At 47.7% G+C, this 64,397-nt stretch overlaps 3 protein-coding genes and 1 long non-coding RNA gene across 4 annotated transcripts; 1 reads left to right on the top strand and 3 right to left on the bottom strand.

The window, feature by feature from the left end:
* The first annotated feature begins 15,897 nt into the window (after positions 1–15,897).
* On the top strand, positions 15,898–18,871 carry LOC119290758. The gene is made up of 6 exons (XM_037569405.1): positions 15,898–16,156; positions 17,102–17,258; positions 17,877–17,958; positions 18,042–18,089; positions 18,296–18,396; positions 18,484–18,871. The coding sequence occupies exons 1-6, from the start codon at positions 15,994–15,996 to the stop codon at positions 18,614–18,616; spliced, it is 684 nt and encodes a 227-aa protein (XP_037425302.1). The 5' UTR covers positions 15,898–15,993; the 3' UTR covers positions 18,617–18,871.
* Positions 18,872–19,178: 307 nt separating this feature from the next.
* On the bottom strand, positions 19,179–20,622 carry LOC119293724. The gene is made up of 3 exons (XR_005143194.1): positions 20,448–20,622; positions 19,904–19,984; positions 19,179–19,411 (listed from the first exon to the last, which is right to left on the bottom strand). It is a non-coding gene; the product is annotated as an uncharacterized LOC119293724 (long non-coding RNA).
* Positions 20,623–21,629: 1,007 nt separating this feature from the next.
* Positions 21,630–25,129, bottom strand: LOC119293723 (protein IN2-1 homolog B-like). Its single transcript, XM_037572099.1, has 6 exons — positions 24,934–25,129; positions 24,483–24,823; positions 24,255–24,315; positions 24,048–24,131; positions 22,216–22,314; positions 21,630–22,116 (listed from the first exon to the last, which is right to left on the bottom strand). Exons 2-6 carry the CDS (start codon positions 24,599–24,601, stop codon positions 21,997–21,999), a joined length of 483 nt encoding a protein of 160 aa, XP_037427996.1. The 5' UTR covers positions 24,602–24,823; positions 24,934–25,129; the 3' UTR covers positions 21,630–21,996.
* Positions 25,130–25,615: 486 nt separating this feature from the next.
* On the bottom strand, positions 25,616–27,775 carry LOC119290755 (protein IN2-1 homolog B-like). The gene is made up of 10 exons (XM_037569403.1): positions 27,608–27,775; positions 27,393–27,467; positions 27,217–27,277; positions 26,973–27,059; positions 26,769–26,867; positions 26,557–26,665; positions 26,367–26,443; positions 26,174–26,281; positions 25,973–26,053; positions 25,616–25,893 (listed from the first exon to the last, which is right to left on the bottom strand). The coding sequence occupies exons 1-10, from the start codon at positions 27,631–27,633 to the stop codon at positions 25,885–25,887; spliced, it is 732 nt and encodes a 243-aa protein (XP_037425300.1). The 5' UTR covers positions 27,634–27,775; the 3' UTR covers positions 25,616–25,884.
* Positions 27,776–64,397: the final 36,622 nt, after the last annotated feature.

The following is a 64,397-nucleotide window of genomic DNA, read 5'->3' as shown; positions in this document are numbered from 1 at the left end:
CGGGTCGCCTGCGCGGGGGGTGGGGGGGGGGGACACGGCTCTATGGTAGTTCGATGGAGATCTGTACGGTTGTAATACTCTAGCGGGTCCACAGACTACTTTAGTGATGTAAATGATCTTAGTTTTATTTACGGAGGGAGTAGTGACGTGGTAGTGACCAGCAAACAATTTGGAGAGAGCATCATAAGTTCAGCTTTGCCCAAATATTGGCATGCTAAAACGAGAGTACCATACGTATTATTGTGTGAGTGTAATACATTAATGATTTATATATGGGTCACACAAACCGTTAGTAGTAGGAATTAACAAAGAATTCTTTATTAGTATAATGGTTGGTTGTAGCCAGTTGTGCATGCTAGGCGAGCCATGAAGAAGGCGGTCCAATCTATCTCCATGTAGACTCCAGATTCGCCGATGGGGCCAGAAGAAGACATGCTGTCCAGCTCTTGCGTCGTCCCGGTTTGGAGATTGGCAAGGTAGCCGTGGTGCTCTGGGAGCATGATGATCAGCTTGCCGCACCTCTCTCGCAGCCAAACATACGGAACTCGTTGAGGCTGCTCCAGGATTGGTTCTAGGTCGATCACCCCGGTGCGCGACCAGTCTTGTCCATGCCCTGCCGCGGGCTGCGTCCAGATCTCCACCAACTGGAGGCCTGCGTCATACAAGCAGAGCGACAAGAGCTTTCCATCGGTGGTGGTAGCGAGGCGGCTTCGGTCGCCCTGGACAGTGAGATCGTGGTTGCTGACACACGGGCTCATGGGGCTCATGAGCTTGGTTGAGGAGACGCGGCCGGTCTCGGCGTCGACGCGAAGGACGTGGAAGATGGAGGACGCGCAGAAGAGCCAGTGCGCTGCGCCCTGGCAAACGACGGCGTCGCTGTTCACGAGGAACCCCAGCGCCGCCCTGCTTAGGCACCTGGTAGGCGCGTTCCAGCTCGGCTGGCCAGCCACGAAGGTGTGGAGGTCGTAGTCCGTCTCCCCTGCTACGATCATTAGCACTTTGAACGAGGACGACGACGATGGCCGGCAGTCCGCGCTGGTTAGAATGGCATGGCCTACGTAGTATATATACCATTCGAACGGGGGCAGCACGACGCATGTGCCGGCGAGCAGACTGCACATGGCCAGCGGGACGCCGATCAGCGGCCCGGGGCTATGGTTGAGGAGTCTGAAGAGGACAAGGCCGTCGCGCGACGTCAGCGGCCACACGGAGTCGGCGGGGAGGCCGGCGGCGTCAGGGACTAAGGAGCTGAGCAAGCGGCGACCGTTCGCTAGGGCTGTTCCCTCGTTCAACTCCTTGGGGCGGAATGAGCTGAGGAGGGAGTACTCGGGGTCTGGCCAGCGGCGGCGGAGGAAGGAGGGGTGGACGACAAGGGCGCGCCACCGCCTGCACGTGGCGGCGCAGCGGAGGAGCGCGGGCGCGTCCGGCACGCGCGCGAGGATCTCGAGGAGTTATTTGTGGAACTTGGGATGAGCTACAGTCGCCGGCACGTTGGGCGCTCGCCGGAAGTTGCTCGCTCACGCCACCTGCTCACAAAACTCACAGACTGCCCTTACTTATATAGGCTCAGAAGAAAGACTCACGCGCGCACACGTACACGAGTCCGAGTCAGTGTCGGACACAACCATCAACTAGCGTAATTAACTTGACTAACCTCCTAGTCCAACACGCGTATAGAGATCTGTTTCCTATTCGGGAGAGAACGGTGGTAGAAGAAGAGTCGAATACACCGGTGGTGCTAGAATTGGACACAAACGATCATTTTGGTATTATAATTTTTCTTTTTGAACATCAGTACAGATACAAGCGGTCTTATATATATGCATGCACTCACCCCTATGAACGCATACACGCACACCCTACTTTTATGAGCACCTCCGAAAGACTGAGCCGGCATATCATCTTGAGATTTACGAAGTCACCGTAGGCGCCTCGTCGTCGACGGAAACGTATCCTTCCACTGAATGCGCATCACCGGAAATCCTGAAATAAATTCAGGAATAAATGCGAGCACCAGGATTTGAACCCTGGCCGCAGTCCCTCTAACCATCCAACCACATTGAACTGGTGCAATAACTTGGCTCAGACGTGCAAATACAGTGCAAATCACGTTCGGATCAAAATCGACGCTGACTTGACGCGCCAACATGGCATGGGGCCTGCGTGTGGCCTATTTTTTACGAAAACCCCCTTGATTTCATAAAAAAGTCCATGTCTACATGTCAGTTGTCTTTTTATTTATTTTTTTGCCCCTATGACACATGGGTCTCGCCTGCAGTACAGGAGAATTAAACTGAAAATATATGGCCTCCACGTCTCGATCATAGACGACGTACAGCAAGACTGATGGCCAATACACCACTCGCGTTATGCTTACTTATGTCCATAACAGTCCTTAATGTAGGACGCCTGTGGGGCCTAAATGGATTTCAAATAGTGCGTCCATTTACCACGCACTAGTTATTTTAAGATATCTGTATAAGTAAGTAATAAACATGTAAGTAATAAAAATAATGTTCAATATTCGTGTGTTACAAATATTATAATTCTTCTGTGGGAATATAAATATGATACATAAAGATGATGATTAGTAAATAAAAACTTTTAAATATACACCCATGTACTGTACAAAATTGTTTAGTAAGTACGGAAATTTTAAAAGTTTATTGAATAATCATGTTTAATGAATAACAAAACAATTATACACATGCAGCTTAGATTTAAGTTAACGAAATGATTAATACAAACATTTACTAAATATTCATTTGTGTATAATTTTCACTCGTGACTTATATTCATAAAACATCTATAATTTACATAGTAGCCATGATTGAATATTCATATGAACATTTTAAAATTTAAATTACAAATATTTTTTGTTATACAAATGTTGAATTACACATATGTGCGTATTATTATTGAAGCTTTTGCAATTATATTTTTATGTACGTAATTTTATTATGAAAAAATAATTAAATTTTAAATTACAAATATTAATGTTGTATTGTTTTAAATTATAAATTGTTTTAAATTATAAAAACATTTTTATAATTCATAAATATTATTATATATGTGAATGTTTTGAAAATAATACATGTTTTTTTGAAAAGTAAGTTATTTTTGTTTGGATTTATATAATATGTATACACCAAAAATATTTGAAATTTATTTTTATTACTAAGGTTATAATTTACATACCTTTTACAAAAAAAAAGGGGAAAAAGCCAAGTTTATTCATCAAAAGCCACAATATGTGGTATACATTTCGGATCATGGGGTTGCCCAACCAAATGTGTCGACCCTGACCAAGAGTAAGTGAATACTTGGCTAACCTATGTGCATCAACGTTGACAGCACGACCTTCAAAAGTAAAGTTACATTGAAATAAAGATGCCAAGAGAGATTTCATGAACTATGGATCTGTTCCTTCCTCTTGCGCCCTGATTGATGTCAGCTATTGTTTTCTTGGAGTCTGAAGCAATGACAAAATTATGCAAATTGAGGTCTTCTGCTAGCGCCAACCCTTCTCTGCATGCAATAGTCTCTAATACTGAAGGATCATCAAGACCTGCAACCACTAGTGCCGAGCTTCGCAGGTAGTTACCTTGCCTGTCCCGGCACACTGAAACAGCAGAACCCCCTCTGCCCTCTCTCACACCCGCGTCAACATGGATTTCTGCGAAGCCAGTTGGGGGTGCTTTTGGACGGGCTGGGTGTACAAGAGGCGCGCCTCCATGCCTGGGAATTGATTGCTTGTCATCAATACCTGCGACTCTGATATGAATTTTTTGACAAAGAAGTTTGTTGCTTGTGGTGTTTGAAAAATCCCTTCATGGATGGCCTTGCGTCGAGCTGTTCATATCGTTTACATACCTTTTATAAATGGACGCTAATAACGGCTACACGCATGGTGGGAGCGACACCCGCCACATGTCCTATAACACAAAGATTACGTCACGTCACAGCATGCATGCATGTGAGAATCTTTTTGGATTTTCAGTTTTTAAACTATTTTATATCTTTAATGAAAAAATCGATTGAAGATCCGTTTTCACCATAAAATCCATCGCGACGAGATCTTCGAAACTAGATCTCGTATCTATATGTTTCGATGACTTTTAAAAGTTGCCATGTCTATTGCACATGAATTGTCATGGTGTTTACACTGATATTGCCATGATATGTTTTATCTATTTTCTTCTACATTTAAAAGTAAATTTTGACATATTATAAAACGGGGAATTAAGAAACTAGACTTGCCATGAACCATAAACTAAAATTTCCATGATATGCACTTAAAATTGTCATGGTTCATACAAAAAATAATTTTCATGGTCAAAGTACTGGAATTGCCATGGTCAAAATACTAAAATTGCCACGCTCTATAAACTAAATTTGCCACATGGCAATTTTAGTGTAACACTATGGCAACTATGGTGTAAACATCATGGCAACTTTTGGTCAAAAAAAATTCATCGAAAGATATCAACATGGGATCTAGTTTTGAAGATCTCGTCGAGACGGATTTAATGGTGAAAACCGATTTATTAATTAGGAGATAAAACATTTTTATGCCGAAAACAAAAAAGATTCTTGCTGATGTCATCTATTTTGATGTGGCAAAATAAAGGATACTGGAGGTGTTTGGGCCATGTTGCTTCGTGCCACACGTGTGGGCGTTAATATTTGCATTACAAATTTCCAAAAGAAATAAGCAGGTCCAAATGGGTCGCACAGACTGCAGCCCATTTTGGCTCCAAGAGCGCCTGCGTTTAAATGCATCTTGTGTAGTTATATATAAAAGGAAAAGAGGGGCAGATCCAAACAATCTAACCCATTCATTTACGAGATCTAATGACTCCTAATCCTTCTGTGTTTAACGCTACAAGCCACGCATTAACCCAATAATTGATCCATCGATCGCTAATTAAGCCAGGCGTTCGAAAAAGAAAAGAAAAAACTATCAACGCAGGCACGCACGCCCCCTCCTGCTCCTCCTCCTCCCATCGGCCTCCACAGCACGGCCCACGTGCGGTTCGCAGCCCCCGTCCTCCTGCGGCCCGCGCGGTTCGCCGCCGCCCCGCCGTACTCCGTGCCCACGTGGTTCGCCGCCGCCCCGCCGCGCGCGGTTGGCCCCCGCCGCCGCCCCCGCTGCCGCGAGCGTGAGCAGATGAGCAGCCCCCCCGCTGGTCCTCCTCTGCTGCCCCCGCCTCAGATGCACACTTCTCTGGAAGTGCAGGCAGCCAGCAGCGAAGGCGATCTGCTAGGTGTTTCATCTCCAACCTCACGCAGTAGGCACTACCGTTCGATTCCATCATCAAGGTCAGCAACATCGTCGTCGTGCTTTAGTGAGTATCCATGGAGCTTCTCCACGGTGATGGTGTGGAAGGCGTTGATGCCCTGTCCGTTGGGCTCGGTTCGGGCGTCATTGACATGTAAGTAAACCGTCCTCCAGGACAGTTTGTTTTCCTACCCTTCAAGTGTTCCAGGAATTTTAAAAAAAAAGTGTTCCAGGAATTGCCTCACAGGGAGGAGGTTATTTGTATTGCAGGTATGAGATGAGGAAACGTAGAAGGGAAGGTGATTTCTGCGGGAGGAGCAAGAGGCGATCCGGCTAACAAGTCGTATATTTGGGGTAGTGTGTAGGATCTTCACAGTTTCAAATACGGCTATTCCTGGCACCGCTATCTCTTGCGTGAATGTCCTCTTGGTTTCAATGTCGGTGCCTACATCAATGTTCTACCATGATGTTATCAGGTATTGCCCATTGGTTGGTTATGAACTACTATATCTGTTAGTAAATCGATGGCATATTAGATAGCGGGCAGTCTAAGTTTGGCTCATGACATACAAAAGAGCATTCAGATTGTTTCCTTTAGAAAAGAGGTCATTCAAATTTGTTAGGTAAAACTGTATCATCATTTTTTTCATGAAAATAATACTTTTCTAATACCAGAATTTTTTGTCGTAATATTACTAACTCTGGGATCCTCTTTGTGTATTTGATTGGTCTCTGGTTAGATTCTGGGAGGCAAAATTTTGGTCTCTGTTACATAGATAATTTACTACAGTGAATGTGTAGAGATTAGATGGTACTCACACAAGAACAAGTAGAAATACTTTCAATGCTCATTTGATCTACTTTTTTGCCTTATAATTAACATGTTTCCTTTTTCTGATATTTTTGTTCTTCAGTTTAAGCTCCTACCATGGTCAGTCATAAAGCATCAAAATCTAGCTACAACATCTGTTGATGTTTGCAGCCAAACCAAGATTAAATTATGAACAACTGATATTTATAGCGAAGGTATGGTCAAAGATTGTATTCTTGATCTGAGGAACCGATGAGGGCGGATGGCTGAAAACTCTGGATTGAATCCAATTTTTTTACTGGAGTTTTAATCCACTCGATGGATAAACTAAGTGCATACGTGTGTCTATATATATATGTATGCATTCTTTTAAATGGTAATTTTGATATTTATTTTTCCAAACTAAGCTTGTATTTTTCTAGAAACGATAAAGTTCTTCATAAACCCATTGAAACATTCTCCAGCAAAGCTCGTGAGGAGCATATGAGTTCCCTTTTAATACAGAGGCTCGAACTTATTGTATTCTGAATACATTTCCATCTATTCATTTTTCCCATGTAAACACGCAGTTGTGCACCATGCTGCATCATTCAACTATTCTTTATTACTTCATCCAGAAATGTTTCTTTCTGGTTTCCTTGATTTAACATAACATAACAAGATACTTTTTATAACTTATCCGCGCATGTATATGCTAAGAGTGTGGTGACCACATGTCTCCTACGTACTAATTAAGGTTTGATGGATTAATTGTATGAATGCGATGCTTATCTGGTCATTTATTTTTTACAGTTGGTGATCAGATCGGATTCGAGGATCATCCTCTCTCATGTGTTACGTATTAGTGATGCCTACATGACGGTGGAAAATGTACGAATATGCAGCGTTGACAGTAACAAGGAAAAAATGATGTTTCACTTTGTCTGTTTGGCTCTGAGATATATTAAAATTGGACATATCCAGGTCTGACTTGTTTTTTCATAGAGGACAGAGCTGCCTACTTGGACATATTTGGCTTTTAACCATATCTTTTGTTTGTTGCCTTCCTTGTTATTATTTTGATAAAGTTCAATTCTTCCTTTCCTATGTTGTAGATACTTCTTCTCTTGCAACCGAAAGTACTACTTCTGATTACAGTGAGGCGGCTTGATGGATCATTGGCCTCATGGCAAAATTGGGGACGGAGGAGGGAGGAGGCTTCATATAAGCATGACTTCAAAAGCTCAGGGTATGTATGCCAGCATGCACTGGAATTGTTGGATAAGTTCTTTTTGTCAAAACACATTTCATTTTGTTTTTTGAATGCTGGCCTGGTGTACACTCAGTTGTGGTATTCTTTCCCTGTGCAGGAGATCAAACCGAAGAAAGACAACACTCAGCGCAACATGCTCGTGTCGATGATATGGGTGCAGAGGAAGACTGTGAGGATGATCAGTGAGAGCAGGTAAGTGCTTACCAGCCAGCGCAAGAGCATCTGGTGGAGCTGGTAGATCCCCAGGGAGGAGTAGGCAGACGTACATTGTCCATTTCTTCTGTAAAAAAAATACCACTGTACACAATATAACTGTTTAGAACAACACATACTCGACTAATCATCCTTTATAAATCAACAGGCTTGTACGAGATGTTAAAATGTGTTCCTATATGTCTACCATTATTCTTATGTTTTAGAAGTGTTAATTTCATTGATTTTCTTACTTATATGTATATACTGATTGCAGATTTGCTAGAATATCACTTTGCAAAACCCATGATCCAATCCATGTTTTGTCCTTACAAATAGATAAATGCATGAAGGGATAGCTGCTGCAGATGCTTACTTGTTGTCAACATTAGATGGTGATTTGGTAAGTGGCTATTTTGAAAAATATTTTCTCAGTCTAACATGTACACTATATTCACACAATAACCTTGCTTCTGCACCCCATCTCTCTCTATAGCCTCTATCTGCATTTGCATCTTTGAGCAAACAACCTAGGTTGAGCAGCTCACGGGAGCTGGCCGTCAGCACCGCTCTTTGATCTAACTTTTGTCCCAAAATCTCAGGCAATTTCTTCCCTATAAAATAACATGGAGCATCAAAATTTGGATTTTCAAAAGGTTCTTACAAACTGAATTTTATCGATACCACATTCATGATAATTTGTTAATTTGTATTTGCTTCTAGACACCCTGACATATTAAAATTTTGAATAGGAGAGTCTTTCAGTATGATAATAAGCATATGCATTCTTTGCTGAATATATTTTTGATATGCTTCTATTGTTAGAGGGTTTTTAACTTAATTGGTCGTATTCTAATTGTTTTGTTCACAGGTTGTATTTGCTAAGATCTTGCCATCGTGAGATCAATTACTCAATGTATGCACCTTTGCATATGGGTGAACTTGAATAGAGAAAACCTTCACTATGGAACTTGTGGCTTGGTGACTGTCAGGAGTGAGCATTTGGTGACTGGGTAAAGTAGTAAAAGCCACATGTGGTTGGTTGACCTTGCTGGAAGTGAGCACTTCGCTAAAACTGAAGTAGGAGAGACGTCGAAGGAGGCAAAGTTCATCGAACAATCTGTATTCTCTGCACTGATTGATGCTATTGCTTCCCTTGCCTCCAAAAATGCCCACATTCCATATTGCTCTGTCTTATTCAGTATCTACATGCTTCACCATCTGCCTTGCTCAGTTACTTAAAAGAAGCATCCCCTCAGCTCAGTCTTACTCCTTTTTTTTCTCTCAAATGTAGGAATTCCAAGCTAACTCATCTGCTTCAAAGCTCACTGATTTATAAGGGTCGAGAAGTGCACTGATTTATAGCTAAATGGTTATATCTCCTTCTATTGAACTTAGCTTATGAACTAAAATCTCCAAACACAAAAACGAAGAGATAAGAGTGTTCAACATGAATTACGGGTGGAGATTGCAATTGCGAGACATGTCTGTTTGTGCAATAAGTCCGAGCCATACAGATTTGTCTATTTCGACAACAGAACTTATAATATAAAGATCTCTATGAATACGTTCATGGATATAGATGAAAAAATGAGTAGGGGATTTATAATACAAAATCTTTGTGAATGCATTCATGGATCTAGGCCGAAGTCTAATAGGCATCAAGGGTAGAAGCACATGGATAATAAGAACACAAAAATAGCTAATAATTGATTTATTGGTATAAGCTACAATGTTACATAACACATTGATCTTTAATCTATTTGCAGCTTCTTCATTTGCAGATGAGATTTGGTTTTCTTCTACCAGAACAAACACTATTAAGTGGAAACCTATGTAAATAGGAGTATTAAACAAATGTTTTGATTGCACTTGAGACGTGCATTGCACGTGCAAGCTTACTAGTCTTGTGTAGTTATCCATGGAGCACATGAAGGGTGCACTGATGGAGTTGCTCGGATTTGCCATTGCCGCAGGTCATTGGCTCGAGAGTCGGGGGACTCGTTTTTCGTGTTATTTTTAAAAAAAATGAAATGCCACTTCTCGAACATCGGCAGGGGCTTCTTTGCAAGAAATGAATAATATCGAGAGGGTTTTTGCAAAAAAAACTGGCCATACGCCCCCTCTCTGTCATCCAGTCACTGACAGTGGGGCCCACGCCATGCTGGCACGCCTAGTCAGCGGCTCAGGCGTACACAAACATGATTTGCATCGCATTTGCATGTCCGAGCCAACTTACTACACCAGTTCAATGTATGCCACTAGTTCTAGCACCAAAGTGACCGTTTGTGCCAAGTTCTAGCACCACCGGTGTAATTTACTTGTAGAAGAATCAAGGGGGGAAATCTAATAAGCAGATGTACGCACGCCTGTCCTGCCGTGCGGCGGTTCGCACGCGCGTCAGATAGATGGGCGAGATTTTTTTTGAAAGACGGGCGCGATTCAATAAGAGTTTTTTTAGAAAGTATGCTTAGCCAGATTGTGAGCCTCGGTATTTTTTTTTTTAGAAAATGAGCTTCGGTATTTGAGATTTTGTTTGAGTGGTAAACCAAACTTTATTGACTAATGTTTCGGTTTACAGGAATAACAAAGGGATCATGGGGTAAACCCAGCCACAAATGGCGCCCTGCAACTAAAGAAGTACATAACTTAACTAGGTTACGGGCGTCAACGTTCCCCTGACAACCTTCAAAAATAAATTCACATCTTGCAAACTCTCTAAACTGGGCTTTGATCTTCTTTATGATAGCACTATATCTCCTTTCTGTCCCAGTCTTAATCTCTTCCACCACTGTCTTGCAATCACATGCAATAACTACTTGATCCATAGATAGATCCAGTGCTAGGGCAAGAGCTTCACGGCATGCCAACGCTTCCAACATGGGTGGATCATTTATATCATTGAAGACCATTGCCAAAGAGCCTAAGAAAAGACCTGTGTGATCCCTGCAAACGGTTGCGGCTGCCCCTCTTATGCCCTTTCTTGAAATTCCACCATCAACTTGGATTTTAACCATTCCAGGTTCGGGTGCAGTCCACCCTTGCATGCCATTAGGACGCCCAACTGAAGCTGGACCATATGCTATTTTCCCAACCGGAGTCTGAATATTTGCAAGTTTGCCAATGAAGCTTTTGATGAAAGAATGTGTTGCGTGCGGGCTCTGCAAATTTCCCTCGTGGATTGCCTCGCGTCGAGCCCACCATATCGGCCACATAGTCACAACCATCATTACCGGACTATCTTGTGGTAGATGTTCTATAGCTGAAAATAGCCACACCTTGGCACTCGGCTCCATCGATGCTTGTATATAATCCATTATATATGCACCAACTAGAGCCCACACACATCGAGCTACTGAGCATTCAAAACGGGAGTGGCACCACGAATCCCTCATTCCGCATAGCTGACATTTATCATCATCTGACATATTCCTCTTGTGCCTTACTTCCTCCGCCGGGGTCGTGTGCTTCGACAGTCTCCACATAAATTGGCGTATTTTCCCTGGCACTTGGACAGACCATAGAGTTGTCCATGCTTTGACTTTAGATTCAAAATCAGATGAGCCTGCTCTTCCTTCTAACCATTCTCCCATCCGCTGTTTTGTGTCAGCCAACATGCAGTATGCAGATCTTACTGAGAATAAGCCATTCCTCACAAAATTACAAGCCCAATGGTCCTCCATTTGCCTAGTACAGATCGGGATGGTTAAAACTGCTGTTGTATCTGCCGCAACAAAAGTCGCATCAAGGGATCCTCTATTCCATTCCGCATTATGTGTATCAATCAGCTCATTCACCATAATTGGAGGGTTAGCCGATAGGCAAGCTAGCGGCCTCATTGTGGCATTTCTTGGTATCCAGTTATCCCACTATATTCTTGTTGTTGAGTCGTCTCAAATTCTCCTAATCAGCCCTGTTTGAGGACATCTTTTCCCTCCAAAATAGCATGTCACACTTGTGATGGCCGGTTGCCAAGCTCAGCTTCCAGAATTGTTCTTTGAGGGTAGTAGACGGCCTTCAAACGTCTCACACACAAGGATTCCGGCTGCTGAAGTAGTCGCGAGGATTGCCTTGCCAGGAGAGCTAAATTGAAAAAGCTCGAAGTCTCGAAAGCCTAGCCCGCCCATGAATTGGGTTGAGTCATAGATTTCCAAGAATCCCAAGCTGGCTTATGTTTACCTTCCTTGTTTCCCCACCAAAATTGTCTTATTAGCTTGTTTAGGTGCTCGTAAAGACCCCTTGGTAACTGAAAACATGACTTGAAAACATTGGAACTGCCTGCGCCACTGACTTCACCAAGGCTTCCTTCCCTATTGAAGACAAACATTTTTCCATTCATCCCCTCACTTTACTCCACAACCTATCCTTCAAATACTTAAATGCACCATTTTTAGAAGTACCTACATCCGATGGCATGCCTAGGTACTTTTCGTTCAGGGATTCATTTGGCACATTTAGTATACCTTTAATCTCATCGTTTGTAGTGGTTGGACATCCCTTACTAAAAAAGATAGAGGACTTAGATGGATTAATTTTCTGACCTGAAGCCTGGCAATATTTCTCCAACAGGTTTGACACCTCAGTCGCCCCTCCTCCGGCTGCTTTAAAGAACAGCAGGCTATCATCTGTGAATAACAAATAGTTAACAGGTGGAGCTGAGGGCGCCACTTGTATCCCACAAAGTTGAGATGACTGACTTAAATTTCTCAATAGGCCTGAAAGTCCCTCCGCTGCCAATAAGAACAGGTAAGGGGAGATAGGATCTCCCTGACGGATTCCTCTACTAGGTTTGAACTACTCCAACTTTTTCCATTGAATAAAACTGAGTATGAGACTGAGGTGACCAAATTCATAACAATATCAACCCATCTTTGAGAAAACCCTAGTTTTAACATTACTGCTCTCAGGTACGCCCATTCCAATCTACCATATGCCTTCATCATGTCCAATGTGAGAGCACAATGTCGGTGTTTGACTGCCTTGTCATGCTTCATAAAATGCAGACATTCATATGCTATAATAATGTTATCAGTGATCATCCAACCGGGTACAAAACCGGACTGTTCTGCTGAAATAATCTCGGGAGTACATTCTTCAGTTGGTTAGCGATAACTTTGGAAGCTATTTTATAGAGCACATTACACAAACTGGTCGAACGAAACTGTGATAGCAGAGACGGGTTTTTTTATCTTCGGAATTAATGCAAGATACATTTGGTTGATACCTTCCGCACTCTCCTTCCCCTCCACAATCTTGAGGATGCTTTAGTGACCTCTTCTCCATACACCCCGCCAATTTTTTCTGGAAGAAGTGTGTCGGGAAGCCGTCGAGGCCCAGGGCCTGTGTAGGAAACATTTGGTAAAGTGTTGTTTTCACCTCTTCGCCCGTATAATCCGCATCAAGTTGTGCCCACATGTCATTTGTGATCTTCACGGGAACCGAATCAATAACTTCATGCATGTTGGCACATATCCCTTCGAAGTATAGAGACTTCTGTAAAAATCTGTAGTCATCGACTCTAGCTCGTCGACGTTCTTCGTTAACTGCCCGTCCGGCCTAGCCAAGGCCTTGATCCGGTTCTTCCTCCTTCTCATTGATGCTCTTTGCTAAAATCATTTCGTGTTCCTGTCACCGTATGTGAGCCAGTCCACTCGAGACCTCTGTCTAGAAAGGATCTCTTCCATGTGCTATAATTCTACCAGCCTGTCCACTACTTTGATTTCAAGGTGGCTCGGTCATGTACATCCTGAGACACTTTCTAACACCTCAAGCGGTTTTGGTCAGTTGCTTGATCTCCCTCTTGACACTGCCGAATATGTGTTGGTCCCAGCTAAATAAGTGTTTGTTGAGATCCCTCAATTTGTCCCTGACCTCTTCAGCCGTAGATCCTTTTGGTTTTCCGTTCCAGTTTGTTTCAATAAAGGATTGCAGATCTGGGTGCCTTTCCCACATTACCTCGTACTTCAAGCTCTTCGGCCTCCTGCTAGCATCCTCCTCATTAGTTAGTTTCAGTAAAATAGGCCCATGGTCTGAACATGCTGCCGTCTTGTTACTTACTACAACAAAAGGGAAAACCAAACTCCATGCAGCGTTTGCAACTGCACGGTTGAGGCGGACTCTAGTACAAGTTCCACACGCCACTTTTTTCTCGAAAGTCCACCACCTGCCTTTGTGTCCTATATCAACTAGACCACATATATCAAGGGCATACCGAAATCCCTCTGTTTCCCTTGAACTCTAGGGTTTACTCCTTCATGTTCAGTTTGAAGAAGAACTTCATTAAAATCTCCCAAGGCTACCCATGGCAGCGTGAAGTCTCTAGAGATAGAACACAAGGTGTCCCATGTTTTGTACCTTTCCGCAACCTGTGCTTTTCCGTATACGCGGAAGGTCCAAGAGCTGAAATATTAGTATCAACATGATATTTCGAGTAGCCCGTAACTTCTAACTTTATTAAATCATTCCAATAAATATCAAGGCCTCCAGAGGCCTCCACTCCTTCTTGAGCTACTAACAACAAATGATCTATCATAACCAAAAGTCTGAGTTAAGATCTTGACGCGTGCACTGGACAATTGTGTTTCTACTAAGCATAGCACGACAGGGGCAAATTTCATCGTTATTTCACGGACTTCTCGAACTGTCGCAGGATTGCCCAAACAACGACAGTTCCAACACAAGGCATTCATTGGGTTCGGCGGTCCTCCTCAAGAGAGGCCGCCTCAGTCATCAATTCATCATTTTGGACATCCCCATTAGCTCCCCGTTTCCTTCTCTTCACTACCGGCACCTTGCCCGATGTATCCTGCCCTCCATCTTGGCTGGTTGAGGCCGAACCCCCCTCCAGCAATAGGATTGTATCAGCCACCTTGCCTGCAAGATTTGGGACTGGTTGTCCCCTCACATTCAGCGTCTCATCGGGGGAAACGAGCCTTTTGCGAATGCTCTTTTCCCCCATTCCACTCTGTCCAAACTGAGCATGGTCCATATCCTTTGCTGCCTCTCCTTTACCTCTGATATGTCTGCCCCCTATCGGGTTTCCTCTTCCCTTCCTTCCTCCTCTTTCTCCTCTCCCACCTGTTCTTCCCCTTGCACCCCCTCTACCTCTCCCATCGCGCCCTTCTGATGGAGCTCCCGGTATATGTTCCGGGGTCCAGAGCAACCAATCACCCCATTCATAGCATCTGGGATCATGAACCCCATCGCCACATTCCTCCATAATATGCCCCATCAAGCCACATAAATAGCAGAAGTCGGGAAGTTTTTCGTAATACACTGAGTACATCTTGCTCTCTCTTAAAATTATTGGGACAAACCGGACCAAAGGCTCATTAACATCCAAGAACACCCTAGTCCAAAGGGTACTGCTAGGGTTTATAACCCCCTCAGTAACGACAACTGTGATCGGCGGCCCTCTGACCTTAGCTGCAACTTTTTCAGCTAGCTCCTTTTTGGCAGTCAAACCCGATGGGTGTCCCTTGATTCCAGCCCATAGCGGGATCTTGTTGAGCTTGTACTAAGCTACATCTGAGAATCCATTATACTCTTGAATAACTACCGGCGCTCCTGAAACAGCCAGGGCCCTCCATCCATTATCCTCTTCCAATCACCAAGGCAATGGCACTGAATTAGGAACAAATTTGGCCCTTTGATGTTGAAGGTTACACCCTTCGCGACAGCCCATGCGGTACGCATCTGGTTCACCGATGCCGAGTGCCCAAACGGACGTGTAGTATGAACCCTGAATATGCCTAGCCAACACACCTCTTTGATCAGATCATCAACTTCGCTAGAGAAATCAATATCTTCTGTCTCTTCTCCATGCAGATTCATCCCAGCAAATTGATCTTCAATATCTGCTTCTGGCCCATAGTATCCCCCTTCTTCTCCTTCCTCTTGAGGGTCCCGCTCCACCTCATCTGGATCTCGTCCCTCTTCCTCTGCTGCCCCGGACAGATCTGGTCCATCCTTGACAACTTGGTTCGTGGATCGATTCCCCTCCAATCTTCCCTTCTCCTCAAGAGCAGCTTGATCTTGCGGTAGATCCGCCATGCAAAACCGCCAGAAAAACTTCTAGCAGGAAAAGGTAGACTCCCTGCGGCCGGAACTCCAGCCGACAGGTAGGTTTTACGTGGACTTCGGGGGAAGGTGTGGAACCCTAGCGCCGTCAAGCCCTAGGGGATAAGCCCTGGAAAAAAACTGCCTCGGTATTCAAGATTGATGTTTTTTTTTTTTTTTTGCGTAACTCAAGATTGATGCTTGTGTGTGCTTAGTTACAAAGGCCACTACTATGACCAAGCACAAAAGCCCATTTAGATAGCTGGGGCCGAATCGAGCGTAAGCCCGTGATACGTTGCTACAGCATGTCAGTGAAACCCATCCGGGGTCCGTTCGCATCGTTCTCCCGAACCCCAGCGCCCAACGCCGCCACTCCTCCGCCGCTGCGTAGCCGGAGAGATGTCGAGGCTCGCGGCCGCCGCCCTCCGCGGCGCCCTCACCGCCTCTGGGGCTCGCTCGTGCTCGATCTCGGTGGCATTTCCCCTTGCATCCTCTCGTCTCTTCTCAACCGACGCATCCGGCGCCGTAGCGGGATCACAGGACGACTCATCGTCCGCCGAAGGTAGCTCCCGCATCCTTGTGCTGTGATTCTCGTGAACTTGTGGGTATTCTCCCGTATGCTAGTCTGTTCGTTTTTCTCCGGCGAGGTCTAGCCGTTTAGGGTTTAATATTCTGTTCCGCTTTAGAAAGAGTGGCGGAATGTAGGATGATGTACCATGTAGTTCATTGATGTCTGGTGGAACTCTGTTCTGACGGAGTTCATATTTTTGTAACCTGTTGCGAGCATCTGAATTTAGGGTGTCAAACGTTTGGAATGCGAATCATAAATCCTAAAATACGAGATAGTGCTGTAATCTTACTGAGAACATTAGTTGGTTATTCGTGGCGTGTGAAAATCAGTAGTTGTTTTGGATTGAGAGGGATTAGGCCCAGTCCTCCCTTTGATTGTGATTGGAAAGGAGGTATTGGGTTGGATTACAATGCATACAGACAAGTTTGCAACGATGGCCATTTTATCACCTTCCGTTATGATCATGATACCGAATCAATTCAAGGTTCTTATTTGTAGCTTTATGCCTTTTACGATTCCTGTATGTGACTTTCGAGGCATTATTTTTTGGATCTTTTTTGTTTCTGCTGAAGAGAAGGTTGTTTTCACATTCTGAACTGATGTAAATATCAACTGAAAAGGTCATTTGCCTTTCTCATGTACATTATTAGAACTGAGTGGTCCTTCCCATGGGATCTTGAGGATGAATTACTGTTTATCTGTTGTTAGATTGAGTGTTCTTCATTTGGGGGCTACTCCACTATCCTATTGATAGCCGGAGCTAGTTGTACACTATGTGATTTGTACTGTCTTTTTGGCAGTAGTTATGCTGTTTTGCACTATGTGGAATCTTTAGAGTAATTTTTTTTCCATGGTGTAATATCTTTGCAAACTTTGTGATTCTTATATTTGAAAACCATCATGTTGTACATTTCAGTAACACTTCTACTGCAACAGGCCATACCTATGGAAGGTTCTACACTAGTATTTCTGGTGTTGGCCGTCTTGGCAAGAACATGCTGAAGACTGACATTATCCATTACCTTGACCAATGTGAACTGTCACTGGATGATGTGAAGATTGATTACAACAAGGGGTTTTATCCCATGGGCGCGTACGGTTTATTTTCTGCTCCCTAATTCATCTATATGTCTTGTTTTTACTTGAGCTTTTGGCTGCATATGCATGAGCGGTTTGTTCTAATGTGTATTACTGAAGTCAGTAATGCTCAGGAGTCTACAATTGAGTCTAGTAGCTCCTTTCAAAAGAAATAGCCTTTTAGGATAGCATTTGAAATGTGAACCTTGTTTTGTGGTTAAGGCATGAATATTATCATAAGAATTTAGAAGCCTTGTCTATACTTAGTAGACTAGTTTCCAAGTCCTTATCTTTTGTTGGCCCGCGATTCTGTCTGCATGGTTTAATCATGATCTTTTCATGCAGTATGCTAGAGCAATTGTTTATTTATGTTCTGTTTGCTAGCATGGCGTTCACATTTCACTTTTCCGTGTTGCTTGAAATGCAGGAAACATAGTTTCTTCTTATTAATGTCCCTGCGTAACACTAACCAAGCCTGTCTTAACACACATAACTCATTTCCTCGTATATAAATATCCGTCTTTATTAAATGCATGGCATGTCATGTTTAATTGCTCTGTCATTTTAAAGTTGTTATGGGTTTGCAGCTAAATATAGTGTTCTCTTACTGATTTATTAATGTGGTTTCGATCAGATTATTGAAGTTTCCTTCGGTGGAATCATTTGAGACAGCAGTCAGGCAAACAATTCAGGGCCGCATGTACAGGCTTGAGAGGGTAAGGCGACACTCTTTATCGTTATCTCATTTGGTATTAGTAATTTCCAGTAGACTGATATGTATTTTATTTGGATACAACAGGTGAGTCCTGAGGAGTGGGAACACAAGATATCTTTGAATGGAAAAGCTGTAAGTGATAGATTTGCTTTTAAAGTTTGGTATGTGTTACAACTGTTGACCATGCAAATCCCAAGAAATGCAATAGGGAGAAGAAAGCCCACCTTTTTTTCTTTCAATTTCCAGTTTAATTGATGCTAATGTTGATGAGATCCATAATGCAGCTATTGATATTTTCTAGTTGATTTACTTTGTTTTTGCTGTTTGGGTCTATCCAGGTACTGTTGCAAGGAGTCCCTCGAAACGCTCAAGTTGATGACATAGAACGTTTCTTGTGCGGCACTAACTATGAACCTCCTCCATTTGAAAACTTTATCAAGTAATACTTTTGGGCAGTGGTCCTTGTTAGCCAGGATGTGATTTAAGTCCATTCATCCTTGTCTGATTCCACCAATGGCTTGTGCAGAGCTGGGGTCCCCGAGCCTGTAAGAATGGTGCTGGTAAAGTTCGGCTCGAGGACTGATGCAACCAATGCCTTCCTTGCTAAAAACAAGGGTTTCTGTCTGAACAATCCTGTTACCATGCGGGTTATTCAGTAATTTGTCAGATCTTATCATGTGATCACCTCCTTCCCATCAAACCTAGGATCTGAAGCCTATCGGCACATGTGATAGAGATGTGTACACTCCATTCAACCTGATTTATCATGGGTTTTCTCTGCCACTTTATTGTACCATTTTCGTTGTCAACCTGGAACTCGTGCTTGTGCTTAGGTTGCAGGTTTTCCTGTGACACATTAGTAGCTAAACGAGTTAATCTAATAAATATTAATACACACCACTTTCTTGCTGGCACCATTGTTGTATTATTAATTGTGTTGCTTAAGTTGCTTTAGAAAACCAAAAGTTGCAGCCATTGCAGCTGGTTTTCTGGTGCGTTTGAACTGCGTGTTGCTTAAAAATACACGCATTGTTGGGCTGTGCAAATTTTGAGGTTGTTTCATCTTCCATTTGGTTCTGGATACTGATATCCTGGGCATTAACGTGCGTATGCTGTGCTGAGAAGATATGTGGAGAATGCATGCAAAGAAATATGTTTTTCATTGGCTCTCAGTGTTCCAACGAACGTTATGAAACGGAAACAACGGGTAATAGTAGGAGCGACTGCGACTGGCAAGAACAACTTGGCGCCCAAGGCAAGGCAATTTGCTGTTTATTCGACGTAACTTATTCACAAGCTAGTCCTTGTATGAATAGTAGTACGCGTGATGGTGCGTATTAATTTTATTTACTGCGCCACAGTACATAACAATTGATTGCGCTCGCAGCATACATTGGCAATGCTTCATCAGTCATCGGATCGGCCGATCCAAATCCAGGAGAAAACCCTTATATCTGCACGTAAAATCATCAGCAATCCATCAGTAACACAGCAGACGTTTAGTCCTATAAGTAATTTACACAATGACTTCCTTAACGAGATCGGAGTGAAATCCCTTTATAATCATATAAAAAGAACATGCTACAAAATTTAGTCCTATGATATGACTAAAACACTGGTGGATGAGCAGGTTAAACCTCCTCTCACACCACTAGCATAGTGTACTTTAATTGGTTAAGGCAAGACTTTGATAAATGTTTTATGCGATACAAAATCATAATTAGTATCACCTCTGTGTTCTTAATGGGAGTAGTATTTTCAAATAAGAGTCCAATGATCTCTATTTTGTGTGGCACGCTAAAACTACATACTAGTAAAAGTATTTCTACCATTCTTAACCAATCAAAATCCTTAGCTTGTATGTCTGGACGGAGCTGGTAATTCAGGCGTGAGATCATCATCTTTATAGCATTGATACATAGTTAATCGTTGCTAGAACGCCTTACCCCGAGCTTCTTCTTTGTGAGAGCAAGCAGTTCTTGAGGGTCGTGCTTGGTCTGCACATACGCTGCAATGCCATTCATTTCCTACACATGTTTCCCGTTCTCATGAGCAAGTTACTATACATAGACACTGAAAGATGCGGAAATTGCATTTGGAGCTTGGGCTCCATGGAGCTCTTAACTCAAAAAACATTTTTTTTTAAGTTTAAAAAGTTTCAGGAAAAAATACACATGTACACTGAGATGTACTCTACATGTTTGTACATATTCATGATGAAATGTGTTAAATATTTGAGCTACACAAAAAATTTCAAAATCATGGATTTTTAGCACATGTACTATTCACTATAAAAATCCATGAGTTTTTTGAAGCTCACATCTTAACGTATTTCATCATGAAAATTTAAAAGCATGTAGAATATATCCCTATGTAAATGTGTATTTTTTTTCAGTTTTTATAATTTTAAAGTTGAATATTGAAATATCAGGCTTCATGAAGCCCAAGCTCCAAAAGCTACACTGCTGAAAGATGTCGTGTTCTTGCTACCTTGATGAATTTCTGCATGTTAGGCCTTCCTGCGGCGGTATCGTAATTCTTTATGTTGGCGAAGAATACTTGGAATCCATCAACAAATGGTGCATATGCGATGTCCACCCGTTTCCAGTTCCAAACTATGTTAGTTGTTCAAATTGCCAAGTTCTAGCTGATATAAGAGCATCTCCAACAGGCGCCGAACGCGCCGTGCGCAAAAAACTGGTTTGCCGCGCGCCCATCGCCTGATTTGGCGCGGCGCGCAGCGCTGGCTCCAGCAGCTGCGCTAAAATGCAGCGTGCGCGCGCCGCTCCAGAAGCGCGCAAAAAATGCAGCGGGCACACAATATTTTTTTTATTTTTAGATAAATCGAAAGCATAGATAAATAAAAACTAGATAGATTGCATAAATGAAAAACGATACAGAGGTACTTTACATCGGTGCAACTAGATAGATAGTTCGAAAGCATAGATAAACTACAACGCAACTAGATAGAAAACTACTCCAAGTCGCTATCCTCATCACCATCATCATACTCGTCGGTGTCGTCCGAGGTATCGAGCCATATGTCCAACCAACGATCATCGTTTTCCGTGAAGAACGACCTCCCACCTGCTGCAACGATATCCGACTGCGCATTCGCCAATGCCTTCCGCCGACACCTCTCCACCCGCGAATTGCGGCGCCTTCGCGTGTCCTCCTCGCGGCGCCTTGCCCAGTAGGATTGCTCGTAGGCGATGTCCTCCGGGTGGCGCCGGCGCCACTCCCCCATGACCAGCTCGTCCTCCTGGGCGAGGAGGAGGCGGCACTGCCGCTCAGCGTGCTCAGCACGGTCTTCTGCCGTGTTAAGACGAGCCGGCGGGGCGACGTCCAGTGCCTGCTGGAGCGTGTAGACGTCCTGGAAATTCATCTGCCTGCGCGGCCTGCCTAGGCGCCACGCCGTCGCGTCATACGCGCGGGCGGCCTCGTGCGCCGTCTCGTAGGTGCCGAGGCCGAGCCGGAGTTCACCGGAGCGTATCTCGGAGTAGTAGCCACCGTTGGGACCCAGGCGGACGCCGCGGAAGCCCGACGCTCCTCGACGGCGCGGCGGCATGGTGGCGCGTCGGATGGCGGGGCGCTGGAGCGGTGGAGGCGCGCGTGGTAGAGGAGGAGGAAGAGGCGCGTGGCAGAGGAAGTGGAGAAGGCGCGTGGCGAGCGCCGCATTTTATAGGCGCACCGGAAGCGGTGCGCCAAAAATGACGCGCGAGCGGTCGCCTTTTCGCGCGCGCGCGCAAACGGTTCCCGCGCACGAGTTTCCAGCCACCGCTGGAACGCGGCAAAACGTTCCGCGCGCTAAAAGCTGGATTTACCGTGCGCGCACGTCTTTTCGCGCGCCTGTTGGAGAAGCTCTAAGGAACGGAGTGCAAAATTACCAGACTGAACTGGCCGAGAAAGAAAGGCCCATCATCAAATTTTGAAAGGGAGACTTCTATTTTGTCCAGAGCAGCTTCTATTGACCAGCAATGAATCACAGGTTAGTAATCAGCATGAACATATATTTATAGTTGAATTTCAACAAGTCTTCTTAGCTCTTGCCAGCATCAGCAGTCACTGCCCCTTTGGTAGTCAATGCCGACATCATCGCTTGATTGAAGGTGTCTGAATAAGCCAGCAGTTCTTCTGCAAGCCCTTGCTTTTCAGGATCCTAAGGTCATCAATATTTTTTAAGAGAAGAATCATGAGGTCACCAATGACCAATGGGGAGTGCATGCTATTGCAGCCTTTAAAGACAAAATGAACTCACATCAGGACTCAGTTTGGGGCCTTCGAAATTGCTGTCTATGTACTTGATCAAATCCAAGCTCTCTCCTATCATTTTGTTGTTGTGCTCTAGGCAGGGTACCTTGTCGGAGGAAAAAGAAACATCTTAACACTCGATAAGAAAAAGAACTTTACCTGACAATCTAAATAGGAGACGCTATGTATTTTAGTCTAGCCAGTAGCCACACCTGATAGTGAGTGGAAGTGTATCGGTATTCCCATTCCCCATCGTAAGCTAACAAATAGTGAGTGGAAGTGTATCGAGGATCGGTTTAAGAAGAAACTGAGTTGCTAGAAAGGAAAACTCATGTCTTATGGAGGCCGGTTGATTCTTATTAACTCGGTGCTCACGAGTTTACCTATGTTCCTCTTATCCTTCTTTGAGGTCCCAGTTGGGGTTAGGAGACGGCTGGACTTCTATCGATCTCGATTCTTTTGGCAGAGTGATGAGCTTAAGAGGAAGTACAGACTGGCCAAATGAGATATTATCTGTCGACCAAAGGACCAGGGGGGCCTTGGTATTAAAAATTTTGAAGTCAAGAACAGATGCCTGCCCAGTAAGTGGCTGTTTAAGTTGTCTTCTGAGACGGAGGCAACGTGGGCGCAGATTTTACGTAGTAAATATCTGCAGTCCAAGACCCTGTCCCAGGTCACTCTAAGACCAACGGATTCGCCGTTCTGGAAGGGACTCATGAGAATCAAAGCTGCTTTCTTTAACAGAACGAGGTGTATTGTCGGTAATTGTAATAATACGCGATTCTGGGAGGATAGGTGGCTTGGCGACACGCCATTGGCGACCCAGTATCCGTCCCTATATCGTATTGTTCAGCGTCGTGAGGTTCTTGTTGCCACAGTTATGCAGTCCATTCCACTCAACATTCAGTTCAGGAGGGTGCTTGTGGGTGATCGATGGGAAGCATGGCTTCACTTGGTCCGTAGACTGATGGAGGTTCAGTTAATTAACTCCTCAGCCCGATCAGTTATGTTGGAAGCTTACTAGATCTGGGGAGTTCACAGTTAAATCGATGTATATCGATATCATTAACTCTACTGTGATTCCTAGTTCCAAAGAGGTTTGAAAAGTTAAGGTCCCTTTGAAGATTAAAGTGTTTATGTGGTTTGTGCATAAATAAGTAATTTTAACAAAAGACAATTTAGTTAAGCGCAACTGGACAGGTTCTATTAGGTGTAGTTTCTGTGATCGGGACGAGACTATCAAGCATCTCTTTTTTGACTGTCCGTTGGCACGAGGGCTGTGGCGCTCCATGCAAATTGCCTTTAACATTACTCCTCTGACTTTGGTCAACACGTTATTTGGGGCGTGGCTTGCTGGGATAGAGTCCGAAACAGCTAGACACATTCGTGTAGGAGTATGTGCGTTGTTATGGGCAGTTTGGAATTGCAGAAATGATTTGGCCTTTAACAGAACAACAACTATTCATTTTTTGCAGGTTTTATTCCGGACTACTGCACTGATCCGTATGTGGTCCTTACTCACTCCGACGGAGGCCAGGGAGCGTTTGGTTACTGGATCTGTCCGGTGGGAGATGGTAGCGCGGGATATCTTCAACCGGTTTGAATGGCGGTCATGTAATAGGATAGACAATTAATTTACCTATCTTTTATTTTGCCTGCCGGTTGTGGCTTTTTGGCTCTTTGTTTTGGCATTGAAGCTCTGTGTGAGTTCGCCGTTGCTTATGTTTGCAAACGTTAAGACCTTATTGAACCTTATTTATTATTTAATAAATGTGGTCGTATGCATCATTCTGATGCAGAGGCCGGGGAGTCCCCTTTTCGAAAAAAAAGTAGCCACACCTGATTTTTGGGGTAAATCTTGCTGAGCCACGCTGGCCTATCATCCAAATCGATGGGGACGAGCAAGATCTTGTGCTGCAAACCCTGGTACCGGAAACAAATCGAATTACAAAAATCACAACACGGAGTGAACCTAACCAAAGAAGACAACAACTCATGTGGAGGGAAAAAGAGCATCGATCATGGGAAGATGAGCTCGGTTGGTACCTTGCAGTTCCTCGCGATCCACGCCCGCTGCGCATACGGGCAGACATACGTCATGTACAACCTGTAATCCCAGCTTCTCACACATGAGCACAGAGATATGTCAAAATGAACATGAACATGTAGATATCGGTGCCCGCAGAAAAGATCATGTAGATATCGAGTGAGCTTAGGGTGCTACATATTTGAGGAAAGGAAGTTTCGGAGAAGAAAGCAAAGTAAGCAGACAACCTGGTTGAGCCATCGTAGAGAGGTGGCTGAGCAGCAGCGGATGTCAAGGTAGGCGGGAGAGCTTCCCCTGCAAACCTACAGATTTTTTTTTTGAAACGGAGGCAAAAGATTTGCCTCATCGATTAATTAAGCAGAAGAGAATTGCTCAGTTAATTAACGAAAAACCGAGCGAAAACCGATACAAACTAACCACATGCGGATTACTCACAGAGCATACAACTCCAGAAGCGCACGATCAGCCCTACAAACAAACCCAACATGAAACGACCATCAACCTCCAAACTACTACATCGCAAACAAACCCCTAACAAGAGCACCTCCGCCGAAGTCCACAAAAAAACCTACAGATTTTTCATAGAGCAATCAGCGAGCGATCATAGAGTAGAAAATCCAACTAGTGATCACGCGCGGTAGCAGAGTAATTTTAGGGAAGGAGCTGTGCAGTACGTACTTGTTTGCTGGAGACGCTGCCATTGCGACCAGCAGCTAGTGATCAAGGAGCTCGGGACGCACAAAATGTACTAGTATACATTTTTGTAAGCGTATATAAAGCACTTCCGCTATGCGAACTGGTAAACGGAAGTAGGGCTGAAGGTGGGGCTGATGGAGAAGTACGAAGAAAACTTTGAGCGAGCACAGACGTCAGCTGTGACGGCCGAGCCAGCGTGAAAGAAGAAGAAGAAGAAGAAGAAGAAGAAGCGAGCGGTAATGGCTGAAGCCATGTCACGGCGGTTCGTGCCACAATATAGGCCGCACATACGCCGGAGACGATTAGTCTTTTTTTTTCCGGGTAAGGAGACGATTAGTCTTTAGGCGGCATCGTACTGTTGTAGTCGATGGTTGAAAACATGCCGAGGACACTGACTTCAACTCGTTTGGACAGTGACTTTGGTCGGTAGCTCTTTGAACGTAGTGTACACCAAGCAAGAAAATTAGGAACCTCGTACGGGGAGGAAACTACGAGGCACCGACATAGAGCGATTAAAGATAGGTTGTGGCATTGCCATTATCAGATATGAACTGATTAAGTACGCATTCCCACCACGCCTGAGCGAACGCATGAATCTGTATGTAGTCGATGCTGCTAGCAACCCCTTAATATGTATGATCAGTACACGTGTGGACAACTAAAGTTGATAGAAGAAGAAAGGAGCACCAGTTCATTAAAAACAACTTCACGAGCATTCAACACAACCCAGAAGGCCAGAATAATCCTTCTTCAGGTGACAATATAAGTTTACAATAAGATCCGGTTTGTCTGTCTGTCTGTTTATTCTAAAAGCATGGCCTATATGCATGGCGCGCATTTTTTATTCAAAATATGTTGCAACACCCCCGAGTCTAAATCTGCTATTCTGCAGCATTCCCTGGCATGCATATTTGGTTATCCTTGGTCACATCTTCAAGCAATCTGAAAAGTTAAAATAGCGTGTAAGCTTGGGATTGGAAAATAACACGAACCGACACCAAGATATAAGGAAATGTCGTACGCCAAACTTCTCCTTCATTTGATCAAGCAGAAACTGCGGGTCCAGTTTTGTCTGTGTATATGCGTCGACCTTGTTCACTTCCTGTAACATACCGAATTGGAGAACTGACATGAGATTGAGTTTCATCAGAGTGTACTAGGGGTATGTTACACTAACAGACAATGTGAATAATCTCATCTAGCATCATCCTGAATTACTTACCTCAATGAATTTGTGCAGGTTGGGCCTGCCCTTGGCGAGATCATCCTTCTTGATACCAGAATAGAATATTTGAAACCTTTCAATGAATGGCACATATGCAATGTCCACCTAAAAAACACAATTCTTTTCATAATTCTACCAAATTTGGGCACGGCTAAGGGAACAGGAAAGGATTCCAGGTGGAGTCACATACCAAACTGAACTGGCCAAGGAAGAATGGGCCGTCGCTGAACTTTCCCAAGGCAGCTTCTATTTTATCCACAGCAGCAGCTAATGGAAGGCATGACATGAGAATATTACATTATGAGTATATAAACTGGTCAGAATATTTTCATATAGAATTTCTCAAACAAATGTTACAGAGATTGGTATGCTCTTTTTACCGGCTTCATCTGACACATCTCCCTTGGAGCGTAAGCATGAGAAAAATGCACTATTAAACCCATCGCTGAACGCAAGCAGTTCCTCAGCAAACTGCTTTTTTGCAGAATCCTACCAATTTATATGAACACAAACTGTAATATCACTGACAAAATTTTGCACTGTTTTTACAAGCATTGCACATATGAAGACTGATTGGATATATCTGCCTTACATCAGGCAGCAATGCTGGGCCATCAAAATTGCTGTCAATGTATTTGACCAAATCCAAGCTCTCTCCTTTCACCTGGTTGTTATGCTCCAGGGCAGGCACCTGGTCAGATTATAAAGGAAGCGTGCATGAATAGAAACAATAAACTGCAGTAAAAGATTTTCCTTGTACATACAGGTGAGAAGTAAAAGAGATCAATCATACTACCTTGTTCTCCGGGTAAACTTTCTCCTTGTACCAAGCTGGCCTGTCTGCCAGATCTATGGCAACTACCTTGATCTCGTGTTGTAAACCCTGGACAAAATGATACAGAAAGAAGATTCAACTTAGCATAAGACCACTGAAGGCATAAAAAAAGAACTAGCAAGAGCTAAAAAAAATACAAGATCGATGAGCTGAAAGTATGGGCTGCGTCTGTGAATCAAAGAACACTCGATACCACTGGCACTACCTTGCAGTTCCTGGTAATCCAAGCGCGCTGCGCGTACGGGCAGTGATATGCAAGATACAGCCTACACGAAGCAAATAAAACACGAATTTAGCCCTTGATCTGTGCAGAATTGAAAAGTTATAGTAAGATGCATCCGCAGTGCAATTTGGCCTCTTCTTGTGTGGTTAGATTTTTACCTGGTGGTGCCGTCGAAGAGCGGAGGGGGCTCGGAGGCGGAGGTCAGTGGAGGGGGGAGATCTTCCTTCGGGGAGCTGCGCATATGTGTTTATAAGTATATAAGTATTAAATTATAAGAAAGGCACAATCGAGTAATTTAGTCGAGATGCGGAACGGCCAGAGCGTCAGGCTACATCACTACATCTTCCTTCGGGGAGCTGCTTTGCTCACTCACATGATCGGTGGAACGGCGGTTGCCATGGCGACGGTTCGGGAGGAATGTCCCGCCGGTGCTGGGGGACGGGAAGGTGGGAATGGGAGATGGAGGAGGAGGAGGCAGGCGTCGGCAGCGGTGACGGGCAGCAAGGGGAGGCGAGTGCAATTATTGACGGCAGGGCAGGCATCAGCAGAAATGTGGACCCGACCGCTGGATGGATGGGCCTCGCCTATAGACGCGATCATGGCGCGTAGGATAGGAGCTCATCTCAACCTTCCGTTCCGTGCGGCACTTCTTCAACGTGTTTCACGGCGCGGATGGCATTTGCACGCCGTACCGTACACTGAGGTGAGGTCCCAGGGAACCGATGCAAGCTGCTGGTGACTGATTTTTTTTTTGCGGGGAATTTCAGAGAGCTTTATTCAACAAAAGCATTCGCCGAACAGTCAACCAACAGGCTGCTGATCAGGAAGCTAGGGGTCATCTCGAGCCAGCTCTCAGTCACATTAAGCGTACTCGCACGCTTAGCACAAAGATGTGCAGGACCGTTTGCCGCTCTTATTACATGCTGAATTACAAAAAATGACAAATTAAGAGAGAGCTCTCTAATTTCTACTAAGATAGGTGCTACAATCGAGCGGTCGTCGTAGCGATTGTTCCAGAGGTTAACTGCCTCTAGACAGTCCGTCTCAAGGATCACCTCCGTGAAGCCCCTCAGACGAGCAAAGATCACACCCTCTTTCATGGCTTGGACCTCAGCAATTAGTGGGTCCGATACACCCAAGTACGGCTTTACACCAAGCTCCCAAGAAGGCCGAATCTGATCTGGCAACCCCTCCAATACCCGCTATGTTGTCAGCTGAGTTGATCGAGGCATCTGTATTGATTTTGATGATGCTTCCGTCGGGCGGTTGCCAACCATAGCCTGGTAGTAAAGTGCAATGCTGCCTGGGAAGTTTGAGCAACGCTAGATCTTCTCTGGTTTGTCTCACTGAACTAGCAGGATCGATCTTCACGTCATCATGTATCCATCTATTACGTGACATCCAGATGGACCACATAACAGTGATGATTATGGCGCGTTCTTTGTCCAAGAACCGTTGTTCACACAGTATATCTCTTGCCCAGGTATCTGGATGGAGTCGGGGTAGAGAGACGTCAAACAATAATCTAGCTTCCTCCCAGAACCGGCAGGCGTGAGAACAATGGATGAGGGCATGTTGGAGGTCCTCCTCCATTGCTAAGCAAATCTTGCATATGCTCACCTCCTTTATATGTCTCCGTTTAAGGGTGCATTCATCAGGGATTATTCCCCTAATGACTCGCCACCAAAATACCCTCACCTTGGGCACAACCTTGAGTTTCCAAAGGGAATTCCACATCTGTTCTTCTGTCGTTGATGGTCCCGTTACCTGCCCCTCCTCTAGAGCTACACGCTCTTTGTGACTCACGAGAGCACGGTAAGCCGATTTAACAGAGTAAATTCCTGAGGTCTCATGCGCCCAGGCAAGAAAATCCTCACCTCCACCTCGCCGAATTGGAATGTTTAGAATGGCTTCTGCATCAGGTGCAATGAAAGTGTCTCGCACAAGATCCCGGTCCCACGTCCAGTTTGCTAGATCAATCAAGTTGCTGACCCTCTGAACATGTGTATTGGCCGGTTTGAACATTGGCGACATAGTTGCTGTAGATGGTATCCATTTATCCTCCCAAGCCGAGATGGATGTTCCATCACCAACTCTCTTCAACAATCCCACATTGAGTGCTTCACGTCCTGCAATGATCGCTCACCATGTGGTTGATGCAGACTTTGGAATAGTGGCATGCATGAACTCTGTATCATGAAAATATCTGCTCTTCAAAACTCTGGCACATAAGGAGTTAGGGTCTGTCATTAATCTCCACCCATGCTTCCCTAAAAGTGCCAGGTTGAACAGTCGTAGGTCCCGGAATCCCATTCCGCCCTTAGATTTTGGTGTAGCTAACTTGTCCCAAGCAATCCAATGCAGCGATTTCCTATCCAGTGAACTCCCCCACCAGAATTTGGCCATACTTGAGGTTAAGTTTTTGCACACTTTCTTCGTCAGGAGGAAACAACTCATACTAAAAGTCGGGATAGCCTGAACAATTGACTTTAGAAGCGTTTCTCTGCCTGCACATGCAAACAATCTCTCCGACCATCCGCTCATGTGACCTCTGGCTCTTTCCCCAATGTGATCGAAGGTACCGCTGGTGATGCGTCCGACCGCTGTGGGAAGACCAAGGTAGCGTTCTGAAAATGCTTCAACATGCACGTCCAGAAGTTGTTTCAAATGATGTCTGAGTGTCTCAGGTGTGTTAGGAGAAAAATAGATGGAGCTTTTACTTCTGTTCACACACTGACCTGAGGCCTCACCGTAAATCCGGAGGATATCATTCAATCTAATAGCACTGTCTGTATTCGCACTGATGAAGATGAGACTATCATCGGCGAAAAGAAGATGATTCACCCACGGGGCTATGAAGTTAGCGCGGATTCCTCGATCGACATTGCCATAGAACTTCAAGAGGGAGAAGAGGCCCTTGGCACATAATAAAAATAGGTATGGCGACACGGGATCGCCTTGCCGAAAGCCTCTGGAAGGGGTGAAAAACGGTAATAACTCTCCATTGACCCGAACAGAATAGCGAACTGAAGTAACACACTTCATAATTAATCTGACCAAGGCAGCACCGAATCCTAGCCTCAGCAACATAGCCTCCAGAAAATGCCATTCTACCCGATCATACGCTTTCATCATGTCCAACTTGATTGCGCATGAGAAATTCTTTCCTTTCTTCCTTCTTTTCATCGTGTGAACACTTTCAAAAGCAACCAATACGTTATCTGTGATCAAACGACCCGGAACAAAGGCACTTTGCTCCTCACTGATAATATCATCCATGCAAGGTCTCAAACGATTTGTGAGAGCCTTGACAGCAAGCTTATACAACACCTGGCATAATGCAATTGGACGATATTGTGTGATATTTTGTGGGTTACGCACCTTGGGGATTAGTGTTATCAATGTGTCGTTCAATCCTGCCGGTAGGTCACCACCATTCAGAAAATCAAGCACAGCCGGAATGACCTCATGTTGAAGTAGCTTCCAATGGCGCTGAAAAAATCCTGCTGTAAATCCATCGACACCCGGCGCTTTTGAGGGCGCCATTTGAAATAGTGTCTTATGGATCTCAGCTGCCTCGAACGGCCTCTCCAGTAGTTGATTCATTTCCGGAGTGACCCGAACTGGTACATGCGATAACAGCTCATCCATGTTACTGTGTCCTTGGGAGGTATAGAGAGCTTGGTAGAAAGCCCTCACCTCTTCCTTGTCCTCATCACCATTCACACAGGTGGAGCCATCAGATCTCTGGAGATTACATATTCGATTGATGCGCTTCCGTTGCTTCGCCTGTGCTTGGAAATAGGCCGTGTTACGATCTCCTTCCTTCAACCAAGGGACGCGAGATCGTTGTTTCATCCATATTTCTTCCAATCGAAGTGCCTCTCTGAGCTTTGCCATAGTTCATTTCTCCTCCTCAGACGGGCCCCGGCCGATGGACTGTTCCCGTAATCTAGACAGTCGTTTCCTCAATTGTCTGACTGTCCTTGAGAGGCACCCAAATTCACATGCCCCCCATGGTGCAAGCTGACGCTATAATGCACCTAGTGAGTCCAGTATGCCATTCAAACCTGGCGCCCGGGATTGATTTCTCCAGGTCTCCACTACCAGTTGCTCATAGTCGCTATGAGATTGCCAAACATTCTCATACCGAAAGGGTTTTGGTACATGAGAGTTGTTTCCGATCGCATAGTGGCGAAATTCTGCAACTACAAAACAGTGATCGGATTCCGTCGCGCAAACATGCCGCACCCTCGTGTACTCATAGAATTGTCTGAATTCTTCATTGGCAAAAGCTCGATCAAGACGAGCTTTAACATTTGCATCTCCCGACGGTCGGTTATCCCAGGTGTAAGGGACACCGGTCCAACCCAAGTCCTGAAGAGCACAATCGTCTGTGACTTCCCTGAAGGCCCTCATCTGCCACTCCGGCCTTTCTGCACGGCTAATATGTTCATCAGCATACAAGGTTTCGTTGAAGTCACCCATACAAAGCCAGGCAGAATGTGGAATGTCATATAATGTTCGAAGAAAACACCAGCTATGTCTTCTGTCCTGTGCATTTGGTGCTCCATAAAATCCGGTGAATCGCCACTCCACCGAATTCGGGGTGTCCTTCCGCACCACAACATCAATGTGGCCGGAACTATAGTTCTTTAGCTCAACTAAAACATCCTTAGACCAGAACAAGCCTATCCCTCCACTTAGGCCAACACTGTCCACCGCAAAGCTTCCAACAAACCCCAAGGTTTGTTTCAGACTCTCAACACGTTTCCCTCCAATCTTCGTCTCAGTGACAAAGAGGAGAACGGGCCCTTCCTGCTTCACAACACTACGAAGCTTGCGAACTGCCTCGGGGTTCCCAAGCCCCCGGCAGTTCCAGCTAATGATATTCATTGGGACGGGCAGGGCTGACCAGCAGCCGCTGCCAAATCTGAGTTGGGTGGTGTGGGTTTCTTTTTCTTCGAATCTCTCTTTGTGCCATCATCCTCCTCCTCTGTCCTCTTCTCCGCCAAGGTTGCATTAACCAACTCATCCACATCTGAACCATGAGCCTGGTTCATTAGCAACGGTAGCTCAACCCGGTGATACATTTGTGCAGGTGGCCCTCCCTTTCTCTTAGGTGCAAAGTTGCGTTTCACTGGCGAGGTCACCTCCGTCTCTTTTGCTGCCGAGCTAGAATTCCTTGTCTCTGCCTTGCTGGGCTTGGCCTGTTGTGACTTGGTGGAACTCTCGCTTGACGCCGTCCTCTTCTTCTCCTTCGATGGCCGCAGCCCTTTACCAAAAGGCAGATCGCCATGCTCATCTCTGTTGCCGGGGGTCGGACAGTAAAGATCAGAATGGCCCAAACGACCACACGAAAAACAAAAGTGGGGGATATTCTCATATTGGATGTCATACGGGGTCAGTGCTCCCTCTCCTTGCCGATTCAATAAGAATCCATCTCCTTAATGGTTTGGCCACATCTAGTGTAACTCTGGCACGCAGGTAGCCACCACCATGATCAAAGTGGATAGAGGTAGCCCCTTTGTCAATCTGCTTGGCTATGGCTTTACTCCACTCCTCGCCCCGCAGGTTGAAGGGGAGATTTACTACACGTGCCCATACCTGCAGCTTGTCAAATTTGAGCTCTGACGGGCACATGTATTCTTCAAATTCAGACAAAATCACCGCGTGTTTATTGATATGCCAAGGCGATCCTTCCCACACGCGATCACGATCCCGCTGCGTAGCAAACTCCGCAACAAAAGTATTTTCGCCTACACTGTGGAAGTTCATCCCCTTAGGGTTTCCCCATGCAGGCCGCAGGGCACTAGAGATGGTGTGGATATGCAAAATATTGCGGTTTAGAACTTTCCCGGCCACCATCCACTTCTCCGGCGCCCCTTCAACGCGATCGTCCAGTACCAGCGGCGTCGCCTCTTCCTCCGATATGTCAAGTTTCCCGAGCTGCTCCTCGAGACGCGCCCTCGCAGACTTGGGGGACAGGGTCCCCGATCCCTTCCCGCCGCCATGGCCAGTGCCTGAAGCCATCTCCGCCCGGCGATCCTTGATGCGCCCCGCCGATTCGTCGGCGGCCGCCGCCAGTCTCCGCGAAACCCTAATCGCCTAATCGCCTAAGCGGGGCTCAAGGGGTTTTCCGGAAAAATCTAAAAACAAAGTAGGGATAATGTATGTATCTAGTGTAACTCCTACGTTTGCGCGTTTCGGCATCTCCTCGCGTGTCGTGTCACCTTCTTCTGTTGGTACAATATACTATTCCCCCGTTTCGAATTACTTGTCTCGAAAATGTATGTATCTAGAACTAAAATATGTCTAGATGCATCCATTTCTGCGACAAGTAATTCCGAACGGAGGGCGTACCATGCATGGCCTCGGCCGAGCTTTGTTCACGCGGTGTGTAACAGCAAAGTCGTGTTGTCCGAGTGGCTGATGACCACATCGTCCACAGCGGGTTACGTGCTACAGCAGGTTGTTCTGTTCTGACGCATACAAACAGAGGGATGGGCGATGTGTCTACACTGAAACCGTAAGCTGCTAGCAGCACGTAGCAGTTTTTTTTTCATTTTTCATTTTTTTTTGAGCGGAAGCTGCAAGTTCAACAGTTTTTAAAAAGTTCAGAAGTTTGAAAAAAAATCATAAATTTTGAAAAAAAGTTCATCGATGTTGAAAAATGTTCATCAATTTGGAAAATTTTCATCGATCTGAAAATAGTTTGTCGGACTTGATAAAAAGTTCATCGATGTTGAAAAATGCTCATCAATTTGGGAAAAAGGTTCATCGATCTGAAAATCATTCATCGATTTTGAGAAAAAATTCATTCATTTGAACTTTTGAAAAAAAAGTTCATCGATTTAAAATAAAGTTGACGAATTTGGAGAAAAAAGTTCAGAATTTTGAAAATAATAATTCACACACTTAGTAGAAAAGGAGGGGAAAAAATAATCAAAAACTGAACAAAACTGTTTCCAAGAGAAAATGTTTGAAAGGTTGTACATACAGGCGAGTGGGTGGGTTGGCCGAATGGTTAGGACAGCGCGGATCGAATCGCGCCCTCACTGGCAGTTTTTGCCTTTCTAAAACAGAAAAAAAAAATGAATATGGGCCGGCCCAGTGCGGCGGGAGGGTGTGCGCCCGATTTGCGTAAATACCTAAAACGGACACTTAAGACACCGTTTAGGATTTGCCGGAAATCCATGGCATCAAGTTGCGTGCAGCTTTTTCTGGTGACTGATGAAGCTGTAAAAGGGAATGGTACTCACTCCCGTGTGGTAGTGTCTACAGGATTACTCAACCTTTTTTTTTACCCGGAAAAAGCAAGTGTACATAAATTAATATAAAAGAAAAGAAAAATGCAAAGCCATCAATCTATGACTGGGAACTCCATGACAAAGTTACAAGTGTTGTTCTATCCACTTCTTGATCTTGATGGCCCTTGCTGGTTTAGCTCTTAGTTCAGCCATGGCCAGCCCTTCTTTTAGGAGTTAATTGCAAGAAACTACCACATTTGTGGCTAGGTTTGCAGAAAACCACAAACTCATTAATCTGCTGCCTCCTCCGTGGTGGAACCTTGTTCGGTGGCGCCTGGGTCCACCAATCCCTCCGAGCCTGTCGTCTCGACGCGCATCCCCTCGCCCGCAACTCTTGTTCCTGATCCGGTGGACCCCTCCTTGTCCACTTGCCCCATGGGGACGGACCCTTCTTTGTCCGCTAGCTCCCTGGTGGCGGGCCCCGTGCCGCCTGCGCACGACGTGATGGCGCCATGCAGCCCATGCATCGTTGCCTCGGCTGGGATCGGCTTAGACGCTTTTGCTGCTCTCGTCCAGGCGCCGATTGCCCCAGTTCTGGCAGCTCCTTCCACTCGCCGCCGCAACGCTGTTCCTGCTAACTTCACCCCTCGGCGCAGTTTTCGCATCGCCAAGGGGGTGGACAGAGGTATGGACTCTGAGTCCAAGGCTAAGCGCGTTCTTCTCCGCCGCCTTGGGCTTCTTCGTGACGACGAGCCGCTCTCCTCCGACATCCTTCAGAAGTACGCCAAGCTCTTCAAGAAGACACTGTCCACGGACACTGTGCAGGCTCTGGCGGACTTCTATGGATGGAACGTGCCGGCCCATCTCCTCCTGGGCGCGTCCGAGGCTGGGCGCCCTGTCCCGGTCTAGTTGTTCTTTTTGGTCCTGCGCCCCCTTGTGTTCTATGGATAATAGTCCTCGTGTAATTTTTTGGAATGTGCGTGGGCTTAACTGCCCCGCCAAACGCTCCACTGTCCGTTCGGTCATCGTCTCCGTGTGGCCTTCTATTGTGTGTCTTCAAGAAACAAAGCTTTCGACGGTCTTGTGCTCTATTGTCTCCGACACCCTCGGTCCGGATTTCTCGGATTTCTTTTTTCTGCCTGCGACCGGGACCTGTGGCGGCATCATCCTCGCTTGGTGCCCCTCTGTGGCTGCCCTGTCTAATCCCCTCATCGGCCTATATCATGTCTCCGCCTGCGTCACCGTTCCAGGTGGCACGGGCCATTGGTGGATCTTCGGTGTTTACGGCCCCCAAGCTGGGGCGGACAAGATCGAGTTTCTTCAGGAGTTGCATGACTTCAGGGCCTCGCGGATCAGCCCCTGGATGGTTGGCGGTGATTTCAACATGATTGCCTCTGCGGCGGATAAGAACAATGACAGATTGCACCACCGTTCCATGCGTCGCTTCCGTAGTTTCCTGGCGGACGAGGAGCTCCGGGACCTTTACCTCCATGGTAGGCGCTATACCTGGTCCAGTGAGCGCGATCCGCCCACGCTTGTTCGCATCGATCGTGTGCTCAATTCCCTGAGTTGGGAGACCCTCCATCCGCACTGCTTCATGCGTTGCCTCTCCTCGGCCGCCTTAGATCACGCCCCCTTTGTCGGCATTCTGGGAACGGGGGTACCCAGACTTGCCTGCCTGCGGCCTGCGGCGTGGCTCAAGGAGTGGCCCAGTACGGCCCATCTTCATCAACACACGCTCAAGACCCTCGCGAGGGGCCAAGCCTCGCAGGGCGGACGACGGGAGGCTTCCTCAGGAGCGGCCTCGTCGGGCTGGCTCGCGAGGAGGCGGAGAGATCAAGGCGGGGTACCTCACGAGGTGCCCGTGACGCAAGCCATGACGACCAAGACCAGGCGGGCGCCAGGCGGGCGTTGGCCTGCGCAGAGTCCTTGTTTCCCCTTTGGTGCAAAGGGGGCAAGCGCAGGCAAGGGCATCAAGCAAAGGCAACCATTTCGGTGCAACAAGACCAAGACTAGCAGGACGGCAGAGCGGAGGTCATCGTGGAGCCCAAGCCAGCGTCATCGTCAGGGTCTTTGGTAGGCGAGGACCAACTTTAGTCAGGATAAGTGTACTAGATGTTTCCCTTCAAAATGGCCAATTATTGGCGCCCTTCCCGCTCAATATTTGGGAAGAGGCCCAGGGCCTTGCCCTATAAATAGGACTAGCCACCATAGTATAGAGGCATCTCGCATCGACCCCTCCAAAGGGACAACACCACCACAAGAACACCCCTCGCGAGGCTGTTCTTCCTTTGTACTGTTCCTCATCAGCCCCAGAGGCAATCCACACCACAAACTGGAGTAGGGTATTACACCACAATGGTGGCCTGAACCAGTATAAATCTCGTGTCCTTTGAGTTGTTCTTCGTGTAGTTTAGATCCTAGCGAGGCGGTGAGACATGAGTAGGTAGGGGGTGTGATCTCCGCGTGCACCCCAGTGTTCGAACCTCAAGGGTCTGTCGGAACCCGAAATCCGACATTTGGCGCGCCAGGTAGGGGTGCGCCGGAGCTCTCCCTTCCGTCGACTCATTCTCCATCAGCACTGCGCTCCGCCCTCATGACGGCCAACGCACCGCCCGCTCCGGCTGTCGATGCCGGCATGTGAACCAGGGGGCTTCGAGCCCTGGCCCCCGCCTTGCGACAGGTGCAGTGGCCAAACAAGTTCAAGCCGGACATGCCGCCACGCTACGACGGCGCGGCCGATCCGCTGGCCTTCCTGCTAGCATATGAAGAAGCCGTCCTCAAGGCCAGAGGCGATGACAGGGTCATGGCTAACTGGCTGCCCATGGCCCTCACCGGCGTCCCGCGCATGTGGCTGCTCCACCTGCCGGTGGCTTCTGTGGCCTCCTGGGAGGAGTTGCGCAGCCTCTTCCTTGCCCGTCATGCTGTGCCGGCACCCCTAGTTGTCGCATCCCTCCGGGGCGGATCGCAAGCACCACCTTCAGGCCACCACATCATGCCATTCGTCCGCCAGATCGGCGCCGCTTTTGTGCCACGCGGGGCGCCTCCGGGTTGGGCGGCACCTAGAGCCGATCTGGCCTTCAGCTCAGATGATCACCCCTCCAACTCGGCCTGCTCGGGCACGCTCCCAATGTTATGCACCCCCACCATCTGCAACGTGGCGGTCACCAAGACCCTCATCGACGGCGGTGTTGGCCTCAGTGTGCTCTCAGTGGAGGCCTTCAGCCTTCTCCACGTACCGCTGGAACGGCTGCAGCCCAGCAGGCCCTTCTTGGGCGTCGAAGGTAACTACGCCGGCTCCCTGGGGTAGATCCGCCTTCCGGTGACCTTCGACACCTACGACAACTTCCGCACGGAGCTAATCGACTTCGACATCGCCCCCATCGGCCTCCCATACAACGCCATTCCTTGGCTACCCGGCGCTAGCCCGGTTCATGGCAGCAACTCACCCGGCATACAACCTCATGAAGATGCCCGGGAGTAGCGGCGTCCTCATCGTGTCTGGGGACACCAGGGACGCGTTGCAAAGCGCTCAAGCTCGCTTTCAAGGCCGCGGCGGCGGCACAGCCCGCCGACTCAGACGCCTCTGAACCCAAGGGGGCTGCACCGGCCAAGAAGAAGCAGCTATTCACTCAGGACAAGGCGGAAACCAAGCAGGTACTGGTTGACGAGGACGGATCCACCAGTGCCACCTTCACCATAGGAGCCAACCTCGAGCCCGAACAGGAGGAAGCTTTGGTAAAATTCCTGCGCGCGAACAAGAAGGTATTCGCGTGGGAACCTGATCAGCTAGCAGAGGTCCCGAGGGGCGTAATCGAGTATCACCTCAATGTGTGCCCCAACGTGCGTCCAGTGAAGCAGAAGGCGAGGCGGCAGTCCACTCAGAAGCAAGCTTTCATCGTCCAAGAGACTCGCAAGTTGGAGGCGGCGGGGGTCATTCGCGAGGTCCGCTACCCAGACTAGCTGGCTAACCCTGTGGTCGTGCCGAAGAAGGGGGGAAAGGAACGCATGTGTGTCGACTTCACCAACCTCAACAAGGCCTGCTCGCAGGATCCGTTCCCGCTCCCTCGTATCGACCAGATCATCGACTCCACCACCGAGTGCGACTTGTTGTGTTTCCTGGATGCCTTCTCCGGCTACCACCAGATCAAGATGGCAGTAGAAGATGTGGAAAAGACGGCCTTCCTGACCCCGTGCGGGGTGTACTGCTATACGTGCATGCCATTCGGGTTGCGCAATGCCGGTGCAACCTTTCAGCGGCTAATGCGCATCGCCTTGGGTCGGCAGCTCGGGAGGAATGCTGAGGCTTATGTCGATGACATTGTGGTGAAGTCTCGAGAGGCAAAAACCCTGATACAGGACTTGGAGGAAACCTTCGCGAGCCTTAACGAGGCGGACTTGCGGCTCAACCCGGAAAAGTGTGTGTTTGGAGTCCCCTCGAGCAAACTCCTAGGCTTCCTAGTATCCCACCGGGGCATCGAGGCCAACCCGGAAAAGGTAAAAGCAGTCGAGGACATGAGCCCACCAAAGACCCTCAGAGAGATGCAGAAGCTCACCGGGCGCGTGACCGCACTAGGGCGTTTCATCTCCAAGCTAGGGGACCGAGCGCTGCCCTTCTTCAAGCTGATGAAGAAGAAGGGCCCCTTTGAATGGACTAAAGAGGCCGACAAGGCATTCTAGGACCTCAAGAGGTACTTGACCAGCCCCCCGGTGATGGTGGCCCCGCGCCCTCAGGAGCCCCTGGTGCTCTACCTTGCGGCCACCCCTTACTCTACCAGCGCAGCCCTGGTGGCTGTTAGGGAGGAGTGTAGGACCAAGGCCGCAGCGACCGTCCGGGTTAAAGCAAAGCAGGGCCGAGAGGGCCTCCCAGTGACCGCGGCTGCAGCCAAGGAGGACCAACCGCAGAAGGGAAGCACGCCCGAAACAGAGGAGGCCCCTCCTCCAGGCGACCAGTCGCCGGGGGCTCCGTTGTCTCAGGAGGCGCCCCGGCCTCCGGAGGACGCTAGTGGCACTAGCACCCCCAACCTAGTCGAGCACCCAGTGTACTTCGTCAGCACGGTATTGCGGGACCCAAGGGCGCGGTACCCCATGCCCCAGAAACTCCTCCTCGCGCTATTGGTGGCCTCGCGCAAGCTGCAGCACTATTTCCAAGGCCATCCAATCAAGGTTGTCTCAGCATACCCCTTGGAAAGAGTGCTCAGGAGCCCCAACTCAGTTGGAAGAGTCGCTGAGTGGAACATCGAGCTGGAGGCATTTCAGATAGAATTCAGCACAACCAGAGTCATCAAAGGGGCTGCGCTTGCGGACTTCATGGCGGAATGGGTAGAGGCGCCAGGCCTCGAGGCTGGCGAGGATCGATCGCTCTCCCCAGGGAGCGAGGCACCGGACGGATGGGTCATGTACTTCGACGGGGCGTTCTCCCGACACAGCACAGGGGCTGGTGCGGTACTCATATCTCCCACTCAGGACAAGCTCTACTACGTCGTGCAACTTTGTTTTCAGCATGGGGAGAAGGTCTCCAACAACATAGCAGAATACGAAGGCCTGATAGCGGGCCTGAAGGCCGCAGTCGCCCTGGGGGTGAAGCGCCTCACCATCAAGGGTGATTCACAGCTCCTTGTCAACTTCTTCAACAAAGTATACGAACCAAAGGACGAGCACATGGAAGCCTACCTCGTGGAGGTCCGCGGGATGGAGAAGCAGTTTTGGGGGCTGGAGTTGCAGCATGTGCCTTGCGGCACCAATCAAGAGGCTGATGACATCGTGAAAAGGGCATCCAGGCGGCTACCTCAGGAGCCTGGCATCTTTGAGGAGCGTCTCTTCAAGCCCTCAGCGACGCCATCACTATCAAGCACGGCGCAGCCTCGGGGGGAGCTCCCCCAGCCGCCAGCCTCGGGAGCCCCGGTCTGCGGCCTGACATCAGGAGCGCGCCTGCTCCTGGCACTAGAACCTCAGGAGGGGTGCTGGATCACGGAGCTCAAGAGTTACCTGACGCAAGGCACATTGCCGGAGAAGGAGGAGGAGGCGGAGCGTGTGGCACGGCAGGCCGCAGCATACTGCCTTCAGGATAGGGAGCTCTACCGAAGACGACCGAATGATGTGTCTCTATGTTGCATTTCCAGAGAGCAAGGGAAGGAGTTACTGGCGGACATACATGGTGGCGACTGTGGCCATCACTCGTCGTCACGAACTCTCGTCGGCAAGGCGTTCCACAGTGGTTCTATTGGCCCAAGGCCCTCGGTGACGCTGCGGAGCTGGTAAAAGCTTGCGAGGCCTATCAGTTCCATGCCAAGCAGATACATCAGCCGGCGGGAGGTCTGCAGACTATACCCCTCTCATGGCCCTTCGCAGTCTGGGGACTGGATATCCTAGGCCCGTTCTCTCGGGCGCCAGGGGGCTACCGCTACCTCTACGTTGCCGTGGACAAGTTCACCAAGTGGGCTGAGGTGGAAGCTGTCCGCACCATCCCCGCAGGCTCACGGTCAAGTTCATCAAGGGCCTCGTGAGACGATTCGGGGTGCCGAACCGCATCATCACCGACAACGGTTCGCAGTTCACCAGTAACCTCTTCAAAACATACTGTGCTAACCTTGGAACGCAGATATGCTACGCTTCGGTGGTGCACCCGCGCAGCAACGGTCAGGCCGAGCGAGCCAACGCAGAGGTCCTGAGGGGCCTCAAGACCAGGACCTTCAAGAAGAAGCTGGAAGCCTGTGGCAGGGGCTGGTACGACGAGCTCCAGTCCGTGTTGTGGTCAATCCACACGACCGCAACCAAGCCGACTGGCGAGACCCCGTTCTTTCTGGTTTATGGAGCTAAAGCCGTTCTCCCCCACGAGGTCAGACGTCGTTCCGCGCGGGTCCTGGCGTTCGACGAAGCGCAGCAGGACGCCATGCGGGGGACGGATCTCTTGCTGGGGGAGGAGCATCGCCGAGAAGCCGCCCTGCGGGCAGCAAGGTACCAACAAGCAGTGCGGCGATACCACTGCCGCAACATCCGCCCCAGGACTCTCGAGGTAGGGGACCTCGTGCTCAGACGGGTTCTCTCCAGGGAGGGGCTGCATAAGCTCTCTCCCATGTGGGAGGGACCGTTTAAGGTTGTTCATGTTTCCAGGCCCGGCTCCGCACGCTTGGAGACCCAGGAGGGGGTGCCCATCCAGAATGTGTGGAACATCCAACACCTCCGAAGGTTTTACCCCTGAAAAAGGCCCGGTGCCTGTGAAGAAGGCGAACGCCTGTGAAGAAGCTGTGTTTTGGAAAAAGGCCTGGTGCCTATGAAGAAGCTGTGTTTTGGGAAAAGGCCCGGTGCCTGTGAAGAAGGCGAATGCCTGTGAAGAAGCTGTGTTTTAGGAAAAGGCCCGGTGCCTGTGAAGAAGGCGAATGCCTGTGAAGAAGTTGTGTTTTGGGAAAAGGCCCGGTGCTTGTGAAGAAGGCGAGTGCCTGTGAAGAAGCTACGTTTTGGGAAAAGGCCCGGTGCCTGTGAAGAAGGCGAATGCCTGTGAAGTTGCAGTGTTTTGGAAAAGGCCCGGTGCCTGTGAAGAAGGCAAACGCCTGTGAAGCTCGCCGCCCGTGACACTCTCATGTAATAATGAGTGGGTCTGTACACGCCCCGGAGTCTCCGGAGTGCCGCCCTCGGGCCTCGGGGGCTCCCGCCCACGCCCAGTGGCAGCACTTAGCTCCGCGCTGGTGAGAAGACGTCGAAGACTAGACTAGGTGCCAGACGCGGCTTCTTTCATTTGCTTTCCGCAGTTGGCGTGTTTGTTCCTATTTGAAGTTTTTCTGAAACCGTTGCCATTTCGAGCTCGCGACTCTCCCATTTCACTTGTTCGTTTCGTTCTCTCCCGCGCAAGGTCTCGCGAGGGGGGAGCATGGGCACCCTCGCGAGTATTTTTTTGCCCAGTAATTTGGAACTTCCCTGATTCGAGTCCGCTGCGGGAGCACCCCTCCCGGTCCGTGCCCCACAGGCATCACGACACGATCGCGGGGTTTTGGGTTGGTTCCCCTCACTACCAAGGCTGGAGGCTACCCCTGCTGACTAAACTCTGCACGACACAAGGCGTAGGACGAGGCACTGGCCTCGGGAGGCGAGGACCGCAACGAGCCCCCTAAGATAAGTGATTTCCACGCACAGGCACACAGAATGAAAGCATAGCGCATAAGCAGAAGAAACGACGCACCAATTAAAACAGCAACAGTTCAGCACACCCTGCGGGGCAACGAATTACATTCTTTTCGCGCAGGAGAGAAAGGAAAGCGAAGGGGGGCGACTTGCTCGGCGCCAGCTCTCAGCGAAGGCTCGTACTGCCTCCGGAGCTCAGCTGGATTCTGCCTCCTGCTTCACCGGAGCGCGGCGGCGGGCCGACCTGCTGCCCTCTCCCAAACGAGAGCGACGACGAGGAGGCTGGTCGCGACCACCGCTAGAGGAGCTGCTACCCGAAGGGGAGTCGCTGGAGCTTGGCGGATCTCGGGCCCCGCTGCCCGCGCGCCCTACACCCACTTTGCCCCGACCAATGCCGGGGATGGGTGCGCGGCCGCGGTCATCGTCTTCGGGGCAGCATCCGGCACGGCGGCCGTCTTCCCCGAACACCCTCATGTAGAGGGTGGCGTCGCCGTCGAACTTGAAGTCTAGAGTGCAACGTTGGCAGGTCGCGCACGTGGGCAAATGTTTGCCAGCCACGGGTCAAGGCCGCCTCCCCGGCGGTGGAGACCTCCAGGGTAGCCCAAGAGGCCTTGCTGTAGCAACCATCTGCCTGAAACCAAAGGCCGCCTGGGGCACCAGCCGGAAGCTCACCTATGAAGAAACGGGGAAGTTGGAGCCAGGTGCCGGTCGGGTCCGCCGACCACACGACAAACTCCGGCAGCACCTCCGCCGAGCGGAAGCGCGGCCTTGGGGGTCGCGCAGCCCCAGCGTACCTCTCGATGGCAGCCGGACGCCCACCGCTGCGCAGAGGGCTATTTTCACGGCCCCGGGAGGCCACAACAGGGACAATGGGGTGCTTGCGAGGGCAGCCCTGGCCGCGCTTGGTCGGAGGGGAGTCGGGCCCTTCCTGGCGAGCCTTCCCTTTCTCCACGACCGAGAACCTCTTCGGCGGAGCCATGGGGATGGCGAGCAGCCGAGAAGAAAACAGAGAGTAGCAAGGAGGGATGAACTGGAGGGGCTCACGCCGTTCCATACATATAGCTGAGGAAGGCCAACCGACGACCTCCACGATCACAGGTAATCATGACCCGTTTGCATGCAGGGACTTCTCAAATCATGCAGCTACCGAGGCGTTGTGGGGAGGCCAGGACGCCCGCGTCCAATCAACCGCCACGCGGCACCCAAGGCCACAGGCTATTGGGGCCCGCGGCGCTTCGCACTTGCCTCTTCGCTCCTCTACTAAGCCAAGTCCAAGCGCGTCTTGGGCCCGGGGGCTACTGTCGGTGTTCTGGGAATGGGGGTACCCAGACTTGTCTGCCTGCGGCCTGCGGCGTGGCTCAAGGAGTGGCCCAGTACGGCCCATCTTCATCAACACACGCTCAAGACCCTCGCGAGGGGCCAAGCCTCACGGGGCGGATGATGGGAGGCTTCCTCAGGAGCGGCCTCATCGGGCTGGCTCGCGAGGAGGCGGAGAGATCAAGGCGGGGTACCTCACGAGGTGCCCGTGACGCAAGCCATTACGACCAAGGCCAGGCGGGCGCCAGGCGGGCGCTGGCCTGCGCAGAGTCCTTGTTTCCCCTTTGGTGCAAAGGGACAAGCGCGGGCAAGGGCATAAAGCAAAGGCAACCATTTCGGTGCAACAAGACCAAGACCAGCATGACGGCAGAGCGGAGGTCATCGTGGAGCCCAAGCCAGCGTCATCGTCAGGGTCTTTGGCAGGCGAGGACCAACTTTAGTCAGGATAAGTGTACTAGATGTTCCCCTTCAAAATGGCCAATTGTTGGCGCCCTTCCCGCTCAATATTTGGGAAGAGGCCCAGGGCCTTGCCCTGTAAATAGGACTAGCCACCATAGTATAGAGGCATCTCGCATCGACCCCTCCGAAGGGACAACACCACCACAAGAACACCCCTCGCGAGGCTGTTCTTCCTTTGTACTGTTCCTCATCAGCCCCAGAGGCAATCCACACACCACAAACCGGAGTAGGGTATTACACCACAATGGTGGCCTGAACCAGTATAAATCTCGTGTCCTTTGAGTTGTTCTTCGTGTAGTTTAGATCGTAGCGAGGTGGTGAGACATGAGTAGGCAGGGGGTGTGATCTCCGCGTGCACCCCAGTGTTCGAACCTCAAGGGTCCGCCGGAACCCGAAATCTGACACCCTTGCTTGTGGACTGCACCCCGCGCTCCCCGGGGCCCAAGCGTTTCCACTTCGAGTGATTCTGGCCTTCGATGGATGGCTATCACCAGACGATGGCCGATGCCTGGCATGCCGCCCCTCCCGACCCGGATCCCTTCCGCCGGCTTTTTGCGCAACTGAAGGGCACCGCTTGTTGCCTCCAGAGTTGGAGTGCTCGTTCCATTGTTCACATCGCAACACAGCTCTGCACTTCCCGCAAGCTCATCGTGCGGTTTGATGCGGCGCAAGACCTCCAGCCACTCTCTCCGGCCGAGGCTTGGCTTTGCCATAACCTAAAGCGGGCGTACCTGGGGCTTGCCTCCCTGGATCGCTCCATTGCTCGCCAGCGGACACGTCTATCATGGGTGAAGGCAGGGGACATGGACGTTGCATTCCTGTGTTTGCGTGCCATCCACCGTAAAAAACGGAACCGAATCATGGAGCTGCACGTGAATGACTCCATCATCTCCGACTTGGAGGGCATGGTCGAGGCTGCCTTTTCCCACTTCTCCCGTCTCCTGGGGACTGCTGACCCTCATTCCTCTACCATCTCCCTCGACGCAATCGACCACCGGTTCTTCGACCTCTCCTCCCTCGAGGTACCATTCTCAGAGGAAGAGGTGTGGCACACGATCTGCTCTCTGCCTAAGGGCAAAGCTCCCGGCCCGGACGGATTTACCGCCGAATTCCTTTGCGCTTCTTGGGAGGCGATCAAAGAAGACATCATGGAGGCCTTCCACAAGCTTCATGCGCTCAATGGCCGTGGCTTTCACAAGTTGAATGAGGCTTTCCTTACCCTGCTCCCCAAATCTCCGGATGCTGCCACTCTTACAGACTACCGCCCGATCAGCTTGATCCATCTCATTGCCAAGCTGTTCGCCAAGGTCCTCTCTCTCCGGCTAGCCCCGCGTCTCTCCGAGATGATTTCCTGTAATCAGAGCGCGTTCATTGCTGGGCGTAGTATCCACGACAACTTCATGCTTGTCCAGCAGACGGCTCGGCAGCTCCACAACCTCCACAACCCGCGCGTGCTCCTCAAGCTGGACATCGCTCGAGCTTTCGAATCCGTCTCCTGGTCGTTCCTGACCGAGGTGCTGCACCATTTGGGGTTTGGACACCGCTGGATCGGCTGGGTGTGCATTCTCTTGGCCACCGCTAGCACGCGCGTTCTCATCAATGGGATGCCGGGGCCGCCGGTGTTCTACCTTAAAGGGCTGCATCAAGGCGATCCGGTCTCCCCCATGCTTTTCGTCATCGTCATCGACGTGCTGAATCACCTGTTCCGGCGGGCCATGGAGCTGGGAGTTCTGAGGCGGCTCACCGAAAGGCACATGGCGTCCAGCCTGTCCCTGTACGCCGACGACGTCGTCCTCTTTTGCCATCCCGACACTGCAAACCTTGTGGTCGTTAGCATACTGCTTCAGATATTTGGCGAGGCATCCGGTCTGCGCACCAACCTGGCTAAGTGTTCTGCGCTACCAATCCAGTGCGCGCCTGCCCACCATGCCGTCATCGCCAGCCACTTCCCGTGCCCGATCATCGGCTTCCCTATTAGATACCTGGGCCTACCCCTTTCCGTTCGCAAGATCTCAGCCTCGGCTCTGCTGCCGCTTGTCGACAAGCTCGAAGAAAAGCTCTCTTCTTGGTGGGCTTCCATGCTCTCCCGTGGCGAGCGTCTGGCGCTCATACGACACGTCTTCTCTGCCATGCAAACTCATGTCCTCATTGCCATGGCGCTGCATCCTTCGATCCTCCAACGGATCACTCGCCTTGTCCGGGCTTTTCTCTGGCACGGCCGCAAGACGGCCAATGGCGGCCACTGTCTTGTCAACTGGGGTCGGGTCTGCCGCCCCACGGCCTTCGGTGGCCTCAACATCCCGGATCTCCAACGATATGGCCACGCTCTCCAAGCCCGATGGCTTTGGCTTCGCAAAACTGACCCTGCTAGGCCTTGGCAGCATCTTCACATCCCCTGTGCGCCGGAGGTTCACTCGATCTTCAGAGCCTCAACGCGCTGGGAGCTTGGTGATGGCACATCCTGTAGATTCTAGGAAGATCATTGGCTACACAACAACTCTATCTCTGAGATCGCCCCTCTGATACACGCGTTGGTTCCAAGATGTCGTCGGCAGCGCATAGTGCGTGATGGCCTGCTTCACCGGGCTTCGATTTGCGACATCCACGACAGCCTGGGGCCCGAGGCCCTGGTCCAGCGTGTTCTTCTGTGGGCTCAGCTTCGCGACTTCCAGCTCTCCATCGGCCCAGACCGCATCATCTGGCGCTGGACCTCCTCTGGCATCTACTCTGCCAAATCTTGCTACAAGGCACTTTTCTCAGGATCGACCATTGAACCAGCCTGGCGGCTTACTTGGAAGTCGTGGGCTCCTTTCCGCGTCAAGATTTTCCTCTGGCTTGCCTATCAAGGCCGATGTTGGATGACAGATAGGTTGGCGCGCCATGGCCTTCCGCACGCCCCCCTCTGCCTGCTTTGTGACCAAGAGCCCGAGACCATGCAACATCTTCTGGCTGGATGTTCATTTTCACGGCAAATCTGGCATGAGATCCTTTCCTGGTGTTACGCCACTGCCGCCCTCCCTAACCCGGACTGCGAGTTCCACGAGTGGTTCTCTGCTGCCAGTCATGGCTCACCAACTGCCCTTTGCGGAGGGCTCGCCACCATCATCATCCTTACCACCTGGAGACTCTGGAAGCACCGCAATGATTGTGTGTTCAACGTTGCAAACCCCTCTATCTCCAGACTCTCCGACAGCATCAAGGAAGATGCCTGCGCTTGGGTGCGCGCCGGGGCCAAGGGGCTTGGCCAAATTATCGATGACACGTAGGATGCTAGGTTAGGGTTGCGCGGCACCCCCTCTGCCATGCCTGGTTTTTTCTCATTCACACCATCTCCTTTGCGCATGTGCTAGTGAGATAACCCCCTGTAACCATCACTCTATTTCCTTCTATCAATACAATATACGCAAGCCTTTTGCGTATTCACGAAAAAATTAATCTGTTGCAAAAAATACTATAAAATCACTTACGTCGTTACAAAAAGCACCGATCGGGCGTTTAGCTGCGTTTGAACTCATTTACCACAGGTGGGCTCCGAAAACGCTTACGTGGCATAACTGCTAGGCAGACGATGCTGTTTGGACCAAAATGATCAAGATGTCGCGCCTGTCGGTCCTCACCAGATAGATCACCCGCGCCCTATCTCTCTCTCTCTCTCTCTCTCGCCCCTCTCCTCTCTCTCGCGCTCTCTCTGTCTCCCCTGCTTGCCGTCGGTGACCAGCCTGCTTGCCGCCGTCCGCCATGGTTTCATGGAGCGACACTGGTGAGGACTCGGCCGCCGAGTACTCTTCAGGAGGCTCCCCTATCAAGGCCAGTGTCGTTTATGGTTTCGATTTAGTGCTTCGAGCCTGGGTTTAGATTTGGGGATTTTGTATTTCCTACTCGATTTGAACTCGTCAGATGAATTTTGTTCGTTTCTTTGATTGATCTAGATCTCGGCTACAATCGAGGACCAGAACTACTCTGCTGTTGATGATGATGTGATAGTGATGTGTGAGCATGGTCAGCCAGCGAAGAGGTTTGTTGCATTAGAAGGGATTAACACCGGGAGGAGGTTCATTGCTTGTGCACTTGATGTAAGTGGTGGCAAATATCTGTAGTTAGCTTTATTGGCAAAGAATATCTAAATTGTTCATTTGTATTTTTCATGTTCACTATTCATGTAGTAGTTCTTTTTTTGCGAATAAACTATTGTATTACTCAAGATTAGGGATTACAATCACGCATGGCAATGTTCAAAACCTCATCTGGCCTAGAATCTAAGTAAACCATGGTTTGGCCCTGTGTTCTACCAAAATTAGCCATAGCATGGCTAGCACAATCGCCATTATGATGAATATGAGTAATAGAAGAGTCTCTTTTCCCCATACCTTGTTGGATCTCCCTGATGATGAAGGAGCGCTTGGATAAGTTTCTCCCATCTCTTTTCAACATATTAACAGCATCTAGACAGTCTGACTCTACAAAGAGAGCCTTGGCTCAGTGGTCGGGCATGCGGTTGTGCAGCCTAGCGACCCGAGTTCAATTCCTAGAATTGACAGGTGATGCACAGGGGTTTTCCTCCGTTTATTGAGGATCAAGCTTGGTGTGTGGTGGAACCTATCATCAAGAACTATCTTGATACTCATTTTAAAAAAATCTGAGGACCATGTTTATCTTGGTACTCATACTAAAATGGCCGTATGCATCATGGTTGGTGCAGAGGCTGGGAAGTGAAAATCTCTCCCATTTTTAGGATGGAGTCAAGCCCCATCATGTACTACATTTCACACCACAGGATTGTATGAGCGTATGTGCCTGATGGGATGCACCCCTATGCCGCTGCCGGTGGCTGGATCTACGCCGCCGTCGCCGCCCCAGACCTCCACGGGGGGATTGCTAGGTGGATCGCGCCCCGGATCACTGCATCCGATTGCCTCGATGGCGTCGGAACGAAAGGAGGGGGCGTCGGGATCGCGATCAATTTCAGCGCCGGAATCGATCGGCCAGGGCCAAGGGGGATTCACGCAATGGCGTGTTCAGTTCCTGGCCGAGACGGATCCTGGCAAGTGGATCGAAGGCCGCGTCCGTCTCTCCCATCAGTCGCGCTGGATGGCTCTATTCGATTTGGAGAATGACGTCCTAGCCGGCGACTACTTGCCAAACAGCGACTCGATCGAGGTAGGGATTTGTTTCAGCCTTGATGCTTTTCACGTGGTGGTTGGTGATCGTGTGCAGGTAGATCAACGTCCGACGAGATCAGTGATGATTGACCTGACAAAGATGACGGTGCCGGCGAGACCGGGAGGGCGATTTTGGGCTTTGATTGACAACGATGATGAAGATCAAGAGGATGATCACATCTCCACAGGTTCATTTGTGCTTCCCCAAGCTACTGGACTGACAGAGTTGCCGATGATCAATGAGGTTCCTGCTCGTCGGCATTCGAAAACTCAAAGTGCCAAACCGACAATGAAACCTTGGATCGGTCCGATTCCTAGGGTTTTTCGCGAACCCGTGACTTTATCCGAGTTTCTGCCGGATTCTTGGACTCTAGTTACTCAAAACAAGAAGAACAAACGAAAGAAGGGTCATCCGTCACCGCCATCGAGGCCGTCGGTGGTGAGATCGGTGAGTGACATTCAAACTTCTAGAAGGGTTCGTTTGAATTCGCTCTTGGGTGTTGAGGCCCGTTTGGATACGGAGCCGGTCGTGGGTCTCCTAGACTCGGGCGAGGCCCAGTTGGGAATCCAAGCCGAGCCCGTTCCCGTATGCACTGACCTGATTGTTTCGATCAAGCCTCATGTCCTAGCTGCACCTAGGGTTTTCGAACCTGGTTTCCCGACCCTGGGCGAGGGACGAGCGTGTCGACTCACCTGCGCCGACAAGATGGTTGGACGTGGGCTGCCGCATGGCAAGCGAGGTCCGCCGACCGCCGTTGGAGCGGATGCCGCCGTCGCTGCTGGTCGCGGCAATCCAGCCGCCGCGGTGGTGGGGTCTATCGGGGGCGGCCGCGCCGCTGCGCCCATCGTCGCCGGTGGTGCTGCTGGACACGGCGGGCCAACACCGCAACAGCAGCCTGGAACGGGTGCCGGCCGGGGTGCTCTCCTTCAACCGCGGCAAGGCCCAATCACCGGAGCAGGTGTTGCTCCCCCCGCGCGACTAGGCCCGGTCACGGTTGCTCTAAGCTCGCAGGCACCTGTACATGACGTGTAGTGGCAGGGCGAGCCGGTGCAGCAACCGGTGGCCAAGGTACCAGCTCTAGGACGAGGTCGTGGCGCTCAGGGCCGTGGTGGTTTCTATGGTAACAACAGAGATGGATGGAATGCTAACCGGCACGGGAGGTGGGGAGACGATGGTTATGATGCATATGGAGAGGGGCTGCACCGTGGTTCTTCTTCCGGTGGCGGCCGTGGGCACAACTGGTACAATGATGGTGGTCCTGGACAGTTTCAGGGGCCGCCCCGTAATTTTGTGGAAGGCGTTGCCGGACCCAACTACCGCTTCTGGGGTGGATATCGGCGTGGTGGGAGAGGTAGATGCCCACCTCCACCGCGCCATATCCCTCCGCCGCCACCGCCCGTTGCAGATATGGCTATGGGGGAGGAGCTTGAGCACACAAAGACGGATTCATCTACGTTGCCGGCGGCTGCGGCTGACGTGGTTACGGCTCTGGCAGTGGTGACAGTACCGGTGACATCTGGAGCTTCAAATCTCAGAGATGGTACTTCTGACAAAGGGTCGGAGAAAGTGGATGGAGAGAAACTATCCAAGTGGGCAATTAAGAAAAAGAAGTTGCCTTGCTTTAGATGTGGCGAACCGGGTCACCTTATGGCAGAGTGCACTAATGAGCTTTGCGATTATTGCCTAAAATCTCAGCACCTTACTGGAGATTGCCCACTTCTATCTGGTCCTAAACCTGGCATTAGCATTTTCGGTGTGTGTTGCAAGGAGCTGATGTTTTTTGAGACTCCGGAAGTGGACTCGCTACCACAGATGGCTGAGAGTTCCTTTCCCGCAGTTGTCCGGGTGACTAATGGTCAGTTGTCTGAGGCTCAGATTGTGAGACAATTGCGTGACTTGGTACCAGGTAACCATCCATGGCATCTGGAACAGTTAGAGGGACAGTCCTATAAGGTGGATTTTCCCACTAAAGAGGATCAGATGCATTTTCTCAAGTGGGGCATGTGTAGAGTCCCAAGCACCAACACTATTATTGCTTTTGATGAATGGAAGCGGGAGGAACCGGAGGATATACCTTTAGAGAAGGTGTGGGTTCGTTTCTTTGGTGTTCCACCAAAATTGATGAAGCATTTTCTGATTGCTTGGAGCTTGGGTAGGATGATTGGCAAGACTGAAAAAGTGGACATGCCCTTTACTCGTGCACAAGGGGCTGCACGGTTACTAGTCAGTGTCGCGAGTGTTGAACACATTCCGGATTTGGTTAGATGGACATATGCTGGAGTCACATATATTTTAGAGCTTGAGATTGAGGATACTCCGATCTCCCAAGATGGGGATGAGCCTCAGGATATGGACACAACTGAGGGGGGCGGAGCGCCCGGGAATCAGGATAAGGGTGCTGACAATTCTCAACGGGAGTCAGAGAAGGAGCCCGATGCGCAACCAGATAAGGCAGATAGTTCTGCCCAACAGGCGCCACCGTCTACTACTCCGATGACCACTCTTCGTTTTGGTTCGTTTGGTTCGAGTTCAGCTCCTAGTCGGCTTTGGAGTTCCAGAGTTGAGACTGACGACCCGACAGAGCTTGAGTTGCCTTCAATCTTGAGTGTTTACTGCGAGACGACAACTGCACTTGAGAGGCACGTTGACTGTGGTGATGTCATGATGGCTTCCCCTCCGGCCGGGCTGGTTGCTACTCACGAGGTAGCTGTGAGTGGGGAGCCCGACCGGTCTTATTCGGGAGGGGCACCTGGACAGGTGGTCTGTGCCTCTCCTCCCACCGTGACGGGGGGCCAGTTTTCTTTGGGCGGGACGCCTGGACAGGAGGTCCGTGGCTCCCCTCCCATCTCGATGGCGACGATTCCTGATGAGAGGGGGGTGAGGTGTGGGAAAGACACCCGTGCTGTAACCCCCTTGCAGGGTATCGCCATGCAGAGCGAGGAGTTGGGGGTGAGGTGCGAGAAGGAGTCCCGCGCCCTAACACCCCCACAGGACGGTGTCGTTCAAGGCGGCCAGGCGCTGAGTGGCTCCGGTGGGGAGAGGGGGAGAGGAACTAGTGAGCAGGTGGCTCTCCGGTCTTCTCCCCCCTATCCCCCTTCGGCTGGGATCCGATCCTCCATGCCCTTCCCTTCTTCATCGACGATAGGGGAGGGGTGTGGGAGTCGGGATTTTACTTCTCAGGAGAGGACCACAGAGGAGCTTATCGCTTTTGGTGGGATTGCGGATCCGGTGTCGGCTGGCAGGCGTGTCAGCAATCGGATCCAGGGGCAGTCGGATGCGGATGACCTGCAGCTAGCGCGGGCCAAGAGGGCCTCCATGCTTCATGATGTCGAGGCTTCTACAGGTGCGTCTTTTGATAAAAGTTGTTCACTTTTGCACTTCTCAGAAAATGAAATAGTAGATAAGGCAAACGATTTAGGAATTTCTTTAGGGTCAAATGAAACTAAGGTCGTCAAATCCATTAATGATATTTTAGACTTAGAAGCGGAGAGGGCTTCCGAGATTATCTGAAATCTTGCATCTATTAAACCAATGAGTGACAATGATATGAGAAATTTAGGAATAGCTGATCTCGCAAAGGTTTGTAATAATCTTTTGCCTACCGCGGAGGAGGAGCATGAGGAGGAGTTGGAGATTACAGACACGATTGAGCCTCTCCTGATGGAGGGGACGATTCTGTGGTCACTGATACATCCATTTTGCATCATGCTTTTATATCAATATTTATTGCATTATGGGCTATTATTTCACATTATGTCACAATACTTATGGCTATTCTCTCTTATTTTACAACGTTTACATGAAGAGGGAGAATGCAGGCAGCTGGAATTCTGGGCTGGAAAAGGAGCAAATATTGGAGGCCTATTCTGCGCAACTCCAAAAGTCCTGAAACTCCACGGAATATCTTAAAATAAATAAAGAAAAATCGTCGCCAAAGATGAAGGACAGGGGGCCCACACCCTACTCACGAGGGTGGGGGCGCGCCCCCCCTAGGCGCACCCCCTACCTCGTGGGCCCCCTGGTGGCTCTCCGACGCCCGTCTTCTCCTATATGAAGTCTTCCGATGAGAAAAAAATAGAAGGCAACCTTTCGGGACGAAACTCCACCGCCACGAGGCGGAACCTTGGCGGAACCAATCTAGGGCTTCGACAGAGCTGTTCTGTCGGGGACACTTCCCTCCGGGAGGGGGAAATCATCACCATCGTCATCACCAACGCTCCTCTCATCGGGAGAGGGCAATCTCCATCAACATATTCACCAGCACCATCTCATCTCCAAACCCTAGTTCATCTCTTGTATCCAATTCTTGTCTCCAAGTCCGGGATTGGTGCTAGTAGGTTGCTAGTAGTGTTGATTACTCCTTGTAGTTGATGCTAGTTGGTTTATTTGGTGGAAGATCATATGTTCAGATCCTTTATGCACATTATTACCCCTTTGATTATGAACATGAATATGCTTTGTGAGTAGTTACGTTCGTTCCTGAGGACAAGGGAGAAGTCTTGCTATTAGTAGTCATGTGAATTTGGTATTCGTTCGATATTTTGATAAGATGTGTGTTGTCTAGCCTCTAGTGGTGTTATGTGAACATCGACTACATAACACTTCACCATTATTTGGGCCTATAGGAAGGCATTGGGAAGTAATAAGTAGATGATGGGTTGATAGAGTGACAGAAGCTTAAACCCTAGTTTATGCGTTGCTTCGTAAGGGGCTGATTTGGATCCATATGTTTCATGCTATGGTTAGGTTTACCTTAATACTTTTGTTGTAGTTGCGGATGCTTGCAATAGAGGTTAATCATAAGTGGGATGTTTGTTTAAGTAAGAACAGCACCCAAGCACCGGTCCACCCACATATCAAATTATCAAAGTACCTAACGCGAATCATATGAGCGTGATGAAAACTAGCTTGACGATATTCCCATGTGTCCTCGGGAGAGCTTTTCCTATTATAAGAGTTTGTCCAGGCTTGTCCTTTGCTACAAAAAGGATTGGGCCACCTTGCTGCACTTTATTTACTTTTGTTACTTGTTGCTCGTTACAATTTATCTTATCACAAAACTATCTGTTACCACTTATTTCAGTACTTGCAGAGAATACCTTGCTGAAAACCGCTTATCATTTCCTTCTGCTCCTCGTTGGGTTCGACACTCTTACTTATCGAAAGTACTACGATAGATCCCCTATACTTGTGGGTCATCAAAACTCTTTTCTGGCGCCGTTGCCGGGGAGTGAAGCGCCTTTGGTAGGTGGAATTTGGTAAGGAAAAAATTTATTTATTGTGCTGAAATTTTCTGTCACTTGTTACTATGGAAAGTAATTGTCTGAGGGGCTTGTTCGGGGTATCTTCACCCCGTCCAGTAGAGCAAAGAGTTGCTCCTCAACCTACTCAACCTACTGAACCTATTGAAAATGAAACTCCTTTTGAGATTCCTTCGGGTTTGATGGAAAAACTGCTAGCTAACACTTTTACAGGAGATGGAACAAAGCATCCTGATGAACATCTACGCTATGTGGATGGTGTTTGTGGACTATTTAAGCTTGCAGGTATACCCGATGATGTTGTTAAGAAGAAGGCTTTCCCTTTATCTTTGAAGGGAGACGCATTGACATGGTATAGGCTATGTGATGATATGAGATCATGGAACTATAAAAGATTGAAATTGGAATTTCACCAAAAGTATTACCCTATGCATCTTGTTCATCGTGATCACAATTATATATATAATTTTTGGCCTCGCAAAGGAGAAAGCATCACTCAATCTTGGGGGAGGCTTAAATCAATGTTATATTCATGCCCCAATCATGAGCTCGCAAGAGAAGTGATTATGCAAAGTTTTTATGCTCGGCTTTTTGATAACAATCGCACCATGCTCGATACTTCTTGTGCTGGCTCTTTTATGATGAAGACTATTGAATTCAGATGGAATTTATTGGATAGAAATTAATGCAACTCTGAAAATTGGGACCTCGGCGAAGGTAAGGAGTCAGGTATGACACCTAAGTTTGATTGTGTTAAATCTTTTATGGATACCGATATTTTCCGTAAGTTTAGCACTAAATATGGACTTGACTCTGAGATAGTAGCTTCTTTTTGTGAATCTTTTGCTACTTATGTTGATCTCCCCAAGGAGAAGTGGTTTAAATATCATCCTCCCATAGAAGTAAAAGTAGCTGCACCTATTAAAGTTGAAGAAAAGACTGTCACGTATAATGATCCTATTGTTCCCACTTCTTATGTTGAGAAACCACCTTTCCCCGTCAGAATGAAGGATCGTGCTAAAGCTTCAACTGTTGTCCGTAAAAGCAATATTAGAACTTATACACCTCCTGAGCAAGTCAAATTAGAACCCAATATTGCTATTGTTAAAGAACTCTTGTCTGATAATATTGATGTGCATGTTATTCAATTCCAGGGTGAAACTGCTAGAATTGCTAAACCTTGTGATAGAGATAAACATAGACCTGTGGTAGGCGTGCCTGTTATTTCTGTTAAAATAGGAGATCATTGTCATCATGGCTTGTGTGATATGGGTGCTAGTGCTAGTGTTATACCCATTGACTTATACAAAGAAATTATGCATGATATTGCACCTCCTGAGTTAGAAGATATTGATGTTACAATTAAACTTGCCAATAGAGATACTATATCTGCAATGGGAATTGTTAGAGATGTTGAAGTCTTGTGTGGGAAAACCAAATATCCCGCTGATTTTCTTGTTCTTGGTTCTCCTCAAGATAGCTTTTGTCCCATTATATTTGGTAGACCCTTCTTGAATACTGTTAATGCTACGATAGGCTGCAAAAAGAATGTTGTTACTGTTGGCTTGGATGATATGGTTCATGAGTTTAATTTCTCTAAATTTAGTAAACAACATCGTGAGGAAGAATTGCCTAGTAAAGATGAGATTATTGGTCTTGCTTCTATTGTTGTACCTCCTAGTGATCCTTTAGAACAATATTTGCTAGACCATGAAAATGATATGTTCATGAATGAAAGAAGGGAAATAGATGAAGTTTTCTTTAAACAGGAACCTATTTTGCAACACAATTTGCCTGTTGAAATTCTAGGGGATCCTCCTCCACCCAAGGGTGATCCCGTGTTTGAGCTTAAACCATTGCCTGATAATCTTAAATATGCTTATCTTGATGAAAAGAAAATATATCCTGTTATTATTAGCTAACCTTTCAGAGCATGAAGAAGAAAGATTATTGAAAACTGAAGAAGCACCGTGCTGCTATTGGATATACACTTGATGATCTTAAGGGCATCAGTCCCACTCTATGTCAACATAAAATAAATTTGGAAGCTGATGCCAAACCAGTTTGTGATCCTCAACGACGTTTGAATCCTAAAATGAAAGAAGTGATAAGAAAAGAAATACTCAAGCTTCTAGAGGCAGGTATAATTTATCCCGTTGCTGATAGTCAGTGGGTAAGTCCTGTCCATTGTGTCCCTAAGAAGGGAGGTATTACTGTTGTCCCTAATGATAAAGATGAATTGATTCCGCAAAGAATCATCACAGGTTATAGGATGGTAATTGATTTCCGCAAATTAAATAAGGCTACTAAGAAAGATCATTACCCCTTACCTTTTATTGATCAAATGCTAGAAAGATTATGCAAACATACACACTATTTCTTTCTAGATGGTTATTCCGGTTTTTTTCTCAAATACCTGTGTCGGCTAAAGATCAATCAAATACTACTTTTACATGCCCTTTTGGTACTTTTGCTTATAGACGTATGCCTTTCGGTTTATGTAATGCACCTGCTACCTTTCAAAGATGTATGATGGCTATATTCTCTAACTTTTGCGAGAAAATTTGTGAGGTTTTCATGGACGACTTTTCCGTCTATGGTTCCTCTTTTGATGATTGCTTGAGCAATCTTGCTCGAGTTTTGCAGAGATATGAAGAAACTAATCTTGTCTTGAATTGGGAAAAGTGCCACTTTATGGTTAATGAAGGTATTGTCTTGGGGCACAAAGTTTCTGAAAGAGGTATTGAAGTTGATAAAGCGAAGGTTGTTGCTATTGAAAAGATGCCATGTCCCAAGGACATCAAAGGTATAAGAAGTTTCCTTGGTCACGCCGGATTTTATAGGAGGTTCATTAAGGACTTCTCAAAAATCTCTCGGCCTCTGACTAATTTATTGCAAAAAGATGTACCATTTGTCTTTGATGATGATTGTGTAGAAGCATTTGAAATACTTAAGAAAGCATTAGTCTCTGCACCTGTTGTTCAGCCACCTGATTGGAATTTACCTTTTGAAATTATGTGTGATGCTAGTGATTATGCTGTAGGTGTTGTTCTAGGGCAAAGAGTTGATAAGAAATTAAATGTTATCCATTATGGTAGTAAGACTCTAGACAGTGCCCAAAGAAATTCTGCTACTACCAAAAAGGAACTTTTAGCAGTTGTGTTTGCTTGTGATAAGTTTAGACCTTATATTGTTGATTCTAAATTAACTATTCACACTGATCATGCTGCTATTAAATATCTTATGGAAAAGAAGGATGCAAAACCTAGACTCATTAGATGGGTTCTCCTGCTGCAAGAATTTGATTTACATATTGTTGATAGAAAAGGAGCTGAGAACCCCGTTGCAGACAACTTGTCTAGGTTAGAGAATGTTCTTGATGACCCACTACCTATTGATGATAGTTTTCCTGATGAACAATTGAATGTCATAAGCACTTCTCATAGCACTCCATGGTATGCTGATTATGCTAATTATATTGTTGCTAAATTTATACCACCTAGCTTCACATACCAACAAAAGAAAAAGTTTTTCTATGATCTTCAACATTACTTTTGGGATGACCCACATCTTTATAAAGAAGGAGTAGATGGTGTTATTAGACGTTGTGTACCTGAGCATGAACAGGAACAGATCCTACGCAAGTGTCACTCCAAAGCTTATGGAGGACACCACGCTGGAGATAGAACTGCACATAAGGTATTGCAATCCGGTTTTTATTGGCCTACTCTCTTCAAGGATGCCCGTAAGTTTGTTTTGTCTTGCGATGAATGTCAAAGAATTGGTAATATTAGTAGACGTCAAGAAATGCCTATGAATTATTCACTTGTTATTGAACCATTTGATGTTTGGGGCTTTGATTATATGGGACCTTTTCCTGCCTCTAATGGATATACTCATATTTTAGTTGCTGTTGATTACGTTACTAAGTGGGTAGAAGCTATTCCAACTAGTAGTGCTGATCATAACACTTCTATTAAAATGCTTAAGGAAGTTATTTTTCCGAGGTTTGGAGTCCCTAGATATTTAATGATTGATGGTGGTTCACACTTTATTCATGGTGCTTTCCGTAAGATGCTTGCTAAATATGACGTTAATCATAGAATTGCATCTCCATATCACCCGCAGTCTAGTGGTCAGGTAGAATTGAGCAATAGAGAGCTCAAATTAATTTTGCAAAAGACTGTCAATAGGTCTAGAAAGAATTGGTCCAAGAAACTTGATGATGCATTATGGGCCTACATAACTGCATATAAAAATCCTATGGGTATGTCTCCGTATAAAATGGTTTATGGAAAAGCTTGTCACTTACCTCTCGAACTAGAACATAAGGCATACTGGGCCATTAAAGAGCTCAACTATGATTTCAAACTTGCCGGTGCGAAGAGGTTATTTGATATTAGCTCACTTGATGAATGGAGAACCCAAGCTTATGAAAATGCCAAGTTGTTTAAAGAAAAGGTTAAAAGATGGCATGACAAAAGGATACAAAAGCGTGAGTTTAATGTAGGTGATTATGTATTGCTATACAACTCTCGTTTAAGATTTTTTGCATGAAAATTTCTCTCCAAATGGGAAGGTCCCTACGTTATCGAGGAGGTCTATCGTTCCAGTGCCATAAAAATTAACAACTTCGCAGGCACAAATCCAAAGGTGGTAAACGGTCAAAGGATTAAACACTATATTTCAGGTAATCCCATAAATGTTGAAACTAATATTATTGAAACCGTAACCCCGGAGGAATACATAAAGGACACTTTCCAGAACGTTCCAGACTCCGAAAAGGAATAGGTATGTGGTACGGTAAGTAAACCGACTCCAAAACAATTTTTAAGGCAATATTTCTCCGTTTTAGAATATTTAGAAAAATAGAAAAATAAGTAGCAGTCCGGGGAGGACACGAGGCCTCCACGAGGGTGGAGGGCGCGCCCCCTACCTCGTGAGCACCTCGTGTGCCCTCCGGACTCCGTTTCCTTGCACTATACGTATTTTGGTCGGTAAAAATTCATTATATATGCTCCCGAAGGTTTTGACTCTCGTATCACGCAAATCTCCCCTGTTCTTGTTTCGAGCTATTTTTCTAATAGGTCTAGATCATCATGACGACCCCAAGTGCTTCCAAGGACAAGTTCTTCGAGAAGGTGATCAACCCTTACCTCGCGGAGGTGCTGCGACACCCTCAAACCATTGAGATGCGTGAGGGGTTGCTGCACATCCGTGATGTTGAGGGACCAAAGGGAATCAGAAGCGTGGAGTCGAGGCTTGAAGCAATGGAGCAACAAGTTTTCAAGTGCCAGGGGATGGTGGAGCGTGGAATCAACACTAGCCACAAGATGCTCGTAGAGTTCACCAACAACTACGAGCCGGATGCCAAGAAGACCGAGGAGGCCATCTTCAAGCTACATGAGAAGATCGAGCACCTCCAAGCCCAAATCTATGATCTGCAAAACCAAAACTGTGAGTATGAATATAGATTCAAAAGGATGAGTTTGGCTGCAGATTTGAGGATTCCGGAGACTCGATCATCCTTCTATGATGGTGAGCCTATGCCATGGAAGGTGGACGACAAGCTCGCATCATCAACAACACCTCCACCGCCAACAACAAAGAAGGAGACATAATCACATGGGTATGGACACTCCCCTTGGCAACTGCCAAGCGTGGGGGAGGTGCCCTGGTATCGTATCACCATCACAACTCCTATCTTTACCATTTTCTTAGTTCGATCTATTTAATAGTATCTTGATTTAGTATAATAAAGTCATGGCATGATCTAGTTTTGAGTTTTGCTTTATGATCCTTCTTTGTAATCGAGTCCGTGAGCTATATAATAAAGATTAGTGTTGAGTCAAGGGCTTGAGTATTTTGCCATGATCTTGGGTGATTAGAAGAAAAGGAATAAAAAGCATCAAAGAGTTGATATTGATCTTAATGAGAGTAATGACTTCACATAGAAAGAGTATGATGATTAAAGGTTGTTGGGAGTTGGCAAATATAGCTTTGGTCATCGTTGCAATTAATAGGAAGTAATAAGGAAAGAGAGATTTCACATATAGATATATTATCATTGACATCTTTTATGATTGGAAGCACTCATTAAAATATGACATGCTAAAGAGTTGATGTTGGACAAGGAAGACAACATAATGAGTTATGTTTTCTTACATCTGAGATAAAGTATGTTGTTATGGATCCTCTAACGTGTTGAGCTTGCCTTTCCCCCTCATACTAGCCAAATTCTCAGCACCAAGTAGAAATACTACTTGTGCTTCCAAATACCCTTAAACCAGTTTTGCCATGAGAGTCCACCATATCTACCTATGGATTGAGTAAGATCCTTCAAGTAAGTTGTCATCGGTGCAAGCAATAAAAATTGCTCTCTAAATATGCATGACTTATTAGTGCGGAGAAAATAAACTTTGTACGAACTTGTTGTGGACGCAATAAAAGCGATAGACTGCATAATAAAGGTTCACATACAAGGGGCAATATAAAGTGACGTTCTTTTACATTAAGATTTTGTGCATCAACCCTAAATGCGCATGACAACCTCCGCTTCCCTCTGCGAAGGGCCTATCTTTTATTATTATCCTCTACCTTATGCAAGAGTCATGGTGATCTTCACCTTTCCTTTTTCATTTTATCCTTTGGCAAGCTCAGCATGTTGGAAAGAACATGATATATATATATCTAATTGGATGTGGGGGAGCATGAATTATTATTGTTGACATTACCCTTGAGGTAAAAAGTTGTGGGGCAAAATTATAAGCCCCTATCTTTCTCTGTGTCCGATTAAAACTCCGTAACCACAAGTATTGCGTGAGTGTTAGCAATTATGAAGGACTAAGTGATAGTTGAGTCTGTGGACTTGCTTTTAAGCTCTGACATAGACCCTTTCCGATGTTATGATAAATTGCAATTGCTTTAATGACTGAGGTTATAATTTGTTGGTGCACAATAAGGTTTCTGATTCATGCTTTTGGCTTTGTGAAAAGATCATCACTTGAACATAAGTAATCATATGACAAAATCTTTATATGTTGCTGTTATGGAAACAATCATGATGCCTTCATGCCCGTATTTTATTTTTATTGACGCCTCTACCTCTAAACATGAGGACATATTTATTGTTATCGGCTTTTCGCTTGAGGACAAGCGAGGTCTAAGCTTGGGGGAGTTGATACGTCCATTTTGCATCATGCTTTTATATCGATATTTATTGCATTATGGGTTGTTATTTCATGTTATGTCACAATATTTATGGCTATTCTCTCTTATTTTACAAGGTTTACATGAAGAGGGAGAATGCCGGCAACTGGAATTCTGGGCTGGGAAAGGAGCAAATATTGGAGGCCTATTCTACGCAACTCCAAAAGTCCTGAAACTCCAATATCTTAAAATAAATAAAGAAAAATCGTCACCAAAGATGAAGGCCAGGGGGGCCACACCCTGCTCACGAGGATGGGGGGCGCGCGCCCCCTGGGCGCGCCCCTACCTCATGGGCCCCCTGGTGGCTCTCTGACGCCCGTCTTCTCCTATATGAAGTCTTTCGATGAGAAAAAAATAGAAGGCAACCTTTCAGGACGAATCTCCGCCGCCACGAGGCGGAACCTTGGCGGAACCAATCTAGGGCTCCGGCAGAGCTGTTCTGCCGGGGACACTTCCCTCCGGGAGGGGGAAATCATCACCACCATCATCACCAACGCTCCTCTCATCGGGAGAGGGCAATCTCCATCAACATCTTCACCAGCACCATCTCATCTCCAAACCCTAGTTCATCTCTTGTATCCAATTCTTGTCTCCAAGTCTGGGATTGGTGCTAGTAGGTTGCTAGTAGTGTTGATTACTCCTTGTAGTTGATGCTAGTTGGTTTATTTGGTGGAAGATCATATGTTCAGATCCTTTATGCACATTATTACCCCTCTGATTATGAACATGAATATGCTTTGTGAGTAGTTACGTTCGTTCCTGAGGACAAGGGAGAATTCCTGCTATTAGTAGTCATGTGAATTTGGTATTCGTTCGATATTTTGATAAGATGTAGTTGTCTAGCCTCTAGTGGTGTTATGTGAACGTCGACTACATAACACTTCACCATTATTTGGGCCTAGAGGAAGGCATTGGGAAGTAATGAGTAGATGATGGGTTGCTAGAGTGACAGAAGCTTAAACCCTAGTTTATGCGTTGCTTCGTAAGGGGCTGATTTGGATCCATATGTTTCATGCTATGGTTAGGTTTACCTTAATACTTTTGTTGTAGTTGCGGATGCTTGCAATAGAGGTTAATCATAAGTGGGATTCTTGTTCAAGTAAGAACAACACCCAAGCACCGATCCACCCACATATCAAATTATCAAAGTACCGAACGCGAATCATATGAGTGTGATGAAAACTAGCTTGACGATATTCCCATGTGTCCTCGGGAGCGCTTTTCCTATTATAAGAGTTTGTCCAGGCTTGTCCTTTGCTACAAAAAGGATTGGGCCACCTTGCTGCACTTTATTTACTTTTGTTACTTGTTGCTTGTTACAATTTATCTTATCACAAAACTATTTGTTACCACTTATTTCAGTACTTGCAGAGAATACCTTACTGAAAACCGCTTATCATTTCCTTCTGCTCCTCGTTGGGTTCGACACTCTTACTTATCGAAAGTACTAGGATAGATCCCCTATACTTGTGGGTCATCAGTCACCGATCCTTCTATCCCGCAGGGAGTTGAGGAGAAGCCCAAATGACCCTGGAAGAGAAAAATTTACCCTACGTCAGCGGTACGCAGAAGTGCCAGAGTTAAACATAAAAAAAATCATGATGACTTATGAAAGGAATTTTTTGGAATAGCAGAGGTCTAGCAAACTTGGCTAGACAACGATTCTTAGCAGAAACAATGATAGAACAACAATTAGACTTTATCGCACTTTTGGAGACCGGACGAGATAATTTCACATCACAATATCTTCAAACTCTCTCCAGCGGTATTGATTTTGATTGGCACATCTTACCTCCTAGAGGTCGATCCAGTGGGATTTTACTAGGTGTACGGTGTGAGACTTTAGAGGTGCTTAATGCAGTTCATGGAGATTTTTTGGTCAAATTCAGGGTGCGATCAAAACTAGACGGGTTTCGATGGTCCCTAGTAGCAGTCTATGGGGCAGCACAACCTGAACTCAAGCCTGATTTTTGGCCGATTTGGTGCGGATTTGTGGAGATGAAAACCTGCCTATACTAGTTGGGGGGATTTTAATATAATTAGGAGAAGAGATGAAAAGAACAATGACAATTTTGACGGACGATGGTCCATGATGTTTAACATGATTATCGAGAGTCTAAATTTGAGAGAAATTGAGCTCATCGGTAGACAGTTTACATGGGCCAATTCGTTACCCATTCCGACTTATGAAAAGTTGGATAGGGTTCTTGCCAGTGTGGAATGGGAACAAAAGTATCGGTTGGTGTCGGTCCATGCGATACAGAGAGCGATCTCGGATCACACACCACTTCTTCTTGACTCGGGGGAAGCGACACATGTGGCAAATAAAAATATCTTTTCCTTCAAGCTCAGTTGGTTTGAGCGAGAAGGCTTTTTGGAGATGATTGCA

Source organism: Triticum dicoccoides, chromosome 4B (genome assembly GCF_002162155.2).
Source record: "Triticum dicoccoides isolate Atlit2015 ecotype Zavitan chromosome 4B, WEW_v2.0, whole genome shotgun sequence".
In the NCBI taxonomy this organism is placed as follows: Eukaryota; Viridiplantae; Streptophyta; class Magnoliopsida; order Poales; family Poaceae; genus Triticum; species Triticum dicoccoides.
This window is presented reverse-complemented; position numbering and strand designations above follow the sequence as displayed.

Coding starts and splice junctions, on each gene's coding strand:
- LOC119290758 (XM_037569405.1), top strand. CDS start 15,994: ATGTCGAGGCTCGCGGCCGCCGCCCTCCGCGGCGCCCTCACCGCCTCT. Junction 17,259..17,876: donor GGGTTTTATCCCATGGGCGC/GTACGGTTTATT, acceptor GGTTTCGATCAG/ATTATTGAAGTTTCCTTCGG. Junction 18,397..18,483: donor CCATTTGAAAACTTTATCAA/GTAATACTTTTG, acceptor TGGCTTGTGCAG/AGCTGGGGTCCCCGAGCCTG.
- LOC119293723 (XM_037572099.1), bottom strand. CDS start 24,601: ATGAGGCAAATCTTTTGCCTCCGTTTCAAAAAAAAAATCTGTAGGTTT. Junction 24,132..24,254: donor GGATCGCGAGGAACTGCAAG/GTACCAACCGAG, acceptor TTCCGGTACCAG/GGTTTGCAGCACAAGATCTT. Junction 22,315..24,047: donor AGATTTACCCCAAAAATCAG/GTGTGGCTACTT, acceptor TCCTCCGACAAG/GTACCCTGCCTAGAGCACAA.
- LOC119290755 (XM_037569403.1), bottom strand. CDS start 27,633: ATGGCAACCGCCGTTCCACCGATCAT. Junction 26,868..26,972: donor AAGTTTACCCGGAGAACAAG/GTAGTATGATTG, acceptor TAATCTGACCAG/GTGCCTGCCCTGGAGCATAA. Junction 26,444..26,556: donor AGATGTGTCAGATGAAGCCG/GTAAAAAGAGCA, acceptor GCCTTCCATTAG/CTGCTGCTGTGGATAAAATA.